The 72089-nt window shown below is 37.0% G+C and overlaps 1 protein-coding gene and 1 long non-coding RNA gene across 2 annotated transcripts; one reads left to right on the forward strand and one right to left on the reverse strand.

The window, feature by feature from the left end:
* Window positions 1-11867: 11867 nt before the first annotated feature.
* On the reverse strand, window positions 11868-40680 carry LOC125778942 (uncharacterized). The gene is made up of 4 exons (XR_007423043.1): window positions 40241-40680; window positions 37889-38588; window positions 12647-12767; window positions 11868-12528 (listed from the first exon to the last, which is right to left on the reverse strand). It is a non-coding gene; the product is annotated as an uncharacterized LOC125778942 (long non-coding RNA).
* A 29579-nt stretch (window positions 40681-70259) lies between these two features.
* LOC125778931 (uncharacterized) lies at window positions 70260-72005 on the forward strand. The gene is made up of 2 exons (XM_049458727.1): window positions 70260-70451; window positions 70517-72005. Exon 2 carries the CDS (start codon window positions 70518-70520, stop codon window positions 71619-71621), a length of 1104 nt encoding a protein of 367 aa, XP_049314684.1. The 5' UTR covers window positions 70260-70451; window position 70517; the 3' UTR covers window positions 71622-72005.
* The last annotated feature ends 84 nt before the right edge of the window (window positions 72006-72089 follow it).

Below are 72089 nucleotides of genomic sequence, written 5' to 3' on the forward strand. Positions count from 1 at the left end.
GACTATTTCATTAAGGGGGACGTTTTGTACAAGTTGATCGACGACGTTGAATTGTTGGTGGTACCTCAAGAAATGCAGAGAGCCATCATCAAGCAAGCGCACGAAAGAGGGCACTTCGGAGTCAAGAAAACAAAAGAACTTATAACCAAAGAATATTTTATACCGGAAGTAGAAGTGAAGATCCGAAATACTATTACGAATTGTGTGCAGTGTGTTGTAGGCAACCGTAAGCAAGGTAAACGAGAAGAAGAACTGCATCCTTTAACCAAAGGAGACCAACCGTTACATACGTATCACGTCGATTTTCTAGGACCATTAGAATCCACAAGCAAGCAATATAAACATATATTCGCGGCCTTGGCCGGAGAATGATATAGTCAGTGGCACATTTGAGTCGAATGCCTAGCAGGATGGCCGAGATGTGGGATGGCAACTCTATCCTGAGCGAGCTGTTGCATCATCTCACTGAATGGAGGACGACGAGTAGTAGACGAAACGGCGAGCGCGACTGATCGAGCATTAAAAAGAAGCCTCGTTACTTTCTAATTTTTCGTTCACTTTTAATTAAAATACATTTTCTTGTTCAAATAAACTAAAAGCCTCATTTTGGTATTCTGGCAGATACAGTAAAGTAGTATACTGTATAGTAGTTTCTTGTTTTCGTGTTTACAATGCCTTACTTACCGTGAGCAAAGATATAAACAAAATTAGTGAATTACGCGACGGCAGCCTATTACTGCTAGTGAAAAATAAGCAAGTAGCAGAAAAGTTTATAAAAACGAAATGTCTTCTCAACATTGGCGCTGTTAGCGCTAGCTATCATCAACATCTTAATTGTAACAAAGGCACCATTTATGCACCGTTTTTAAACGATGTGCCTGAAAGCGAAATAATAGAAGGACTGAGTTCTTACGAAGTTTCCGCGGCTTATAAGTTCACTCGCAAAGTTGAAGGTGTTATAAAGCCTACTGGTGTTATGCTAATATCATTCAACAGTTATTCCCTTCCAAACAAAATAAACATCGCATGGAGGATGACCTCTGTGCGACCGTACGTGCCTAATCCAATGCGCTGCAGGTCATGCCAGAAATTGGGTCATACGCAAAAACATTGTAAAGGTTCCCCAACATGCGAAATTTGCAATTTTCTTTCTCCACACGATAACGACTGCATTCGAGTTATGTGTGCAAATTGTTCTGGCGAGCATCGCTCTTCTGACTATACGTGTCCAAAGTATATGCAAACCAAAGAAATTTTAAAAATAAAGACACTAGAAAAGTGCAGTATGCACGAAGCCCTCAAAAAGTATAGAGAAAATACTTCCCTCCCTTCCCTCACTGCTAGCTTTGCACAAGTGCTTCAACCTACAAAAGAGGTATCATCTGTAACCACCACACCAACAAAAATTTCAGCCATCAACAATTCCACAAAATCTAAAAATACTCATAGAACTGCCGACAATGACTTGCCTAGTACATCAAAACAAAACGCAGAGGTCACCTCTGCACCCAACTCATCAATAAAATCTTTAACTAGCAAAAATCACTCACCAACAATAAGCATATTTCCATCAACAAGCCTCCATCGATCATCTCTTTCCAACAACAAGCATTTCCAACGATAATCAATACTCTACTGAACATACTGAACAAATAGAAATTGACTCTGAATAAATACGCTTAGCTCTTACTCTCTTTTGAACTAGTACTCAATTGGTGACTCTCAGATTCAACTCACTGCTCATACGAGTTGAAATTCTAGCTCTCTTCTGTTTCCCTTTTCCTTTTTTTTCCTACATAGATCTTATGATTCCAATATTGCAATGGAATTTAAACGGCTACACTAATAATTACAATGAGCTTCAATTATTAATACAAGATCATACCCCAGCTATTATACTCTTAAATGAAACTCACATCTTTTTCAACATAGCAACGACAGCGACGACGGCAGCGGCAGTGAGGACGGCTTAGGCTTAGACTTAAGAGTAAGAATGTTTTAGAGTTTAGTTCTGATCGAGCCTGAATAAAGCGCACTAGTGCCTAAAAATAATTTAGATAAGAAAGGTTTAGACGAAAGGGGCAACAAGCGATCACGACTCGCTTTAGAAAGCTAAACACTAAGACAATAAACGATAAATGCCCAATTCCGGACACCTCTGTAATCTTGGCAAACATGGGAAGAGCTGGATTTTTCTCGACAATAGATCTTAAATCAGGATTTCACCAAATCAAACTTGCGGAAAAGGATAGGCAGAAAACGGCTTTCTCAGTTAATAATGGAAAGTACGAGTTTTGTCGGCTCCCCTTTGGCCTGAAAAATGCCCCTAGCATTTTCCAGAGGGCGATTGACGATGTCCTTAGAGAAGAAATTGGGAAAACGTGCCATGTTTACATAGACGACGTTATAATTTTCTCCCAAACTGCCGAACCACACAGTAAGGACATTGAGCAAATCCTGACAAAACTTTTCGATGCCAATATGCGCGTTTCCCCTGAGAAATCGAAGTTCTTTCAGGCAAGTGTTGAATTTCTAGACTTTACCGTATCAAAGGAGGGAATCAAAACATGCCCCGACAAAGTCAAAGACATTTTAGAATTTTCTATACCGAAATCGTCAAGAGCTTTGCGTTCATTCCTAGGATTAGCAGGATATTATCGACGGTTTATAAAGGACTATGCCTCGATTGCAAGACCTCTAAAGAAGTACCTAAGGGGGGAAAACGGAAATATAGGCGCTAATCAGTCGAAGAAAATTAAAATTACTCTTGATGAAGAAGCACTTAATGCATTTAATAAGATTAAGAAAATCCTTGCATCAGAAGACGTATTGCTTCTTTATCCTGAGTACAAGCAAACATTTGATCTGACTACAGATGCCTCTTCTTATGCTATAGGCGCCGTTCTGTCACAGAATGGAAGACCTATCACGATGATTTCCAGGACCCTCTCTTCAACCGAAGAGAACTACGCTACCAATGAGAGAGAACTGCTGGCAATAGTATGGGCTCTACAAAAGCTGCGTAACTATTTGTATGGCGTAAAGAATTTGAATATTTACACCGACCACCAACCCCTCACATTCGCTTTATCCGATAAAAATCTGAACGCGAAAATGAAAAGATGCCGTGCCTTCGTTGAAGAGTTTTCACCGTAACTTCATTACAAGACGGGTAAGGAAAACTTCGTCGCAGACGCCCTCTCCCCACATCATATAAATGCATTAGACCACGACATGGACTCAGCAAGCATGGCTGCGAATAGCGAAGAGTCGCTGTCTCAAACAATCCCCACTGTAAAGAACCCCATAAATTGTTTTCGGAATCAAATAGTCCTTGAAGAAGGAAATTCCACAACGCTTAACTCGAAAATTATATTTAAATCCCGAATGAGGCACCGAATATCGTTCAATAACGTAGGGGAACTGATGAAAACTATAAAACAATGCGTCAATGTTGTGAAGGGCTTGCAGTGTGAATTGCCCATCTTGGCAAAGATTCAAGATGAGCTGGTCACGGCATATCCGGCCGCCAAATTCCGTCATACCACCAAACAGGTAATAGATGTTTTCAACAAAGATGACCAGCGCGAGATACTTCAAATTGAACAAAACCGAGCTCATCGGTCACTCCGCGAAAACCAGGAACAAGTCCTTGAAAGTTATTATTTCCCCGAAATACGGCGAATTTTGAGGGAAATAATTTCTAATTGCATGATATGCCACGAGGCCAAATACCAACGGCAACCCCCAAACCCAGAAATAGGATCGACTCCTTTACCTGAATATCCGGGAGAAATCCTTCATGTTGACATTTATCCCACCGATAAGACACATTTCCTAACATCAATAGACAAGTTCTCAAAGTTTGCAATAGTATTTCCAATCAAATCTAGAGCCATAGTTGATGTTAAAGAAGCCATATACGAACTTCTCAACTTTTACAGAAATACTAAGGTGTTGGTCTGTGACAATCAGAGATCTTTGAATTCAGAAACCATTAAATCTATACTCAAAAATCACTTTGGCGTCGAAATCTACAACACCCCACCCGCCCATAGTACGACGAACGGTCAGGTAGAAAGATTCCACAGTACCCTCGCCCGCTGTCAGAAGCTTGAGACTGGTATCGCTAATGCAACTGAGCTAATTCTGCTAGCCACAGCTAAGTACAACCGCTCAATTCATTCAGTAACGAACAAAAAACCAATAAACGTAATACATTCAACACCGGACGAATTAATAAGGGGGAAAAAAACTAGACTTACACGTATTCAGCAGAAAGATTTACAAAAACATAATGAAAATAGACAAACACCACAGTATAATCCAGGGGATAAAGTTTATGTGAAGACTAATAAAAGAATAGGAAACAAATTTTTAAAACTTTATACCGAAAAGTAATCCAAAAGGATCTTGGGACATTTGTTATAATTGATGAACGAAAAGTGCACAAAAATAATTTGAGACACTGACCGCTCTCCCTTCTGTCGCCCTTGGGATCATGCTGCTTTCGTTAAGCTTTCGAGCTATCGCGGGAATACTCGACTATACCAACTCTTATTACGTTCCAAATACATCCGGAGCTGTAGCTGTTTATGAGCATCTACTTCATAGAACTAATTTATCAACATTCAAAGCAATAGCTGAGGAGACAGACGAACTACTGATCCAATTCCCACAATCATATATTAAACGACTATTAGAGAATGACGCTAATGAAATATTGCTGCCTTGAAATACATAACAGGGACTCCAGACTCCGACGACTTTGAAATGCTCGAGACCAGAACCAATGCCCTATTAGAAACAAACGAACAACAAATAGCGATAAATTCAGCTACACAAAAGAAAATAAACGAATTGACAGTGACAATAAACAAATTACTACAAAATTCAAAAAGCACACAAATAGATATCTCTTTTCTCTAGCCTCCGCCAGAAATAGAGCAGTTATAATGGAATTGGAAACCATTTTAACGTCAATCACTCTGGGCAGGTTAAATATCGTCAACCCTATCCTGCTAAATGGTATGGAAATCAATGGGTGGTTAGCTGCTGAACACTCTGCAAATATTAGCATAAGTGATTTATTGTCCATTTCTCAAATTAAGATATTTCAAGATATAAATTGTATTTACTTTGTTATTAAATTCCCAAAAATAGACAGATTTTGTAATAATGTAAAGTTGCTGCCAGTGATCCATGACGGAAAAATTATCTCTCTAGAAACAGACGTTATTGCTGAATGTAATGGTAGATACATTCCACTCTACAACTGCAAGGAAGCTGTAGCGGCAAACTTTTGTCAGCCTCTGAAGGAAAGCCCCTGTACGCTACAACTACTTAACCAACACTCCGCAAAATGTAAGTCAAAATCCACCGATAACATTCCCGCTATTGAGGAAGTTGATATTGGCATCCTGGTAATCAACGATCAACCAGCGTCTATACAATCCCAGAACTTGACGAAACTAACGAAGGGAACTTTCCTTGTAACATTTGATTCAGAGATTATGGTAAACAACCTACGACCTACGTCAACAACACTGGTAAACACGTATCCGGTCAACACTCCACTCCCACCGATATTGCTGACGGTGCGTCGGCAGGTTTGAGTGTGGAAATAGCATAACAACAACTCTCCCACCGATACTGATGACGAAGCGTCGACCAGGTAGCGCGAGTTACATTCCGTACCCAAATAAATGTATTGTAAACACACTATTAATAGAATAATAAACATACATATTAAACATATCCCAATTTCCATATCCACACTTTCCTATTCATTCCTATACATACATGTGGGTGATAAAGGGTTAAACGACAGCCGTCGCACACAGTAAATAAGAAGAAGCATCGACATCCACCATCCACCGACGCCTTGAAAGAAGAATAATTCTACGAGCTTACAACATGAGGAGTTTGAATAAAACGACGGACGCGAAACGACGTGGCATAAAAGACGACGCGCATCAACTCTCCTCATCACGCATAATAAAATCCCACATAGATGATAAGATAAATTAAACTAAATAATATTTAAATCCTTTTTATGGATCAAACATAATAAAATCCCACATACATATTAAACATATCCTACAATCCACACAGCGCTTTTTGAACTTGCCCACTTTTGCGATGACACTCACTTTTTCGTAAACCAGCCTCTAGAAGACATCTAGTAAAAAGTTATAACAAGAAGGAAAGTTCGATTTATTCTATTTCATTTTTATTCAGTACAGTTGAGTACTAAAATTGTAAATCAGTTTTAAGAACATAATTAATAAAAGTTTTAACAACAAAAGAAAATTCGATTTATTACGTTTAATATTACTCAGTACAATTGAGTACTGAAACATTAGTCGTGTGACAACAACAACATCGCTACATCGGAAAAGCCAATAGCAAGAGGTAAATTGCCGAATTGCATTTTGCAAGTCACACGGCAAAACATGTGCAGCAACTGTCAGGTAAAACAAAGAGTCAGGTATTTAGGCATAGTCGTCGCAATATTTTAGTTAGCAAATCAGTTGTAATAACTCGACCGACACAAACGGCTGCTCTTGTGCAAACAAGAGAAATAAAACAACATTAAAACCTCACTAAGTGTTTTAATAATTTACATACATAACGTATTAGAAACAATAACATTGAATTTCGACATCTAATGTGAAATTGACATACGTGTGCAAAACAATAGAAAGAAACTTGAATCCTATTTAATTGGACACTAGTTCAATTGCAGTTCAGTTCAATTCAGTGCAGCTAAGTTCAGTTTGTTTAGATAAGTGTGTTCGCAAATAGTAAATGTGTGTTATATCCACGGACTACATGACAGGAAGGAATACAGGACTACAGAAACATCTAAGAAACTCAAGCTTACAGGACATCGTTCAAACCAAGGACGATAAGTATCCTCTAAAATAAAACGACTTTATTCTAAGTTTCCTTGCAGGTCTTTAATAAACCACGATTTGTTAACATAAAAGAATACAAAGTCTTTTATTCAAATTGGAAGCTAGACTTACACGCTAAGTCTATAGTTATATAGACAAATTATGATTATAACCATGGAAATTGACAATATTCAATACAGTTTGCAAGACACCCTAATTCGCAGCATAGCCAAGAACATTTATGCTCGAGTAGGCAAGGCCAGTCAGGATCCTCACGAACTGATATTACCAAAAAAGAAATTAATAATACCATTTTTTATATAAACCAGCCTCGGAATCCTTACCTAAAATAAAAATTAAAATAAATAAAACGAGTTAAATTGCATTAATTGATAGAGGAGCTAGCAATATTAACGATTTCCCAAAAACTAAATTGAAAAATCCACTAACGGATAGAATAAAATATGAGGTGCATTCACTAGATGGAACAAGATGGAAGGCGTAGAATTAAGTTATGATATATTAGTTAACGCAACACTTGTTACATGAATAAGTATCGACTTACAACTTTCGGCACGTGTGACCGAAATGCGCTAGAATAGGCATGGATTCGTGGAAACGAATCACGCCACGGTTAATTATTTAGTTTAGAATTAAGTATAAATATTGTAATTTGGTTGGTTAACGCGTGGGATAACGCTGCACCCAATGCAGCTCGGCTAAAAAAATTATATTTATTTAGTTTTTTAATAACCGAAAGCTTAACCGGCGCTCGAGTTATAACTAAATAATAGAGAAAGAAAGGCCCCCTAGTAGCATAAAGCAAACGGGAAGCACTAGTTGCTAGCCAGCTCTATTCGTGACTGGAATGAACAGAAACAATAAACATAGAACAAAGGAACAACTTAGGCGAATTGGATAGGATACCTGACATCCTAAAATGTCCAAAGGAATTCTCTTGCAATCCAGGAGAATTGAACAGTGTCAGATTTCTATCAACAGGTGTATAGCCACCTTTCATTGATACTAAAAAAATTGAGTTTTCCTGATATGGGCAACAAATCTCCTCGCATACTGATACAAGCATATAGAGACAAAGCATTAGATATTTTTATAAAAGGGCTTAAGGGGGATTTACCTAGACTATTCGGAATACGAGAGCCGGCAGACCTGCCGCAGGCTCTTCATCTCTGTTTAAAACTACGGAACTAAAACTTTCGTATGAACCATGCGTACAATGCAAAACTAGTACAGCCTCCATCCTTACCTCCAAGAAGGAATTTTCCACAGCCACAAAGGCACCAATTTTACCCCCAGCTACCCCAACCACAGCGGACAACTTGGCAATCAAGACAACAACAATATAACAATTCCCACAACAAAAACCCATCAAATTGACGTTCAGGACTTGACAAATAACTGCGGATATCTCGATTACTAATTAAGACAGGAGAAGTAAGGACATTCAACCATTATGATAAAGTCCTACATTTTATCAACTTAACTAAATATGAGAAACACTTTCACTTATTTCGGACAAAATTAATACACTAAAGACAACTACTTTCCAGGACAGACAATTGCTTGACACAAAAATTTAATTTTATTAGAAGCGAAGCTAGAAGGTTTACATTCAAACAAATCACATTAATCTAATTTTTATTCGCTGACTTGATACGAATTTAAAACAAGGTGCGGAGAAACAGTCGATTTTCTGATTAATACCGGATCTAATATGAATTATATTCAATCAACTAGGATTTCGGAACGAAAAGCCCTCTACAGTAAAATCAGTTGTCGAGACGATTGAAATTACCCACCCCACTTTTGTACACATTTTTGGACCAACAGTAGGATAAATAAAATTCTTTATACTATTAACTCTAAGGTCGTTGCACTTCATAGTAGGCGACGACACACTCAAACTATTGAAAGCAATCATCCATATTGATACAAATTTACGACAATTTGCCAAGATATAAATATAACGCAAAAACAGCGAATATCACACGAAGTTAATAATGTGGCAATCGATATTCCAAATCTATTACTACAAAAACAAAATAAAATTAATAATATTATTAATAAGTGCTCAAACCATTTTGCCGATTCTGACGAAAAGCTCACCTACTCCACTCTCGTAATAGGTGAAATCCAGACAACAACCGAAAGCACTGTCTACTGCGAACCATACCCGTGTTCTATGGTACTAAAATACGAAATCGCACGCCAAGTCGAAAAACTTCTTGCCAACGGAATAATAAGGAGATCGAAATTTTCGTATAACTCCCCAATATGGATCGTTAACAAAATATTAGATGCTCTTGGTGAAAAAAGTATCGAATGGTCGTAGACTTTCGCAAGATCAATTCAATTACGACCCCGACAAATATCCTATACCAGAAATAAAGGAAGTCCTCTCAAATCTGGGAAATAATAAATTATCTGGTGTCATCGATTTAAAGAGTGGGTTTCATCAGATTCCACTTCGTGAATCAGATATAGAAAAAACCGAGTTGGTATTTTAAACTTTAGAAAATTCATGTCAGCATTTGGTACACCTGCATAACCAAGATAAACAGACAAGCGTTTCGTGGAATAGTTGCAACAGGGACGCGAGAAGTTCCCCCAAGGGAACCTAAATTTTTTCTTCCATAGATCTTGAATCAGGCTTCCACCAGATACCAATGAAAGAGAAATACATAGAGAAGACTGCCTTTTCAAATAACAACGGCAAGTATGAATATGTCCGAATGTATTTCGGATTGAAAAACGCATCTTCAATTTTTCAGAGAGCCATTGACAACATACTTCGCCAATTCTAGGGAAATTTTGTCATGTTTACATTGACGATATCATAGAGTATTCTAACAATGCTGACGAACACTATGATCGCTTAGAGAAAATAATAAATACTTTGCATGAAGCACCTATGCAAATTTCACTGGAAAAATCCGAGTTTTTTAAAACAAGTGTTGAATTTTTGAGATTCGAGGTTGCCCATAATATAATAATGACAAATGAAAAGAAAGTAGAAACCATTAGAGAATATTCAAAACCAAAAACTTAACGACAGTTAATAAGCAATAGGAGTCGTCTTGTTAGAAGACCAAAAGCCAATACCCTTTACATCCAAAACATTAAACTCAACTGAAAAAAATTACGCTACAAGTGATAAAGAGTTATATGGCATTGAAAATGTTAAGAAATTGCTTATAAGGAGGTGCTGATTTGGAAATTATGCCGATTTGGAATGTATCCGAAGAATATCCCAAGAAAGTTTTCCATACAGATATAATAGCTATTGATATAATTAACGAAGAGGATCAAGAAAAAATAATTAGACAAACACAAATGTACAAGAGAGCACAGGTGTTATATAGTATTATGTTTCTATAACATTAGCCAAACCTAATTTAATTAGCCTTGTACTACTAGACAAAACTAATTTAAATACACTTATCGACGAGCGCTCTAACAACGTAACTATAATAGAAATATTAGAAATGTCTAAAATTAAGGTGACAGTGACAATTTGTATTTTGTTATAAAATATCCCACACCCAAGATAGTTTGTAAGAAAATTAGCTTATTCGCCGTGCCGCAGCAGGGCGTACGCCGTGAAATGCGAAAAATCTACGTTTGCTACATTTTGCAAAACACTAAAAACTACTACTTGCGGTCAACAGCTCACTATGGGAACAGTGGCAAACTGCTCCACTTCCGCCAATCATAGCAAGGGTATTAACGAAATTGACGATGATATTGTTATTATGAATAATGTCATGGCTGAAATAGAGGATCACCTTGGAAATATCAGAACCTTGAGTTCGAGAAAACAGCTTTTGTTACTCTGGCAGGACTATATGATTATATTTCGGGTTGAAAATTTTCAAAACATTTATAAACGACATATTGAGAGAGAATACATAACTAAATCATCACCTGACACTTAAGGCTTTACGTTGACACCTAAACTCTGCGCTTCCTAGAATGTAAGCTGATTATTTTTTTAGACCTAAGCAAAACATTGTATAGGGTGATTTTTTAAGAGCTTGATAACTTTTTAAAAAAAAAAAACGCATAAAATTTGCAAAATCTCATCGGTTCTTTATTTGAAACGTTAGATTGGTTCATGACATTTACTTTTTGAAGATAATTTCATTTAAATGTTGACCGCGGCTGCGTCTTAGGTGGTCCATTCGGAAAGTCCAATTTTGGGCAACTTTTTCGAGCATTTCGGCCGGAATAGCCCGAATTTCTTCGGAAATGTTGTCTTCCAAAGCTGGAATAGTTGCTGGCTTATTTCTGTAGACTTTAGACTTGACGTAGCCCCACAAAAAATAGTCTAAAGGCGTTAAATCGCATGATCTTGGTGGCCAACTTACGGGTCCATTTCTTGAGATGAATTGTTGTCCGAAGTTTTCCCTCAAAATGGCCATAGAATCGCGAGCTGTGTGGCATGTAGCGCCATCTTGTTGAAACCACATGTCAACCAAGTTCAGTTCTTCCATTTTTGGCAACAAAAAGTTTGTTAGCATCGAACGATAGCGATCGCCATTCACCGTAACGTTGCGTCCAACAGCATCTTTGAAAAAATACGGTCCAATGATTCCACCAGCGTACAAACCACACCAAACAGTGCATTTTTCGGGATGCATGGGCAGTTCTTGAACGGCTTCTGGTTGCTCTTCACCCCAAATGCGGCAATTTTGCTTATTTACGTAGCCATTCAACCAGAAATGAGCCTCATCGCTGAACAAAATTTGTCGATAAACACATTTCGAACCGAACACTGATTTTGGTAATAAAATTCAATGATTTGCAAGCGTTGCTCGTTAGTAAGTCTATTCATGATGAAATGTCAAAGCATACTGAGCATCTTTCTCTTTGACACCATGTCTGAAATCCCACGTGATCTGTCAAATACTAATGCATGAAAATCCTAACCTCAAAAAAATCACCCGTTATAAAGGAATAAGAAATAAAAAAAAACTCTGTTTAGTAACTCACTAGAATTGAGCATCATCCTTAAGTTCTTAAAAAATAACCTTCTGCAAACCACGGAAAGTATACTCGCATTCACAAAAATTCTTCCAATGATATTCTTACCAATTTGTATGATTGAATATAAACGTACAAAAATATAAGCCAAAGGACTAAGGCACGGTTGTAATATCAAAGTAAGTTTCTGTGCATCATGCTCATTCATCAATGCTCATTTCTGTTCACGCCGCTATGTTAAATTTTTTTCCTTCATAGCTGGCTATGGTGAAATATGCTCAAAATGTGTATATGCTGGTCCGCAATAGAACCTTCTCTAAATTAAATGTTCTCTGTTACATGAAATTTACTACTGTTACATCTTCTCTAATTTATACGTTCTCTTTTACATCTACAACTGACCAGTTTAGCTGAGAACCTCACTGCTCTTTGCAATTAATTTATGAAGAATTTATCTCCTTTGATCCTCTGTCCAACGACTGTATATCGTTGAATGTATCCTTCAAGCAATTCATGTAATCCGTAATCTTCCTTGCTAATGTGCAGAGATTCACAAGAAATTTTTGAATGGCATCTTCCGGAATGGCCACAGTTGATGCTGTTGCCGTGTCCATTTTTAAAATGCCTGTAAAGAGGCAACAAGAGAAGGTGGTTTATTATAGTGAAATTAAAAAAAGAGAGGGTGTGGGCGAATGAGAAAGGGAACTAGATATAATTTGAATTTAAATACTAGTCTGACTTACATCATGTTTTCTGAATTGGTGGATCAATTCGCACGATTGTGATACCACGCCTTCGTAAACTTGTGATTTTAGATAGCCAGGGTATTATTCTCTGATTATTCCTTTAGGACTAGGAAATGCTCTGGAAAGAAGACAAACAAAAAGTAAATTAAATATAGATTTTTACTATAATAAAACTTTTACAAAACCTTAAGTATTGACTACGTTTAATATAATATTTGTTTTGTATAAAATTACGACAATGTTCTGCACTATATTTCTGAATTTTTTGAGAAAAAACGTCAATTATCTTTAACAGAGAAATGTTAAAACAATGTTTAGACAAAATTTTAATATTGATTCGGAACATAGATCGAGACCTAGAAGGCAAACTTTTTTGTGATATTGTAAGAGCCAGCGTAAACGAGAGCCAAGCGACTGAACATGTGAATACTGTTCATGATCCTGACATTTCAACAGTCAATCAGACAAACTTTGGTTTAGTTGATACTGTTTCGGTAGTTTTGATGTGAAAGATGCACTACGCTTTGGAAGCCCAGTTGTCTAAAGGATGGATAAAACAATTGAAATCGTAGAGTTCGACCTTCACATAAGCACTGTTTCGATTGTACAAGAGCTTAACATGGCGCTAAAAACCCGTTTGATACCATTTCAATAAAACTGGATATGAAAAGCTGACAACCTCAAGGTCCGAATTTTGTACCTCAACAAAATCGATCCACTTCTGAAGCAGATGATTACTGGTGATGAAAGATGGTTCACCTATGACCACATGAAGCGAAAACTGTTTTGGTCGAATTGCATTGAGTTGACGTAAACGATGGTCAAGTCAGGGTTGAAGGTTAGCAAAGTGTTCATATGTGTTTTGTGGGAGTCATCTACAATAAACTGCTCTTCAACGGCCAAACTCTGAAATCAGCAAAAAGTTAATATTTGGATAGTCTCAAAAAAGCTATCGCCACAAGTTGCCAGCTTGGACCAATAGAAGAGAAATTGTGTTCCATTAAAAGAGCGGTAGGCTGGGAAGGGTTGTCTCAGTTTCTTGCCAATACGGTGAGGGTTTCCCCGAAATTTCCCTTAAAATTGGCAACAATTTGCAGATTTTATATAAATCCGATGATTATAACTTTGCTTAATTTAAAATTGGTTGGTAATGTAAAACGATATTTTAATATATTGTTGGGACGACAAAGAAAATGTGTCGTATGAGTATATGTACATATGTACATATTTTTTTGCACGAAAAGCTATACTGAAAACGAAACAGCTATTTTTGGCATAAATTGACAGCGAAAAGTAACTGCTGCTCAAAGTAAATACAACTCTTTAGATATAAGTCTGAAAAATGTATATTTCTGTGAAAGTATCTGTTTAAAATACGGAAACAAATTTTTTAAAGGCGCTCTGTGCTGTCAAGCAGCAAATGTCTCAGTGTGTAAGAGATCATCGGGCAAAATGCCTGACAAAGACTTCCCAATCCATTGGTAATTGTTAATTGGCTATCAAAGTCGAGCGTTGGCATCTTACTTACAATATTAAGATACATCCACAGTAAAAAAATGTCACAAAATGTACGAAATTCGAATTTTGGCGTTTCAGGTTAATTTTCAACGCCGGAAAAATCCATAAACCTGTTGCGAAACTTTTCAGGTATTCAAAGCAGCAAAGCGCTAACAACTTAGCAGCAAATCGTCGTTCGTTATAGCATTCGCCAGCAATTTTCGGTATGCACCGGTATGTCTAGCATGTTAATTGGGTGATGGAGGTAAATTAGGTACGGCCACATGAATGTTGATTCCGCCTAATTCGGTATAAAGATTTTATGCTGCGATGAATGAATGCGTCGGGATTATGTATGTATGCTTCTGTGTAGTACTCGTAGTGTAGGTGTGATTTAGTGTGGGGCTGTAATGCGTGTTAGCGTGTGATTTATGCGGGATCACGTTGGGATTTTGTAAAGGATTTTTTAATATTGTAAGTGAATGAAATGTGTAGTGCTAAAAAAGCTTGCTCTTTGGCAAAAATTAGTCATATGTGTGTACATCCATATGTACTTGTATATGTAGAGCTCACGTACTTACGTTTTCAGAAACTATTGTGGCTAAAAATTTATGCGAATTCTATGAAAAGATTGCTTATTTTCTTATTTTATCTGGCGCACACAAACTTTTCTAATATATCACCATCTACGCGTATGTTTTAGATATACATAGTAGAAGTAGATATATTTGTGCGATTATGCATATTCATAAAAATATATACATAATACAATGTAAATATGTAAGGTCTTTTAATAAGCACCGAAAGCTTTTAGCCATCAAGTGCGCTAAGCTGCTTCCCCCAACAAAGCACTGTGGAGCATTTTAGAGCCAAATTCAGCCAGCACATTTGTTTGTAATTCCTTGATGGTTCAAAAGTTGAAATTTGTATTAAAATGTAGATTTTGTTACAATAAACAGAGGAAGTGAACGAGAAAAAGCAATATGCGTCTGTATTGGTGTGCCTGTAAGGGTGATTGTGTTAGCGCAATTTTCTATGGAAATCGTATCGCCTTGGACTGCAAATTAAATGTAAATTCATATTGCCAATGATTATGAGGCCAACGAGTGTATTGGACGCACTTGGTTCTTGGCGTTCTACTCACTCTAGCAGCGACACACAGTATGTATGTGTATGTGTGTTCATGCAACCGATATTAGTAGTTGGCAGCGTTGCTTGCATCTGCGCTTCGTCCGACAGCATGCCGAATGCATCTGTCTTGGAGCATGCCAAGAAGAAACCATCAAACAAGTCGACGGATTATGATTTCTTATAAAAAATAGTTCCGCTTTTAAGATTCGCTTGAAAAGGTTGTGCAATAGAGTTAAAAGGATTTAAATTTTAAATAAAAAAAAATATTACCAAAAATTAAATCTTCAGTTTTTTTCCTTCTTCCAAGTTCTAAGTTAAGGTTTTAATTAAAACACTTAAATTTCAATTAAGACAGTCCTGTAAGGAGTAATCCTGCCAACGCGGGCGCCGTTTTTAAATTAAAATATTTTTTTTTTCCAAAAATTTCAGATTTTCTTCGTTAACAGTGTTTGTTTGTAACAATAAAAAATTCTAATAAAATATTTAAATTTTTATATGAGAAGAAAAATGTTGAAACAATTTTTACCACAGGAAACACCACGTAACCCCTTAAATATTTTCAGTTCAAGGCTTTTAACCCCATCGTAACTGTCATCCCACATTGGCACTTTTTCAAATAAGAAGTCGTTGTAATATTATTATGCATAGTTTAGAATACTAACTCTTAAGCGAAAAAAAAAACAGAATTAGAGCAAGCGATCTTCTAACATCATGAAAATCGCTTGCTTTTTTGCTTGTAAATAGTTCTCATTCTTGGCGACATCTTTCCAGTTCAGGAAAAGTCGCGGCAGGCATATTAAGAAAATACTACAATGGAACTAATATAAAGCTCCATTCTATCACTTTTTTTATTTATGACCTGGACATTATTATCTTTGATGTCTTTAGCATGTGAGCTTTATTTTCTCATGCACCTTAATAAATTTTCCGATTTTTTAATATTTCCAAAGATAAAGGTCCCTTTTAGACACTCGTTGTATTCATCGCGTTTGACTTGTACGATCGCAGAGTCAAATAACACTTATCAAACTTCTGATATCAGTATTTAGTTTTTCTTAAAACATAGCGTTTTATTAGTACATAAAACTACACTTTTATCAATTTTTTTCGTAACGATCACTCAAAGCCCTGTATCTTACGATCCAATTACCCAAGAGCTGTGAAATTTAAACACTTGTCTTTTGAAGGTCAGCTCTAACTACTACACAAATGCATTCTTTTCCCTACAGGGCCTTACACACTTGTTAGTATAGATATATTATTAATATTGCATAATCCCTTTTTTTACTTTGATTTGCTATATTCTCACTTTGTTACTTCCTTTTTAAAATTCACTTCCATTCATGCAATGACTGACTCTTTTTGCCATTGTTGGCATGTGACTTGTTCGCTTGCTGCCTCGTATAGTCCAGGCATTAGCATCACCAATGAAATGGCCAATTCGATGGTTATGACGTTTCTATGGCGACTTTGTACGGATGATATTTAATTAACTTGCGAACGAGTGGAGACCGTTTCGTGTAAACTAATTAATTAATTAACGTGTACTCGTACCATGGCAAAAGGGAAAAAAGAAAAATTCAGATAAAAATACATCGAGTGGATAAAATTAATTTTCTGTGAGCGAGCGCGTGAGTCTAAATATATGCACATAATTATATTTGCCAATAAAGATTAAAGAATATTGGATTAAGATAAAATTTAACGAATTTGAACGTGTTGATTTATGGCACTTTTAAGTTGCTAGCCAAGAGATGAATATGTACATACATACATGTGTATGAATACGGGTACACATTAAGGTAAAACTACACTAAGAATCTGAAGATTAATACTGTCTAATTTTTAGGAATAATATGACACATTCGGACAGTACTTATTCGAAAATGGAAGATGGTGGGTTCCCGTCCGAGCCAAAAACTTAAAATTGCTAAAAAAATGCTTATAAAAAAAGGGTTTCAGTAACCATCTCCCTAGTGTATTTCTCAGGTGAAATTTTTAGCATAAGTTTATTAACAGACATACATATACATATTTGGTGAAGGATTTTAGCAGAGAAGGTACAGCTTCTTCATTGAAGATTTTAAAACCCACAGATAAAAACTTTAAAAATCTTAACTTAAAAACGTTAAATTGAGAAAGCGGGAAAACGCTATGAAAGACTACTTAAATCTAGGCTGGAAGCGGCTATCAATGATGCTGGCATATTCTCCGCCAGACAGCACGGTTTAAGGCCTGAAAGATCAAGCCTAGGCGCTGCCCGAAAAACGTTGAAAGTATAGAAGTCGCACAGCGTAAATGCCCAGGCAACTTGTTCTGTAGGCGATTTTAGACGTTCGAAACGCCTTCAATAGCGTGAAATGGGCGGACCTGATCGACGTTTTGGAAAAAATTTTAGAATCCCCTATTACCTCAATGCTGTGGTCCGGATCTATCTTAGTAACAGAAAACTGCTGCAACAGACTAGAGAGAGACCACGACAAATAGAATTTACGTTCGATCTGTGAAACATTAGTTATGACGGAATACTAAAATTTGTAAGGCCAGACGAATCATATATAAATGGCTAAGCGAATGACATAGAAGCAGTAATCACAGCCCGTGACACAGAGAAAGCCCAAAGAAAGCTGAATCAGGTCATGATTCAAACTTTAAAATGAATTGATTCTCATAACCTCTAGCTCGCTACAGAAAAAACAGAGCTGCTACCGCTGACGGACAAGCACATTTCTCTCGAAATAACCAAGTAAACGACTAATCCAGGAACACAAAAAATAGGAATTACCTAGGTGTAACACTGGATTCAAGATTAAGCTTTTGTGTATAAATCCAGCAGGTCACTGGAAAGACCAATGACCAATATAGGAGGGCCCACACAAGAAAAGAGATAGCTCTTAACGTCAACAACCACCAGCGTCTTACTATACGGAGCAGAGATTTGGGCAGATGTGTTAAAAAAGGAAACCCGGCAGAGCATCGCAGTCATCAGCGTTGCAGCGGCTTACCAAACTGTGTCAGGTGTTAGTCTTAAGTGGTAATGCTACCATTGACCTTCTAGCGCGCGGAAGAAAAAAAGCTTTGGGAGCTAAAGAAAGCAGATGGAATGAGAGTCGCGGCAGATGGACGGCCAGATTTATAAGTTATTTAAATTTATGGAAAATTCGCAAATTTGGAGAAATTGACTTCTACACAACACAGTTAATATCAGGGCACGGTTATTTCGGAAAGTAACTTAATAGAATGGGTAAAGTTGAAGAGCCTTCGTACCCATATAACGATGCGACAGAAGACGACGCAGAACACACATTTTTTAAATGTGTGCGATGTCCACGGGAACACATCGCTGTAACAGATTTGGTTGGTCCAATAAATGTGGACAGTTTAATTGGTGTCATGCTGGAGAACGATAAAAGCTGGGGATTTATCCTTCAATACGCAGCAATTTTGCTGTATCTATCAAATTTACTCTTTCGAGCTCATTGATACAATTTATGCTGGAGAGTGATTTAAAACTTCTGAAAATAACCGCAAACCGATGAACCAACCAATTAAGCACAAGAGCATACATATGTATGTATGTTAACTGAAATGCTTGCAGCAAAACTTTTCACCAATAAGCTTTAAGCATAAATGAGGCACCTTTGCACTCATCGGCTTTGTTGTGTGGCTTTTATTTAACAGATTTAAATTTTCTCTCAACCGAAAGCAGTCATTTTTCAATTTTCCACAATAACGCAAAACTTTGGCAGCCACTTAAATTAATAGCAAATAAACAAGGCACAGAAGTGAAGACAGTAAAATTTAAACAACTTTGAAGGCGATTTGGGTGTTTCGCCGGTGTAGCTGAGTGGCACAGTGCGCCAGTGATGCTCAATTAATAAAAAAAAAATTAAGGAGCACTTGTGAAATATTATATAAATTATGTATTATTTACAGTACAGATACTTGAGCTCTCAGGATGCCACACAGAGTTTGGTTGCTGCAACATAATCGAATAAAGCTACGATTTGTGACCCTCTACACCTCACCTAGTATAACAAAGGTGGAATTCCATATAGTGTAAAATTTAATGGCTTGGAATTTCCATGCAACTACAAGCAATTGCGCACAAGGAACAAGTACTTGACTCCACGTTGTAAGCACGCTCATCAGCTCTCCGTATTCGTTGTGGCATGCTGTTGGCCGCCCTAACAAAGTGAGTGAAGTAAGGCTTATTGCTTAAGCTGCGTTGCAATGTATTCCAACAAATGCAAAACCTTTCTGCCACACACAGCTGCAAAGTGCTATGCTTTGTTGTTGCAGCTGCCACCAACAAATGTGGCAACAACACACGTTGCTCGGCAGCATTGAGTATAAAATCTAATTGAATTGCTGAGAAATTTCACTACAACGGAGCAATTTCAATGGCAAGCAGGAGAGCAAGACGGCAAAGTGCCTGCCACAAACTGCTGCAAGCCAGCAAAACTACCAAATACCAAGTCGGTACTAAGTGCAAGTGCCCGCTATGGAATGCCTGGGCAGCCTATAAATGTAAATACTGAAACCAGTTTTGCAACACACATATACATATACACATATCTTTGTAAACAAGAATACTTTCAGTTGCAATAAGAATGTGGCAGCAAGCAGCATAATCCAAAATGCCACAGCGTCTAAGATGCGTAGCACATAGAGGTATGTAGGACCATGCCACTAAAGCTGCCAAGCCACATCTTACCAAAAATAAGCGCACACAAATAAAAAGGTAATAAAAGCAGAAAAGGAACAGAAGAAGAACAAAGCGCGTCGTCTGTCGCGTGGAACTGTGAGTCTGGCGCTGCGCATCATGCATCTTGGCAGTCAACTTTTCTACCAAGCATACATGTGGCATACAACAAAAGCGCTGTGGCGGTTTGCAAAGTTCCTACGCCGGCTGCAACGAATTAGAATTCGTGCGAATCTCAACTCAACTTCCTTATTCGCATTTCAATTTCATTTGGCCGTCATTATTGCCGCTTGGCTTTCGATTTCTTGTTCTACCATTTGCGTATGCTTAACTTTATATCTTCACTTTTCGATGCAATTGTGTGCTTGATGGAATTTTTTGCGATCTACTTTAAGTTGAACAGTTGAGGTAGCACTTTGTGTGGGCTACAGAGCTCTGGAGCTGCAGTGTTCTTTATTTGGTTTTCTTACGAGCATTTTTTTGGTTCTGTCTTAATTTTGTTCTGCTCTTGCTTTCCTCTGCTTTTTTTGTTTTTATTTGCTCTCTTTTATTTTCATTTGGTTCTGGTAATGCAACTTTAGTCACTCAACCGAAAACTTATAAACTTAAGCGCAGCTCTGGTCGCTGTTACAAACTTAGCTCATTTTGCTGGCTTCCTTTATTGATGAACGCGCCTCTTTGACTGCCAGTCGTATATATACGAAAATGTTTTTAGATTCCGCTATAATGGCCGATTGACGGCTGACTATCTGGCTGCTCAGTTCATACATAACAAAGTACAGGGTTTGACCGGAAAGTAATAGGACTGATTTTCTTCCGCCGCCATCAGAGGGGATCCAGCGTGCACCTTGGCTCTTAAGGCTATTCCGGAGAATGCCTTCCGTGACGGCTTCAATGCTTGGAAATCGCGCTGGAAGCACTGCATCGACGTTAATTAGTTTTTAAAGAATTGCAACGATTGGTTCAATATTTTTTTTTAAATCGACTCAGTCCTATTACTTTTCGGACAAATCCTGTACTCTTATAAATAAGTATAGATCTGAAAAACGTGTCTAACAGCGCTTCCTCTTCTACCACGAATAAATAGTCTACATTTCATCGGCATGTATTATATTTTCCACTTCTTTACTGTTAGTAACTTTCAGAAATTTTCTTTTGTTTTCATTTACATCTAATTCTCATTTTTTTCATGTACATCTTCTAATTCTCATTCATTCCATTCGTTTCAAAATTCGCACATTAATTTCTCTCTATTTGTTTCATATAACGAGTACTCTTTAGCATGGTCTTTACGATTCTCATCAGCAGTGCCCATGAATTTCTTGGACAGGTCATTTTATAGTCAACCTCTAAACTCTTGGCATCCGCTTTACCCATCAGTACCATCCAGTACTACTAGTGTGTAGGTATGAGTTCAACTCTGTCGTCCGGTCGTCTATTTGGTACTTTTTTTACTTTCATGCTTATTTTTTTATTGTTTTCTTTGCCACCTCTCTTCTCCTGTCACGCTTTTTTTTTGCGATTTTATCTAAGTCAATTCCTTATTTGAAAATCTCAAAATAGACTTGTAGCACCGTCTCACGTACACAGATACATATTGTAGTATTGCCATCCTTCCTCTTCTTATTCTTTAACATTTGAAGAGCGCATAATAACCAGCGGCGATGCAAAACTCCCGTCTTACGTCTGCCACAGGTCCAGTTGTCACAAGTTGTGATTGTCGTTAGCCAAGTTATGTATTCGGCGCTGACTCTTTGAATGCACAAAAGCGTGGAGATGCCATTCAGGCAGACAGAAGACTTTGTGGCATTGTCCGCAGCTGCAGGCGCTGTACGCCACTTGCAAAACCCCGAGCTCACGACATGCACCGCTGCAACACAAAGTTGCTCCGTGCTGCCGATGGTTCCCGGTTCTTATTCTCTATGTTCTAAGTGAGTCTGCACGAATTTTATGGATGCAAATCAAGTTGAGAGAACATTTAAAATAGTGAAATTAATAGAATGTTCGCCAGTCATCGAACCGGTGTGTGTTTTTGTTGCCGCTGCTGGAGTTTGGTTTGTGTGTGTGCTAGACCTTGAGGCATATTCGCAGTTATGTGGCTTTATTTGTGGCAGAGAATTTTCAAGTATAAAGACTTGCATTCCTTTCGTTGGTAATTACGTTGCAGTTAGTCGGAGTAAAGAAGAAAAGTCTTCTATTCACTCAGTGTTCAATTGAGAATATGAAAATTTAATTATTTTATTAATTTATATGATTTTTTTATACTTGAAGTTAACCAAATTTTACTAGAAAACGTACGGAGACTCTTTTCAATATTCAATCCTTTCCATTGCTAAGTGTCAACTACTTAACATTACTAAGTGTTTAAATGAGTTAAGCATCCGCCCACTCTACCCGAAAAAACTGGCGCACCTTAATAAAACAGCTCAGTTCACCACAGCAGATGACACTAAAACAGAACTCACCACATCTGTAAACCAACCCACTCCGCAAAAGGATGGACAAAAAAAAAGCGGACACACTTCGTTACAGACAGATCACACATCAACATACGCTTTTCGTCACCGATCTCGCGCTACAATTTACAATTCGTTCGATACATACTTTTCAACCATCAACGTTCGCATAGACACTCTGCCGTGTCGACACCTCACGATACCTCCAATTAAAAAATCCAACCACGATCCGTGTCCTCTCGATCGCCAGCAGCAAATTGTTCCCGGATTTGGAGTACCGCCGCCTCGCCCGTCGATATAATATTTAATAATAATATTTAATAATTAAAATTTAAATAAAATTGTTGAAAACCCAAATGTATAATAAAAAACCGGATGTTTTTATTTAATTTATGTATCGAGTATACATTTAAGACATGGTCCTTCGAGCCATAGTGACAGGCACTATGGAGTTTTAGACGAAACAATATAAAAGAAAATCCAGTGCAGTGCGGAGAATAACAGTGGCGAAGCATCAAACAAAAAAACTGTGTGCAGTGAAAAAACTAGTGCAGCAACTCAACCAGAACAAAAATCAAAAAACAATAACATATACATATACTTATGTATATACATATAACTAATAAACAAAAAAATCAACAGAAGCTGCAGTGCAGTGAACAAACAAAACAAAAAACAAAGTGCATTGCAAAGAAAAAGCTACCAAGCAATTTAAGAAAACAAAAAACACGGTGAAGTGACAAAAGTAATAACTTTACATACGTTTGTAACATAGTATGTATACAACAAATAGACAAACAAACAAAAAAAAGCGCGAAGATTAAAAAACAAAAGTGCAGTGCCCCAAACAGGAAAAAAACAACATACGTATACAAACAAAAAACAAAGAGTCAAAAGTGCAAAAATCAACAAAGTTCAGTGACACAAAACGAAAAAAATATACTTGTATATACATAAATACGTATATAACAACCAAATCAAAAGACCGGAGCACAACAAGGAGGAAATTAATTTCGTTCCAACAAACAAAAACAAACGTGGCACGAAACTCCCAAACTAAAAATAAAAGACATAAATTAAAAGCAAGCACTATTCGGGCGCGAAACCTAAAAGAAAAAAAAAACAAAACCAAAACTAATAACCGGGCGCGGGCAAATCTACCAATCTACTCTTACCTAATTGCAACAACACGCACAAGGAGCCAAGCAGGTGGATACAAGAGGAAAGGAAATGGAACAAAACGATCAGGCATACTATCCATAACAATATACCCTATAAAACTAAAGTGAGCGTATTCAGTTCATTTATTTTAAATTGTCATGCATATATGTATGTAAAAATTAGGTGCTTTATATAGACAATATTATAACGTTAGTAACTATTCCGTTGACTAGTTTAATACGGTTAACTAACATTTCGGATTTAACGCAAATAATCTGGCCTTATATATATTCACTTATACATACGAGTATATATATATATATATGTACTTATATAGCAAAATACAAAATAAGCAAAAGAAAATTTAAAACACAACCAGCAATATCAACAAGCAAAACAAAATGCAAACATACATACATATATGCTTATTAAGACACAATATATAAAGTATATACATACATACATAATAAATGCACTTGCTAACATTTCTTACACAAACTTACGGCATTCAATCTGCATTACAAAAACAGATCATTACAAAACAGAAACAAAATAAAAATATTACCAAAGTACATACAAACACAAGTGCAGGAACATACCTGAAAAATTAATCATTTCGTTTTTGCGCTCTTTTCGCAGTGCTAACATATGAACATTTATATATGAGCACAACAATATAGAATCCGCCTATCTCTTACCCTACACTAGGAAAGGGCAAATTATTAAAAAAAAAAAAGTAATTTTAAAATTCACTTACTATTCGGCGGTAAAGTCAAATAAAATTTCATTATTTTTAACTAAAAACTATAATCAAATCGCGGTTAAATAAAAACTGTGGGCGCACATATTAATATATTCAAAGTCCACATTGGCAATATCCCGCAATACCTCTTGCATAAAAACAAAAAAAAGTTTAACTCGCATATCATAGCACGAACATTTCGTGCATACTTATGCACATAGCGAATTGATCTCCTCAGCGAGCTCTCAATTGCACAAAACATAAGTACCTTCATAAGCACATACATATTTACATACACACAAGTCCAAGTATTAGGGTGTACCTAAATACTAACATAAGGACGTAAAAGGTGGTAATAAAGTAAAAGTGCGGATATTTTCAAACTCAAAACTAAAATAAAATAAATAAATAATAGTATTTTACAAAAATGGTTAACAACAACAATAATCAAAATACACCTGCAGGAGCTACACGCCCAAAACAGGTTGCTAAATTTATTTCAGAAAGTGACAGTTTAACAAGATACTGCACTAGATTTGCCTCTTCACCGATTCAAGAAAACTCTGAATCGTTATTAGAAATAAAAAGCCAAAATCTTAAAAATTTCTGGTCTCGTCTCCAAGCGGCTCATGACGCCATAGTAGAATCTGACGATTCAAACGTACCACAAAATTTGAAACAATCGGCTTACGCAATATATGAAAACTGCTTAGACCAGTATGAAGAAACAAAAGCGATGATCTTCGATCAATTAAAACTCATTAAAGCAATTGCACCTACTCCCCACAGTGGAGTAGAGCTGCCACAAATAGAAAGTCAAAAGGCAAGTTCCGGCATCCACCTCGAGTTGCCGCCATGTGACACAGAAACATTCTATGGAGGTTATGAAGAATGTCCCTTCCGGGACATGTTTACAGCCGTTTACATCAACCAGCCAGAACTATCAAAAGCACAAAAATTGTATCACCTACGATACAAGACAAAAGGTCAAGCAGGCGTCATAGTAAAACAGTTCGCTCTTAATGACGATAATTTCAATTTGGCTTGGGAAGCTCTAAAAGCTAGATACGAAAATGAAAGAATACTGGTCGATAAACAAGTAACGACACTACTAAACTTGCCTAAAATCAAGAAAGGAACAAGTGAAGAATTTGTAACACTACAATCCACTGTTTCTAATTGTTTGTCGACTCTGTCGACACTAAATATTCCCACAGATAGCTGGGATCCAATTCTGGTAAACATTTGCACCGCCGCATTACCAGAAAAGTCGTTACTTCTATGGGAGCAATCGCTCTCATCTCGAAAAAAGTGCCCAACGTGGCAACAAATGAAAGATTTTCTCACCACCCAATATGAAATTGCGGAGAGGTTAGAAGAAAACATAATAAAAAATAAGAACATTAAACACGACTTAAATGCAAGCTTCAATAGACCCCAAGCTAGAAGCAAAAACAAATCAAACATAATTTTTAACAAAACACAATCGTTCACCTCCGAACAGAAAAAACATACGTCATGCGAACTATGTAAAAGAGGGCATAAACTTAAAACTTGCGAGAAGTTTAAAAAATTAAAAGTTAATGAACGAAATAATTTTGTCAGGTCAAAACGACTTTGCACAAATTGCCTGTCACATGCGCACACATATAAAAATTGCAAAAGCAAATTCAATTGCATCTATTGTCACAAAAGACATCATTCAATGCTTCATTACAGCATATATCCCATCTCACCCCAAAGAAGCGCTTATACAAAAAGAACCACGGGTTCAACTTCAAAAGCAAATACAGAAAACCAAAATACTAAATACAGCCAAGAGACACCATGTTGCTCAAAGGCGCAAAAAGTTCAAACGCTATACAGCGAAATACAAAACGGACTAGTTACAGAACTGGTCACCACCATACCAACTCAAGTTGAGTATAATAAAAACAAATGCCTTAATTCACAATTAAGTAAATCGCAAAGGTTAAAGAAACTTCCGTTAACAAACAAAACTATAAAAGATCGGTATTGTGAGCACTTCTCTAAAGCCACAACTACTCGATCAAATAATGGCCGGTACGTCGTACGACTACCACTAGAGCCACAATATTCCAACAGTCCACAAATTGGTATAAAAAATAAAGTTAGAGTTACCTCTGACAGTCCATATATTAAAAGGACATACAAATTTTCGGCCCCGCAGGATGGCTTTCGCCAATAATGGAAAAACAAAAAAAAATAATCTGAACAAATCCTAGAGCGGTGGCGCACTACTACTTACTTGTCAAATTAGTGCATACGCACTTAAATATTACATATACAAAATTTTTCAAAAAGTCGAAAAATCTACACATTAAATACAATGATGCCCCATTGCGGCACAAATTTTCAAATATAAGAAAAAAAAAAATCAAAAAGGAAATTAAGGGATCACAATACTCCCAATGCGATACATTAACGCACCTCCGCTTACAAGGCTATGGTCGCTTTTATCGCATCTATCTAAGCGCTCCTCATATAAGTGAGTTATGGAAATCAGCTATACAAAGCTTCAAATTAAGTATACAAAATTATCTTCTCCACGAATCGAAGCCGTTCGCAATCACCGGCCACTCTCTCGCAAGATCCCTCTATTGGCACAGCCCTCACTCCAGGGCTAGGGAGTACCCATTCTGGCCATATCTGAGCCAGGCGTGGAGTCACTATCCTTCATAAGCCAAGAATAAATTAAATGCAAACAATTGCCGATAATACAGAAAAGGCAAATACTAAGCAACCGGTATACCATACCGATGAAATAATAAATTTAAAAAAAACCGCAAAATATAAGACCTAGCCATATGCACCTAAAATTAAATAAATAACAAATATTATGTTTAAAACCAAAGGCATTTTCTGGATTTACAGCATGTATTCTGCGCCCTCGGCAACTCTACGAGCCGAAATACATGCAGTAGCATATATGTCCATACGCAATACTAAGTAAAATATTTGCCTAGGGGGCCCAGGATGTTTAAATGAGTTAAGCATCCGCCCACTCTACCCGGAAAAACTGGCGCACCTTAATAAAACAGCTCAGTTCACCACAGCAGATGACACTAAAACAGAACTCACCACATCTGTAAACCAACCCACTCCGCAAAAGGATGGACAAAGAAAAAGCGGACACACTTCGTTACAGACAGATCACACATCAACATACGCTTTTCGTCACCGATCTCGCGCTACAATTTACAATTCGTTCGATACATACTTTCAACCATCAACGTTCGCATAGACACTCTGCCGTGTCGACACCTCACGATACCTCCAATTAAAAAATCCAACCACGATCCGTGTCCGCTCGATCGCCAGCAGCAAATTGTTCCCGGATTTGGAGTACCGCCGCCTCGCCCGTCGATATAATATTTAATAATAATATTTAATAATTAAAATTTAAATAAAATGGTTGAAAACCCAAATGTATAATAAAAAACCGGATGTTTTTATTTAATTTATGTATCGAGTATACATTTCAGACACTAAGTTTCTATAAAACGTCATAGGAAATTACTGGAAATATTCAAAAATAGACGACATTTTCTCGACCTTCGAAAAGAGGTATTTTTGATCCAGCGTCCATGATGAAACATCTCCAAATGGGTTTATGCCGGGGCTCGAAATATGAGTGTTTGCGGATCGAAAAGCCACAAACCAGATCGATCATGTTGTGATAGACTGAAGATACGTCTCCAGTGTTTTAGATGTGCGTGCGCTCCGAGGTCCGAACATCGACTCGGATCACTATCTTGTTGCAGCCAAGATTCGCACCCACCTTTGTGAAGCAAAAAATTAAGAATTTTAAAATTATGAACAAAGTCTTACTGTTTATTTCTCATAAAAGCATTAGGTACTGGAAAACAAACCTAAGCTATAATTGTCATTTATGAGCCTATGAAACGTTTTTGTGCCATTTTCTGTAAATGTCTTATGGGGGTATTTTGGTCTAGACGCATGAGCATTATATAAAGAAGACTGTGCCCAAAAAATAAGGTGACATTATATTTATTTTGAAAATTCTTTATTTATTCTTCCAAATCAATTTCATCCCCTTCAAAGTAATCTCCTCCCGATGCAATGCACTTATGCCAACGCATTTTCCAATCTTCGAAACACTGGTCATTTTCCGGGATGGCCTTGAGTTCCGTCTTCGCTGCGGCTTGAATCTCCTCTATCGTATAAAACGGTGTCCCCGGAGCGGTCTTTTGAGCTTGATGAACAGCCAGAAGTCGCACGGCGCCAGATCAGGTGAATACGGTGGTTGCGGAACGATATGGGTTGAGTTTTTGATCACGAATTACGAGGGCAGTATGGGATGGTGCATTATCGTGGTGTAAAAACCAAGAATTGTCTTTCCACAATTCCGACCTTTTCGAAGAAAACAGTCAACATGACCTTTGGTTTTTGAGCGACTTTGGCGCGATTTTTTTGGTCTCGGCTCTCTTTTGGCACGATATTCGCTCGATTGATCGGTTGTTTCGGGGTCGTAAGCATAGATTCAAGTCTAATCACCAGTTATAATGCATTTCATGACACCCTGGTAGTCGGAAAGCATCGTTTCGCACGCTTCAACGCGACGCCTCTTTTCCAAAAAATTCAATGTTTTCGGTACCAGTCGAGATTTGACGCGCTTGAGGCCCAAAACATTCTTCAAAATAGTATTGGCTGAGCCTTTCGATTTGCCAACTTCATCAGCAAGGTCTCTAATAGTTAATCGACGGTTTTTCAACACCAAATCTTTGATTTGTTGAACGTGAGCTTCGTCGGTTGAAGTTGATGGTCGCCCTGGACGCTCTTCGTCTTCGATACGTTCACGGCCAGCTTGGAACTCACTATACAACTTGTAAACATTTTTTTTAGACATAGCCTCATCACCAAAGGCATTCTGCACCATCCTCAACGTATCCGCAGCAGAAAATTGATTCTGTAAACAAAATTTAATGCAAATTCTTTGCTCAACAAATTTCCATATCGCAAAAAACGAAAAACTCACTTTTAGCAGCTTACAAAACGACACGTATCTCAAACACTAATCAATATTTTGACATGAAATTTGACATAAATGTGACTGACAGTACTACCAACTTTAAAAAATAATAATTCTCCAAATCCTTCGACGCGCGCAGTTTAAATTCAAATATCACCATATTTTTTGGGCACAGTACCAAGTTTCAAAGGAATCGGTTCAGTAGAACTTGAGATATCATATCAATCACCTCAAAAAAAGTAATTTCGAGAAAAACGCGCTTAAAGTTTAGGAGACAAAATCGGCTGTATCTCCGAAAATAAGTCGAATTTTGAAAAATCCTTTCAAGGTCATATTTTTGAAAGTCTAAGCTTTCAAAATATGCAAAAAATCGATTTTTTTCAAAATCCCCCTTAAGGGGGTATAAGGCTGACTAGCAAAAAAAGAGGACCTTGGCTATCAGAAGACTTCTTTAATATATTCGGAGGTTTGACATTGCCTGCTTGAGATCCAAACAGAATGAGGACCAGAAACACTTTATATCGAATTAAGTTTTTAATTGAGGCTTAATCTACTTGTCTTGGCCAAGCTTGTACAATAGAAAATTTATACTATATATTAAATTTTAGTTAGAGATTTTAGATTAAGAGATTTTTATTTTAAATAAGAAAAATTCATAAAACTGCTACTTATTCTAACTTCTTATTTTATAAGTAAAATGTAAGAAAGTTACACTAATACTTTCCACACAACTGAGGCACCTTAGGGAATTCAAATGCTAATAGAAATCAATGAAAGGCCAGTGGACGTCATGGCGTATACGTAATATCCGCAAAGAATTAATTTAAACGCAACAACTACGCACGAAAACAAGAACAATAAGAACAAAAGCAACAATAATAATGAAACTAGACTAAGCACAACACTAACAACAACCACAGCTACAATAACACAAAAACAGCGACTATAACGAAAACAACTGAGCACTACCAAAACACTAACAAAAGTAAAAACTACAACAACAATACTAAAAGCAATCATAACGCATGCAAATGAAAATGTGTATTAAACTCAAGCAGGAAATTGCATATTTCATACATTTAATGCTAAAATATTTGCATATTTCCCGTTGCAGTGGAAAGCGAGTGCGCGAGGATTTTCAATAGGCTCACATGGCGATGCCAATGCAAAAAACTTAAATTATGCATAACGGTAAGCGAAGTTGCTTTTTATTATTCGGCGCGCTTGTTACTCGACTTTTTCACGGATTAAAAACTGCCGTTGCACACACATGTTCTTATACAAGAACTGTAAGCTGTAAGAAGTGCGGCGCTTTGGCACAAAGTGTTTCCGGTTCTGCTTTGTTTTCATTTGTGTTTTACATCATTTTTGTACGCACGCTTTGTAAACTTCGAAATACAAACACACGCACACATGTGTATATTATGTCTTGTGGCTCGCTCAAAGCGCTGGTTTTAGTTTTGAAGCACGTTTCAGCGCTTAAGCCAGTGGTTCCCAAACTTATTTTGTCTACCGCCCACTTTGAGAATAAATATTTTTTTAGCGCAACCATTTTTTCGCCTATTTAAAAACCACTATAACTTCAAATTAATTATTGTGACCTATATATGTATATTAACGGAGAATTCTAAACGAAACTTTTACTATAAACAGCAACTTGAAACCTGAGCGCAGTAGGTAACATACAACGGTGCTTAGGTCTCAAGTTAACTCTTACGGGCTCCACCTGCCAACAGGAATGATTGTTGAAACACAACTTTATAGTATTAAAACAGAGAATCTTTTATTAAAAATAAAACTAAAATAATCGATCCATATATAAAAACTAATGTGAAGGATGAATCTGAAGTTGTTTAATAAGTTTGTTAATATCAGGTTCCAATTTACTCAAGAACAGTCGCAAGTCGCCACGTTCGGTAACAAGCAAACGATTTCTATTTTTAGTAAGCAGTGTTGTCACAGCACTAAATCCACGTTCACACAAATATGACGATGGGAATGCTATCAAGAATCGTTGAACGATTGACCACAATCCAGGGTACAATTGTGAGATCGATTTTTGTAGCCAAAATTCTTGGTAACCATTTTTGAACTTGATTTTTATTTCCTCGTTTGTTGACAATTCTATAAATTCTTCTTCCAGCTGAGGTAACATTGCTGGGTTGACATTTGAAAACGGATCCAACACCCAGTCGGTATTTCCAAGTTCAAAATGTCCTGGTATCGTTCGGTGAAGTCAATGTGGAGGTTTTCCAAATATTAGCAGTAGGCAAACAATTCGTCGTTACTGCATGATACTGATAAATTCGGAAAATTGTGAAACTCGCGTCTGCCCAGATTCTTTTTATGTAGAAGCAGTTTGGCTGCGAAAGCAGCAACGACGTTTTTTGTTTTAATTAAATTTAGTTTATCGCCTTGCAGTTGGAGATTCATGTCGTTGAACAATTTATACAGGTCTGTCATGTAAGCTATATCATTCTTTGATGTTATGAGCTTGTCTTGAAATTCTGTATCTTTAGTTTCCAAGGACTCTATAACAGAGTCATACTGGTTGTAGAATCGAGTCAGACAATTGCCTCTTGATGGCCAACGAACTTCAGTATGAAACAACAAACGATTGAAATCCTCGTCATTAGTTACACAAAGCTGATGAAATAATCTATCATTCAAAGAGCTGTTGCGGATTTTATTGACTGCTTTGATGACATATTGCAGTGATTGAAATAGTTTTTCACTTAAGTTTCTCGCAAATAAATGTTGTCTATGTATAACGCAATGTACACCAATGACATCTGGAATTTTATTTTTTAACGGTTTCACCTTTTGTATCGGATTCTAAATTTCTAGCAAATAATAGTTCTTCTCATATTTTCTCATCTTTAATAAACCTCACGTAAGACAACAACAATGATTCAGTAGTTGGTAATACGTTTAACTTCGCGAGTAGTGTAAAGGAGGCGTAAGTAATGCTCATCTATTGCGTGCGATTATTATATAGTAGTCCAAAAATATGAATTCTTTTTTTTCCTAGAAATACATTTGTAAAAAAGGATCTTTCTCCTTTTCGCATTATCTTATTTTTCCCTGAAATACATTTGTAAGAAAGGATAAAGATCCTTTTTTATTTTCCACATAAAAGATTTAAGGAGTTCAAAAGCTCAAAACGTGCGCTACATCAGCTCGGACCTTCCTACCCTACACCTTTGCGCAAATGATTATATTATGATAGCAAATGCCCACATACAGATTTGACAATGACAATTACAATACGTTTGACAGCTAGTATTCTATAAATTCTATCCTGTCGAGATGCCCCGTTATGAAATGGAGCGACCGATTGACATTATTTTCATTTTTTCTATATTCAATAAAATAGGAGAGATATATGAACTACGTGGAGAGAAATATAGAACCGAGTTTGAGCAATCTTTTAAATCATATTAGTTGATGTTCACAAGTTGTTGTTGAGAGTCGAGAGCACATGTAATCGTTGTCTAAGAAGCCTCCTAGCTAAATAAAATTACAAATAACCCCTCAGGCCTCAACACAACACCGCCATTCTCTTTCTGGGTCTCTTACCGCCCCCCTTGACACTTGCAGGGCCCACAAGGGGCGTTATCGCCCACTTTGGGAAACACTGCTATAAATGAAGTAAGGAGGTGCTGTATACGCGTGCTTTTGAAGTAAAGCTGTGATTCCCTCGACAGTTTGTTACAAGTAACTAGAAGGTCTCCGGATTTCTATTTCGCGAAAGACTGTCAAAATTAATTGGGAAATGTTTTCTGCCTTTACATTAAGTTTAAAGACTAAAATAGATGGAAAAAATGATGTTCTCATGACAGTTTGGGCTTTTTCTGAAGGTTCCGGTTTGCAAAAAAAATTCTGGTCACTTTCATATGATATTTTCATAGAATACATCTAGAAACAACCCTTTTTCGTTTTATAGAAAGTTAAAAACTAAGCTGTGATTAGTCAACATAAAGTACATTTTTCTTCAAATACTGGAACTTTCACAATCTGGGTGTCAAATATAGACCGTAAAAACCCGTCAACTAACGCATTTTTATTCAAATATCTTAAATTTTACTAGAGCTTTTTCAGCAAGGGTTACATATTATTGATATATCATTGAAAAGGCGTTTTACTTTGTCCTTTGCTGGTGCTCATACTTTGAAAGTTTATTTGAAAGCGATAATCTCAACATATCAGAGATAATTGTCTAAATTTGGCTCAAAAACTATTTTTAAACATTAATTATTATATATTTATATTTATTTTGTTATAAGGTGGACAACAAAATTCACATAAGTTTTTGATCAGTTTTCTCTAAATCCCCAATTTGTTAATTAGCGCTGCGTTATCTTGAATAATTTTTAATTGTTCAACACCTTTCTCAGCGAGCCAGCATTAATTATTGTTTTTTTTTTTTTTTTTACGAGGAGAAAGGTCAGTGTGCGAACTAAACCTCCTACCGTCCTGTACGGATATGAATGACTTAAGTGTAAGCACAAAATTGTTCATTAATCTCAAATATTTGACAGCTTCAGCCAGATAAATGAAATATAACACTGACACGACAGCCAAATCACGACTGAATATATTTAAATATGCGTGTATGGTCACTGTGGCCCCGTAGGAAAAATTTGCTTAAAAGCTTGGAGGGAATTTTTTGATTTTCCCAATACTTATTCTGGTAAATGGAGGTAAATTCATAGAATTCTACAATGTTAGAGGAAACTGAAGACTACAAACTTTTATATTAGCGAATAAATGATAATGTGAAAAAAAGAAATTATTTTTCAGTTCTTTTGTCACTTTCACGTCGCCACTTCACTGCGTACTCGGATGCCACATAATTAAACACTCATGCCACAATTAATGACTTTCGTAAACTCACAGCAATAAAATTTATTAACTTTCAAGTAATTTTTTCACGCGTGTATTAAGTTATTATCAATGCTTTTCAACTCGATTAGGCATGGGACTTTTGCTGACTTCCGCTGTCACATGAGGACGTGTAGAGACAAAAAGTCCGACAAACTTCTTTTGACACAGCTGACAATTGCTAAATAAATTATGGATGATAAAATTATTAGTTACTTTTATTTGTAATAGAACTTTTATTTAATAAAAATTTATTTGCAATATTCGTTTTTTTGAATATTAACTATAAAACGCTTAGTAGCTCTGTGGGATTTTTTAAAAACTTATTTGATTAATCAATTCTATCGCATCTTCAGTTACTTGCTAGTAATTTTGTGCCATAAATCATTAGCTAACTGCTTTTAATCATTTTAGTCATGACAACGCCATACATAATTTATGCATAATCTATAAGGGCTGTCACAAAGTTACCGTGTCTGTCTGCTCTTAGTTTTTTTCTTTCATGTATTTTGCCGTGTAAATTCTTTTTTCTTCTTGTTGTTTTATCAATACTTTACTTTTAGTTTTATTTTGTGTTTTGTTTCGTTGAACTATTGTTTTGCTTGCTATTTAACAATGCTGTCCGTCCACACGTCTGTCTGTGTGACCTGCCATATAGCTTTTCGCACACATTTTCCTCCAGCATGCGGGGCCAACGTCACGGTGTCATTAGCAATGGCGTCAATTGACTCATTTTCGAGTCATGGAGCGCCACCCTCTTCGCGAATAATTCAACAGTTCATGGAAAAATAGTTGTAAATAATATTTTGCAGGTGAAACACGTGCTCGTCATGGGGAATTTATTGACTGCTTTGCGGTTGCAGATTACATTAGTTTGAATATGGTGGGTGTTACTTTAATTAAATACTATTGAAAAGTTTATTCGAGATCGAGAAATTTAACTGGCCTCAGAAGTTATAATTCCACATATTAAATCTGGAAAGTAGATTTTGTAGCCACTACTCGCATAAGAAATGCTCTAACTGTTGGTGACAAGACAGCTGAGACCGAGGATTATGTTTAAATAACTGAAATGACGCTGTCCATTATAACACAACTTTTTTTTATTTGGATTGAAAATCTTGTGAAAGCTCTATAGGAGGGAGACAACAAGTTTTCGGTACCACCTTGGTTATTCCAGACATTTAAGCGAGTCAAAATAATAAAAATGGCCTCACTACTGATTATGATTAAAATAAATCGTCATATCTACATATAATCTGCATATTGCTTGTGGCACAAAAATAAATGTCGTCGTATTGAATACTCCTTTACACTGCCTCACTATTAACTCTACGTAAATATTTATTGATTCATTGCAAATAATAATTGAGTTTTTCGTTGTTGGTGCTTTTTTCGAAAAATTTTCCAACCACATTTATCAATTAGTTTTTCTCTTGCAACAATCTAATATATACGTAAATATTGATTTTACTACACTACGACACGTACTGACCACAATTCCGCCGCTATTTAAGCCTTAAATGCAAGGAGCACTTAATTTGTTCTACAACTCACAAATGGCTGTTAATTTTTCACATTTTACAAACGCAAACTTTATCCAATTTAAATAAAAAATGCAATAAAATAAAATCACTTGACGCACGCAGAACTTTATGAAAGCCACAATATCCAACAGCCGTCAGGCATTTGGGGTGCCTTGTTCGCTTTCACTGAGCTTTCGCCTAGCAAGGCACAACTTTTCAAGCCAATTTCAGTAGTTTGTAGTACCCTCCCCTCACTGGGTTGGGTCTATGAAACATTCACTGTCGAGTTCAAGGAAGTTTTTATTTCATATCGTTGTTGTTGTTTTCAGTTTATCGAAGTTCTTGTTAGTGATTTACGCTTCTACGATTGACTCGACCTGACCTTCGCAATGAAAGTGTCGTTTGTTTGGGAATGTGTGTGGGTGTTTGTTTGAATGGCGCAACAAAAACAAAAATTTTATCGAAGTTTAACAACTTTTACTCATTGTTACGAATTATCGACCCTTTTTATTTTTTTTCTCTTTCTCTAGTCGTTCTTATACACTTATTATTTGTCTCTACCCACACTCTTGAAACGCACGTTGGCATTTCGCTACTAATTCGATGAGGACATTTTCGTATCCTTGATGGAAGTTTTGAGTACGGAATGATCATTCCGGAATGATTATATTAGCACTAGCGTAGAAAGTTTTCGAAAAACGATTTGCCTTTAAATATTGCCCTTAGAGCTTTCGAAATATTTTTAGTTTTCTGAGCTTTTTTGTGAAATTTCTTGAGCTTTCAGTTGCATTAGAATGAAAGAACTGGTATATACAGCTTTTGATAATTTTGGAATGACTATATAGGCACTAACTTATAAATCTTTCGATTTGCTTCTAAATATTGTCCTTAGAACTTTCGTAATAAGTTTAGTTTTCTGAGCTTTTCAACCCCCTAAAACATTACATTGAGTGCAAATATTAAATCTATTTTGTAAATATTCTTGAGCTTTTAGTTGAAGAATAATTAGAGAAACTTTCAAGTTCAAAAGTCAAGAAATCAGAAACTTCATCTTACTTGCCATACTACCGTTTTTAAGCTTTAGGACAACTCATTTAGGACAATTATTTACTTACATAAAACTTCAGAAAAAGCATTTCTATCCAACTGAAAACCTCTCCTGTCTTCATTGCCGCACTCTGTATCCACCCTAAGCTTTCTTAGTACATATAACTAAAATAGGTTGACTATATTTACCGTTAACTCAAAGGAAAAGTTCTCAAATCGTCTAAAAGCAACTCAAAGCAAGCGGAGTTTTTCTTTATTTGCTCAACTTTTGTCGACGCTTTGTTGTTGCTATATTTGCTTCCCCCTAACTGTCGCCAGTGCGTTACACCAAAGGTGGGTCACCAACACGCAGACATTATTGCCCGCGCACTTACTTTTTGCGTGAAATTGGTTAAATACACAAAGCTGCCTTTGCGACTGCCACAGAACCAGCGAATTTGCTTTGCTTTCGCACCAGGCTTTGAAGTGCATCCAACCAGTTTTGTTTTTAAAATAATTCTCTATTCTTCCTCCTTTTTTCCCTTATTTCTTTACTTCTTGCCATTTATTGCCGGTAACTTGCTTCTTTGTGTGTTGTTGTTGTTTGTATTTGTAACTTTGAAATTAATTTAAGGATTTTTATTCAATGATTTTTGCTTGCTTTACTTTGTTTGATATTTTTTATGTTTTATTTGAGTTACTTTGTATAATTAATTATTTTAGGAAACTTGCTCGCCTTTGTGGCAACTGCGGCTAACCTTGAGTTGCATGCTACATTTTCTTCCTTGTCACTTAAGCGCCACAAAGCAAAAGTCAACTTAACTTTCAAAGTGAAAACTTTTCATTGACATTTCATTAAATGCGTTTTAACGGTACTCCCACATCAATTTCACAAGCTCAAACTAAGATGGGCACACTTGCCGCGTCTTATTTCAAGTCATTAACAAAAGTTTTTTGATGCAGCGCTAATAAGCGCTACTTGCCACACTCACTAGCTGTCCGTCTCACTTACTTACTAAGTTGCGAAGTTCACTTTACTTACAAAAGCAACAACTTACAAAACAACAATTAAAAGTTTTTTTTCATTTCTCACTCACCTTTTTCCTCAAAGTTGCCACTCAGCTTAATGTCGATCGTCTCGAAGTAATCCCGCACGCTGTTGCACTGTTCGCATGTGTTTAAAATTTTGCTGGTTGAATCGCGTTGCAAGCGGCGCCTGTGATGTGCATGCTGCTGTTGTTGTTGCTCATGGTGAGCATGAAAGTGATGACCATCGAGATGTTTTGCGTTGGCCGCCGATGGCAATGCCAAACAACTTCTGGCCACTAAAACGGCAATGCAAACTTGCAACAGCAGAAATAGTCGACGTAGTTGAGGTTTTTTGTGCGCTGCTGCTGTTATTGGCTTTGTGGCATTCCGTTTGCCGGCACTTTCGACGGCGTGGGCCATACTTGCGCCTGGGAGTGTGTAGGTGTGCGTATGTGTAGTAATAAAAACAAATTTTGTACGCACTCTTTTTGCTTGTTTGCTGCTGCTGTCGTTGTTTGGCTTTGGAGCGCTTAATATGGCTTAATGCGTGTTATAAACGCCTGACAGGCGATATTTAACTGCTTTTAATGCGCTTTAATTATGCTGATTGTTGTTGTAATTTATTATTATTTTTGTTTTTGTAATTTATTGTATATATTGTTGTTATAACGTCGTCGGCAACTTCTTTTTGATGTAACACTATGCAAATAATTAACACAACACGTCGCCTTTATGTTAGGCCGCTAATCGAAAACACCTAATACAAAACTGCAAAAAACAATAACAATAAAAAAAAATAACCGGTTTTAGAAATTTTCTGCGTAAGAAGACTTTTTGACCAATTAATGGATTGAATTAGAATTTAATTTCACAATTTTCACGAAGGCCGATGAAATGCCTATATATCTGCTAAATATATAGTAAATATACTATATATAACGCACACACTTGTCAATAGTTAAGTTAAATTTAGCTGAAACGATCACGGTGCGGCAGTGCGCTCTACATATATGTATGTGAGAGACAAGCGCTGAGATAATTTCTGCTTGAGAAAAATCACAATTTTCACCACCTTGAAAGATTAAGAGGTATTTTTTCACGCAAAAAATCGTAATCGAAGCTCGCGCCTTTATTTGCTTGCTCTTATATTCGCGGTCTTAGTGCACGTCCAATTGACCAAGCGCTCAAGCGTTTAGGAACGCGCCTGCCGCGCTGCGACTCTAACACTTTCTGTCTTTCTACCGTGTTATCTTACCGCACGCTCACATGCGTTTATTTATTTACGTGTGCGTCTAATTGAATTTGAGAAACGCATTCGACGACCTCCAAAAAAAAAAACAAAACTAATAACCGGCGATTTCTCAATGCGACCGATAAACCGGCAGAAGATACAAAAGCGAAGAGCGTGCGTAAAGAAGAAGGTGAATAAATATGTTTATTTTCTTGACTACGGCGCGTCTGCAGACGGCATAAGCAGCGCTCAAGCGTACGAACGGCAAACAAACAGCGCGGTCACCTTTCTTTCTATTTATTTTCACTTGATCGTAGCGCTGTTGTCTGATTGCTTTTTCGCGAACTTTATGCTTTTATTTTTGCAGTTTGCTTTGTTTGGCACGTTTCTTTGGCTAACCGCGCGACGCGTTTATTTTGAACTGTATACGAACGCGCGTCAGTGCTCGCGTGCTGTCGCGTTTAATTATTCGAACGCCTACAAAATCTTAATAGAATGCTTAATTTTACCGGTCTTCCTGGCCAGCGCTATAAATAGCGCGCGACGATATACCTGATGTCTTTATTGATCAACAGCTGATTTTTGTTGTGATTCACTTGTTCCCACTTCGCGCAAAATCACAAAATTTACACGAATACTTGCAGCTATTAGCGCTTGCTAGCAACAACGCTTGTGTTTTCATTGATTTTGTTATTGTTTTCACTTTTCTTACAACGCGCAATCATTAATCGCTTGCTATATCTTTAGTATTTTATTTGTATTCTCTTGCCTGCTTTGATTATTATTAGGCGCTCGCTCGTAAGAACACTGCAAACGCTAAAGAAAAAAGTGACATAATCGTACACTAGACCGCAACAACACAACGCGCTAACAAAAACACAAAAGGTTTAAGGCCAAAGAAGCTGGTCAAACCGCTGCCAACACTGAGCACTGAGCACGAACTACAGCAACAAAAAATGCAACAAAACACCGTTTGTACCATCAAATTATTAATTCACACAAAATTTCATTTGCGCTGAATTCTGCACCTCTAATACTTAGCAACACCCTTCCAATCAACAATACATATTAGACACATAAATAATTTTTTTCTCTTCTCAATTTTTATTTTTTACTCGCCTCCAAACACAAAACACAATCTTCACTAGCAAACGCACGTCGCCGCGCTTCTTTGACTTTATTTACTCACTTCGTGTTTCCTCGCTTATATTCCATGCATTGATTCTGTTGTTGCTTAATTCATTTATTTTTCTTTTCTTAACACTAATATTTTTCTTTGCTTCCACTTGCGTTTAATTATAAACTTTGCGCGTCTCACAGCGCTTTCGGCTCTTCATTTGCTGGCTATGACTATTGCACGGTATTTCTTTTTTTATTTTATTAGCTCTATTTCTTTTTTCTCCACTGTATTTATTCGGTTAACTCGCGTTAAACAACCCCTTCTATACTATGCACGTCCGAACAGGCCAACCACCCGGGTACGTATAGCGTTTGAATGGCGAGAATTTTGAGGAATTTTCGTTGCAGTTGGCTTCGAACATATAGTTCGATGTTCGCTTAGCACAAGTTTGATTTAAGATGTTCGGTTGCAATGTTCGCTCGAAATGTTCGTGTCCAATGTTTGAGTTGGAACAGAATGCCGGCAAAAATGAGTTTTGTTGGCTGGTACAGTGGTGGCGATCAGAAAATAGTAAAGTTTAGGTATAATAAAAGAAAGATAAAGAAAAACTATTAAATGACTAAACTAAATATTTCAAGAAAAACTAAAAATTAAAATAGTTAATTATTTTTATTAAAATTAATTAAATATTTTCAAATTGGCTATCCATTGAATATATTTCACACAATTCTTATAATTTCTATACGAATAGATATGGGATTATCAATATTACAATGTTCCTTAAATATTCTCCCAACATAACAATATTTTTACCTGTATATATAAAATATTAAGTTTGCCAGGAAGCTTGCAACACCGGGAAGGAAACGTCGGAGACGCAGAGTTTTATTGCTTCAATGCAACCGAATTTAATATTTTTTCATGTTTTCAAATCCATTCAATCCGCTCAATTTATATCACATAGTACTGCAACCACCTTAATTATTGGTTTACGAATTTATATACCGTACAATTATACCTTTAAAAATGGTATTTTTAATTAATAATAGATATCTGAAATAGTTTTTGAGTTACAGAATTCTAAAGTATATCCACCCGGGTCAATCAGTTCCATGAGTTTTTCTCTAAGCGTGTTTCTTAAAACAACATTTTTCAAGTTTGCTTGAGTGACCAATTGTCTCATATAAAAATTTTTCTACGTGTTCTCTATATAGTTTTTAAAAAATTGTAGTACTTTTTAGAACCGTTTTTAACGTCCTTTATTATAATAAATAATTATAAACTTAAACAAATTTCTTTTTTTATAATTATATTCAAGATAGTAAGATTTTTGATACCATTTTCATTGCACGATTTGTTCTCTATTTCAATCTCTCTCTCGTTATTCAACGAGGATGTCTTCCCAGAGTATTTCGGCGTGCCCGAATTTGAATATGTGATTTTGAATATTTTTTCAGCACAATTTTTTATAGCAGAAAAAATTATAACCAAACTTTCATAATTTAGAATATTAATAATTGCACGCCGTCATAACAATTTCCTAGAAAACGAAATACTTTAATACCCTAGCACAAATATCTTAATTTGTAACAAGGAAATTCATATTAATCCTCTTAAGTTCCATCTGAAGTATGGCATTGTAAGATTACAGCTTTATTGCAATATAGGTCTCCTATAGGTCTCCAGGCTTAAAATGCGGTTCAACCTATTCACACTTCCCTTTAATGCCTGTCTCAGTTTCCCGCATTCATTCTGGTCTTCTTCGAGGCGCTGTCCGATAAATAACCGACCTAACCATGATGCACGCGACTTTTTCAAATTTTTTTTTTTTATTTTTCTACATAGTCTCCTTGTAACTCCCCGCACTTCTCCCAGCGATGCTCCCATCTCTGCAACCCTTCCAAATAGTACTTGGCGTCTTTGTCTGCAAAAAACGAGTTCACGAAAGAGATTGCCTCCTCATTTGACGAAAATCTCTGGCCGCCGAGCGCAGTTTTAAGTTGAGGAAACAAAAAAAAGTCGCTTGGTGCTAGATCCGGTGAATAAGGTGGATAGTCAAGCAGTTCGAACCGCAATTCGTGGATTTTCGCCATGGCGACTGTTGAGGTGTGAGATGGTGCGTTGTCTTGGTGGAACAAGACTTTCTTTTTTTGCAAATGTGGCCGATTTTTCGAAATTTCTTCCTTTAGCTTGTCCAATAATGATGCGTAGTATGCTTCTGTTATAGTTTTTCCTTTTTCAAGATAGTCGATAAAAATAATTCCATGGCTGTCCCAAAAAACACAGCCACACTTTCCCAGCCGAATACACAGCTTTAGGTTTTTTGGGGCTGGTTCCCCCTTTTCAATTCACTGTTTAGATTGGATTTTTGTTTCGGACGTATAATGATGAATCCAAGTTTCGTCTACAGTTATCAATCGGCGCCAAAACTCGGTCTTATTGCCTCTAAACTGAGCCAACAGAGCGCTGGAAATGTTCATGCGCGCACGTTTGTGGTCTAGCGTAAGCAAACGCGGCACCCAACGCGCGGACAGCTTTCTTATGCCCAAATCTTGGTTTAATATGTGACAATCTTCATAATCTCAGCTTTTGACATCTTCATAATCTCAGCTATTTCCCTAACTTTAATCCGGCGGTCGTCTTGTACCAATTGATGAACTTTAGCGATGTTATCGTTAGTGGTTACAGTTTTTGGACGCCCAGGACGTTCATCATCTTCCAAGCTCCTGCGACCACGTTTAAATTCAGCTGCCCAAAATTTTACGGTGGTAAACGATGGTGCAGAGTCACCATACACAGAGTCCAACTCATCTTTCATTTGTGAAGGCGTATTGCCTTTCAAAAATAAAAATTTAATTACAGCTCGATATTCAATTTTTTCCATTTTGGGGAAATCACCGAAATAGACTCACAAAAACGACTGTCAACAGATAATTGCGCAAGATAAATTTCTGAAATTTTGGCGAGTAGCTATTATAATATGCACAATTTGAAGTAGAAACTTTTTTTCAGATGTGCCGCTAGCTTCACGTTGAGGTCGGTTATTTATCGGACAGCCCTCGTACATATGTAGATTAATGAGTAATCGCAGAGCCATACATAGTTCCAGGTGCGCGTTTCTTTGCTTTGGATATTGAGTCGAGATCGTAAGTTGCCGAAGGGCAGGTAATAAAAAAAGAGAGGAGCAAAGCACCGAATGTGGTGTACAAAGCTGAGATTGAAATGAGTATATGGTTGACAGGAGGAAACTTCAAAACGTTGATTTGAAATTAAAAAGCTGCCACATCGTTAAGATTAAACTATAATTTATAATATGAAAGCTTTTTAACACGTCATTGTTGTTCGTTGGTGTTGTTGTTGTTGTTGCGGATACACTAAACTGTTTCGCACAGAAAAAGAAAACATTAAGGAGGAAGATATACAGATTCCTAAATGAAATTTTGCCAAAGGCTTTACAAAGACTTTCTGATGCGACAATTAAGTTCAACTTTGAAAGAACAAAAAGATGTTGTAGATCTGGATCATATTATATGGTGCATATATTTATATTAATAATTAAGTGAGAAACAGAAAATTTTTTCAGAAAGTTCGTGGTCCAAGAAAAGGAGCAACGTTCGCACAATTTATTAGACAAATTTCATACCAACTAAGTTCTAATTTAAAGAATTTCCCATTTCTTGGACTATTTCTATTTGAGTTTTCCAAGATGGTTTTATTGGTTCCTCTATGAGTATATAGTTTCTAAAATAAAATAATATATTTACAAAGTAGCGATTTATTTCTGCTCCTAATTCTAAACTAATCTGTCTTTATTTGCAATTTTATGTCAAACTGACCCAATAACTGGGCCCAGGAGAATCTTTTGACCATTTTGTCCTTCTCTAGGTAGTCGATGTAGAAAGCCTTTTCAACCTATACGGTCTTCACTATTTTCGGGCGAGAACGGATGAAGTCGATTGTTTTAAGTATTTCGAGTGTTTTTGGTATGTACCAGGTGAACGTGATTCATGTTTCCGACTTGGTGGTCTGTCGGTATTAGATATCCCTTGAACCACATTGAACATGTTAAACTTACTTTACAGCAGTAATGTTTAGTACTTAACGGCCCGCCCATGCAGACACAACTGCCGATCCTCGGCTGAAAAAAAAATGTTTCAAATTTCAATCACGATTTGCTCTGACAAATTTTAACCAAAATTGTCGTGAATGATCTAACACCAAAACGTAACGAAGTATAAAATTTTGGAATACCATTTTTCGGTTTTCTGTATCTTATCCCGTTCGGCAATACAGAGCTTATAGAAATGGTTAGGAATCATAGATAGCATTCATTAAATGTTTAAGTATATTTTGTGATTATGGCGGAGACCATATCTGGTAGACGTATTTATTATTTTATTTTTTATCACCTTTAGGGGTTGACTTCTAGAACTAAGGGACGAGTTGTTTCGACTCGGTTGGATCTAAGCATACTAATAAGCAAAGACCTTACCCCATTATCTCACGAGACCACTTCCTCGAATGAGAGTCGGTATAAGGTTGACTCACTTTCTGGTTTAATTGTTTGAAGTTCATATTCAAGACTTTAAGCAGGAAACCGATTTGAAGTTCATATATCTTCAGTCGTCTTTATGACCAAGCGGATATTCCCTCTAAATGAAATATTTTATGTATGCGCAGACATTATCCTTGGTTGCTTAAAGATAGGGATGGTTTTTACATTACTAAGGTCACTGAAGTGCCGAGCTCCTTAAAATCGTCTCGCTAGTCTTTCCTTCGGCCAACCAGAAGATATAGCCAAAAAAGCGCTTCTTCGATTTGTAATGTTCTTATGATCCAGTATAAAGAGTTTTTTAGGTACCACAAGGGTTAGCGTTTTTTGCAGTCCACGTGTTTTATTGTCAGGATCGACCTCTTAAGCTAACCTAGCCTAACCTACGGTATTTCTAAGCTATTTAAATAACTGCATATATAATCGGTCCCCTATCATTATTTATTTGTATCTTACAAACTAAATATGATCCATACCTATGAATTCTCATAAAATATTTAAATATATTTCTCAGTTCGAAACAAGGTAGTGAAAGCCAAGAAGAGTTCCAGTACAGCCGGGGAATGCTAAAAAAGTTGTGAGATTTGTGTTTCATCTTTCTATTGTTCTTGCGTCGTACTTCTTTTTCGAATTCATTTCGTCATTTTTTACGCCATGAGTGCGATTCACATTACCAGTATGCGCCTCGTTGCCATGTGCATGGACTCTTACATGAAACCAACAATACCTCCATACAACAAACATCATGTGTACCGAGATCTGACCCCGGCATACTAAGCAGCGCTCCTTCTGTTTACCTGTGAGTAATATCACCAATTCGTGTGTGTGTGCTTCACGGTTTGTGTTTGCCTTCGTGGCTGTATGTTTGAGATGAGCAATGTTTTCTGGTCTAACAGGTTTCAGTTTGGCTGCCACACATTGGGCTGCAGATTCTCACCGCGCAGACATTCCTGACTCAGCTCGGCTGAAGAAGCACTGAAGAACAAAAAGGTGAGGTAAAGGAAGCGTCACATTCGCTTCCAGTGTAGTCAGTTTCATTTTATTTGCATTGCATTTTTGTATATATGTATATCGACATTTATTTCTTTCTTCGCTGCGCTTAAGTTCCTTACTTTTCGTCTTTATGGCCGTTTCGCTTTGCAGTTGACTAACTATTGGCTGCCAGAGTGGCTGCTCGCTGTCTTCGTTATTGAAATTGGAGAAGTTCCTGCCAGGTTAGGTGTGCGCCGGTTAGTCTGTAAGAGGAATGGGGGCAGGTGACGGTAAGGAGGTTTCGCATATTTTTCGCTTGCAATAAACCGTGTTGCACTCATACTGCATGTGCTTGCTGTTTCTAGTTTGGCTTTGTTAGCAGTCATTTTGCGATATACACATATGAATGTACATATGTGTATGCTGGTGTTTACGCTGTTGGAATTTGTAAAATTAACGCTTCATTTGCAAGTTCAACCAAAGCATGCAGCAAATGTGAATTTGAAGCTTCCAGTTACGATATTATTTTTTGTGTTATCATCGGGAAATTTCGTATTATATATAGGGTGATTTTTTAAGAGCTTGATAACTTTTTTTAAAAAAAAAAACGCATAAAATTTGCAAAATCTCATCGGTTCTTTATTTGAAACGTTAGATTGGTTCATGACATTTACTTTTTGAAGATAATTTCATTTAAATGTTGACCGCGGCTGCGTCTTAGGTGGTCCATTCGGAAAGTCCAATTTTGGGCAATTTTTTCGAGCATTTCGGCCGGAATAGCCCGAATTTCTTCGGAAATGTTGTCTTCCAAAGCTGGAATAGTTGCTGGCTTATTTCTGTAGACTTTAGACTTGACGTAGCCCCACAAAAAATAGTCTAAAGGCGTTAAATCGCATGATCTTGGTGGCCAACTTACGGGTCCATTTCTTGAGATGAATTGTTGTCCGAAGTTTTCCCTCAAAATGGCCATAGAATCGCGAGCTGTGTGGCATGTAGCGCCATCTTGTTGAAACCACATGTCAACCAAGTTCAGTTCTTCCATTTTTGGCAACAAAAAGTTTGTTAGCATCGAACGATAGCGATCGCCATTCACCGTAACGTTGCGTCCAACAGCATCTTTGAAAAAATACGGTCCAATGATTCCACCAGCGTACAAACCACACCAAACAGTGCATTTTTCGGGATGCATGGGCAGTTCTTGAACGGCTTCTGGTTGCTCTTCACCCCAAATGCGGCAATTTTGCTTATTTACGTAGCCATTCAACCAGAAATGAGCCTCATCGCTGAACAAAATTTGTCGCGAAACACATTTCGAACCGAACACTGATTTTGGTAATAAAATTCAATGATTTGCAAGCGTTGCTCGTTAGTAAGTCTATTCATGATGAAATGTCAGAGCATACTGAGCATCTTTCTCTTTGACACCATGTCTGAAATCCCACGTGATCTGTCAAATACTAATGCATGAAAATCCTAACCTCAAAAAAATCACCCGTTAAAACTGAGTTATATAGTTTTTCTTGGATAACTTAAGTATTGGGAATTGAATCTTTAAAACTTAAGATATCTAATCTAAAATGAGATTCGTTTTTAATGAGGCTGGATAATTCTTCTTGCAGATATGTATATGAAGAAATCAAGAAAGAGTAGGGATTAGACGATCAAAGTATGAAAATGTAGCCATTGAATGGGGCTGACTGCTTTTTAGGTAAGTAAAAACATTGAATTTTATTAACATGTTGGAACGAAAAAGGATAATCTGCTGGAATTGATGATCTCTGATGAGTTCTCGATAAATTGCATTCATCATAATTCACAAGAATTCAATGAATAAACCAAGGATGGAAATCCCGATTTTCCGTCAAAGTTTACTAGCCTTAGAAAAATTACTTTGAAATTTAATAAAAATGCAAGGATACAAAATATAAACAAAATATTACATTATAAAAAATTGTACGTATAGTTTGTGGATATACCTCAGCATTATTGGTTTATTACAATAAGCAAGTTGTTAGTTCAAAACTGTTGATAAAATTTTAAGAAAAAAAGCATCCTCAGTTTTATATGGGTCGACAAACCAAAGGTCATCCAAATTTTATTCTATACCACAAACCTCTATCACCCCTCAGTAACAATAAACTTTTAAGTAAAACGTTTAGGACCTCCTTTTACATGAACTGACTCTTTCAGGATCAAATATGGTTCGATTCGAATATTATACAATAATACTAAATTCTGTTAGTATCAGCCTTATTTTGCGAAGCCTCCATTGGAAGGAGAGGTTCTGTAGCAAGTACTTCTACCTGAACCCAACGCATTACATGTTGCGAAAGAGCTGATTAAACACTATGACTCATCACTCACTGCTAATTTACCCAAACGAGCACTTAGTAGTTGGCAAAAGCAAAAACCCTTCAAACTGAAAGTGCTCCGTGCTCCTGCCGCTAATGGCAAATCAAAGAAGCGCAACAGGAGCACGAGTTGCGCCACATGCGGCACGCACATTTTGAACCCACATACCTGCATATTTGCAATGCATCATGTAAGAAGAAGATAAGGAAGAGGAAAAATCAGAGGAATGACTCTGTATAAAGCAATACTGGTGCGACAAGAGACAAGCTTACATCTAGTTATAAACTATATAAGTCATATGGTGCTGTGTGATGCTAGCTGATCAAATGATAGTTCTTTCGTTCAGCAATACTATTTTGTATAAGAACACCAAAGGGATATATGGGATATTTATAAATCTGATTGAATTTTGGTTTCCCGAATAGTTTTTGAAGAGAACCGTTATAATATACTAAATATATGGAAAAATAAATGGTAAAGTGTTTCTAAGGAGATTAAATAGGAATAAGTAGTAAACATTTCTAGATATGGATCGATATGGACGAAACCACACTGCAATAAGCTTACTACTTAGTTTCTGTTCAAGTACATATTTATTCACTTGACTATGTCAGAAAATTTTCATATACTACTGTGATCAAGGTGAATTCGCTTATATAACGCAAATTCTATATTTATTATTCTGAATCAATTTCAATCACTATAAATTAATTCCCGGCCGAAATTAACGCCAACACCTTTTACAGTCTTCAACACAGTCGGAAAAGTCTTTTTCCAATAAAGTTTGTTGAGTAATAAGAAGTAGTTCAGCAAATATGGGGTTTGCGGAACTATGGTATACATATGTATGTATATGCCGAGTTTTTAGCAGCAAAGTCGCAAAGAATCAAGGTAGTGTGACAATACTTAGTTGTTCGCCCATAATTCTGACCGTTTCGGCGTCGCATAATTGAAAGAATATTTTCTGTTGACAGTTTGGTCCGGTGGAAGAAAATCATGGTGCACCATACCACAATAATCACCTCATTTCTTTTTCAATTAGCATTTACTCCAGATCGGCTTCCTCGTTGATGTGGCTTGGAATGTGATAATGCAACAATCCTATGACTCATTCATACAATTTATGGCAAATTTAGTTATATGACGTATTTTAAAGAACGTATTCGGGTTTAAAATAGTGGTTCAAGCGATAAGAGATATGTGTATATCTTTATTAAATATGTAGATATCTACTAATATATATGAATATATGTATGTATATATATAGCCAGCAGTTATATCAACTAGTTATAAATTGCTCTTCCTGTAGTAGGAACTACGAATCCAACCAGTCAGGCAACTGATAATTTTTATGAATTGACATCCAATGATGAGTTCGTTTTTAAACGTCGGTGGGAAATATTCCAGCCTCATATCAGTATTATGTTTTTAATAAAAAAAAAAATCAGCAAAACTTACCAAAGTATCCGGCACAGATTATAAACAATATTTTCTTATTTTTTTTTTGTTTTATTTAATGTATTTTTACTTTAATTTTACACATTAATTGATAATTTTTAAATGTCTTACAAATGTAAATAGTATGTATATATAAAGAAATAAAATATTAATAAATAATTTAAAAGTTTAATTTAATTTAAATGCTATTGTTGCTATTATAATCTATATAGAGAAGGTTCATGGTGTGCCGATTGAAAAAATAGCACACTTTTCGTAGGATTATTCGTTACGATGAGCGTGTTTCACGTTAAACTGTAAACAGCAATGTCAATGTTAACCGAAAGGCATAATGTTAATTAAAGTGTTAAGTAATGTATGCTCACAGATTCGCTTAATTATAATAAAAGAAAACAAAACCAAGAAAGTTGCTATTCCACAAACAAGTGTCCAAGAGCAGACAACAACAAATGTATAATTATCATTTGCCATTAAAACATTTTTATGTTAATTTAATGGCAAACTATTCTAAGTAGCATTGTTTAATCCAAACAAATACTCCTCTGCATTACTTCCACAAATTACATAAAATAATAGCGGCGTCAAAAACAACACAGGAGAAAGGAATTATAATCCGCAGCAGGTTACAATTAATTAACCTAGAGTTACATATATGTAGGAAGGGAACACAGAAGCGGACAGAAGTACTAATAAGTACATCCCTGACGGATTAACCGAACTTGACGAAACCAATAAACACACACACACGGACAAGAACAGAACGACAACGACACAGTAAAGATTGAACAGCGCCACGAGCAAGACCTAACGTTTAAAAACTAAGAATGTTAAATAGTAAAATATACAAAAGTGTTTAAAAGTTAAGATTATAAAAAACTAAAACATACGAAAACTGAAATTTTAAAATAAATACATATTTGTAACGTGAATAAAAGAAAAAATAAACAAAGAATATTTTCTACAAATTGGTGTCAGATGTGGAATGCGAACTTTAATCGCAATTTCAGTGTCAAGTAGGGTTGCCACATGGCCTGGAATGAGCTTGACTGTCAAGATTTTTTAGGTCCTGTCAAGTGTCAAGATAAAATTTAATTTGTCCAGTTAATTTTTAAAATTAAAAAAATTCAGCATTAAAAAATATGTATCATCATTTGCTAAACACCAAAACTAATTCTTATTTTTTGCCCAATATCAATAATTCATTGCAATCGATAACCAAAAAGTATCAATACTTGTAGTTTCCTCCCTAACTCACCATTGACTTATTGCTTGTTTTTGCCCATCACTAAAAAAATACAACATTAAACAGCTGAATGAAATTAAGCGTAAATTTTTCTGATGCGTATAGTAAACTTAAATTGTTGAATGTTATATTCGTTTAAGAATTTAAATTAATATTGTTACAATATATTGAGCCTTCAATATATTGAGCCGTTCATTTACCATGGAAAATAACGAAGATGCCGGAACTTCAAAAAAAGGAAGATCTACAACATTCTGCGATAGATGGATTGAAGAAGCAGAATATAGCAAATGGATTAAAAAAAAAGATGATTATACAGCATTTTGCAAATTATGCCAAATAAATATTTGTATAAAATATGATGGAAATCGAGCATTACACAAACGTGCCCAAGCAAAACGGCATATGAAATTAGCATTGTCTCAAAAATTGTCACACAGCATGATAAACTTCACTGTTCCGGCAGACTCAAAGGAGGATTCACACATATCCAGGGCTGAACTAATGTGCGTTTTTCACAATGTTGTTCACGGGCTTAGTTACAACAGCTTAGACTGTCAATTAAAACTAAGTTCTTCAATATTTTGCGACAGTAAAATTGCTAATAAAATAAGTTGTGGCCGTACCAAAGCATCAGCTATAACACGCAACGTTTTGGCACCATACGCACGAGAAAAAATAACTGATGCATTAAAAGAAAGTTTTTACTTTTCGGTAAGCAGCGACGCATCAAATATTGGAAACGTGAATTTGGATTTTTATGAAGACCCAAAAGAGGCTGCCAAAAACATTTTTGGCAATATCGTAAGAATAACAACTGAAAATAACCTTATCATTCAGCAAATTGCTGCATACAGAGCGGATAATGCGGCAGTTAATTACGGTGTTCATAATTCCGTATATAAAAAACTTAAAGAGGTAAACCATAAAATTGTAAAGGCAAATTGCAACTGCCATGTAATAAATAACTGCACAAAAGTGCCTTAAATGCTATATCTGTCGACGTAGAAATGAGATTGTGATTAAAAGCTTCGACGAATTTAGCTCATCAGCTTTGTCAAAAGAAAAGTTAAAGGAATGTTTTGAGTTTGCATGTATCGATTACAAGCATCCACTTCGGCATGTTCCCACTCGATGGCTTTCCCTTTTGCCTACAGTTGACCGATTATTACATTGCAGCAACTAAAGTTAGGGCAAAGTAGTGTAGGTATTTAGACGCTAACGTCGCTCTTATGTAGCCAGTTATTTCAACTCTTCCGCTGAGACCGACTGCCCTTGGGATTACCAAGGGAAATAAAATTTTCTAAAAACAAATTCTAAAGGAATTGTATTACTGGCGCCCAACGTGGGGCCAAACAAAAAAATCCTTATAAAAGGACACGCGAGTTTAGTCGTGGGTTCGGACCCACTTCCTTACTAGTTTAAATAAAACCATCGGTGCCACCATAGAAGTGCCACCAAATATTATGAACAATAAATTTTTAAATAAAACTATCAGCGCCGCCATAGAAGTGCCACCAAATATTATTTTAAAACCATCAATGCCATCATAGAAGTGCCACCAAATATTATGAGCTAAAAATTTTAAACCATCAGTGCCACCATAGAAGTGCCACCAAATATTATTTTAAAACCATCAGTGCCATCATAGAAGTGCCACCAAATATTATGAGCTAAAAATTTTAAATAAAACCATCAGTGCCACCAAAGAAGTGCCACAATAAATAAACCGCCAAGCATTACGATAAAATTGCTTAAGTGAAATCAGTGATGATTAAAGGTACTACAGTAAAACACTACCAAAAAAATTTTGTTTTGGGAAACCTGTAGATAAGAACGTTAAGCCCCACAATAAAATCATCAATAAATCATCAAGCCACGCAGAGGCGTTACTTTCGAGGGTCAATAATCAAGCATCAATTATCCACTGAAGACCGAAAGCAACTTAACATGGGAATATTTATGTAAGTAGAAAATTCTGCAGCTACTATTCTGAGAATTCCATTCGAGAGTAATATAGTATTTGATAGATAAGTTGACAAACAGGCTAGCCAGAATTGAAACTCCAATCCAGGTCGTCCAATATGAACCAGTCACAATTCAACCAAACGTAGTCTGTGACGAATCTTTGGATCTGGTAAAAACCATGCCAGAATTCAAGGGCGACCCTACCCGCTATGTATCTTGGAGGCAAGCCGCGCACACCGCCTATACGGTTTTTGAAAATTTCCAGGGTAGCTCTAGGCACTACCAAGCCGTGGGCATCATCAGGAATAAGGTGGTAGGCGCAGCAGATGGTGTTCTGTCGTCCTTCAACACCATTTTAAATTTTCATGCAATTGTTTCACGGCTAGACTTCGCCTACGCCGATAAGAGGCCTATCCATTTGATAGAGCAGGAACTCTCCACTTTGAGGCAGGGTAAACTTTCAGTGATAGGATTCTACGATGAGGTTGAAAGGAAGCTGACCCTAATAATTAACAAAACCATTATGACCCATGGTGGAAATGCCACCCTAATAGAATCACTCAATAATAAGTATCGCGAAGACGCTCTTCGTGTTTTTATCTCAGGACTCAATCGTCCTTTGTGCGACATATTGTTTTCCTCCAGGCCTAGCGATCTCCCCTCTGCATTAGCTTTAGCACAGGAGCTTGAATCAAATCAAGCTAGGTCAATGTTTGCCCAGTCTTTTAACAGGAAAACAATTCAGGCTCCCAACCAATTTTCATATTTACCACAATACCGAACGATTCGGCCTGACCAACAGCGACAAACTCAGGCACAAAGGGTCGTATTAATGGATGTAGATCCGTCGCTCTCAAGATTCAGACAAAATGTACCCCCACCAATAAACAGGAATGACGAGAGGGTCCATCAAGGAGCCTATCAAAAGGCTCCTCGTCCGGGTATTGGCAACCCCTGTGGCTTATCCAACCGAAACACCACTCAAACCTTCGGAAAACAGGTACCAGATTTTTTGAGTAGGGAAAGGCCAGAGAAAAGACCACATGGGAGTGGCCAGCAGGCACTACCAAAGGTACAAAGGATAAACAACCTTACCCATGAGCAGGATGAGCCTGAAGGAGAATGCTGGAATAATACAATAATGATAATTACCACCTGAGCGAGGTTTATGAAGAATTTAAACCAGTTGAATACCAAAACGAAGCAAATGACGAGGTGAATTTTTTAGAGCAAAATCCCTCTTACCCTACATCAAGCGGACAATCGGGGGAAGAGGTATAAAATTCCTTATCGACACTGGTGCCGCGAAGAGTTACATAAGATATCTCAACGATCTAAAGAGAATCAAACCCGCAAACCGCACCTTTACAGTCAACTCCATCCACGGCACCACTGAAATTGACAAATATCAATATTTTTAACAAAAATAATAGATTTTTTATCTTACCCAACCTGAACACTTTCGACGGTATCATAGGTTTTGACCTATTAACCGAAGTTAACGGTAAAATAGATTGTAAAAACGGTCTTCTTAGTTATAATGGTGGACAGGAAAGGCTCTTTTATCACTATTGCCCGGACATGAATAAATTAATAGAAATAAACGTGAGCGATTTGGATATTCTTAAGTTATTGCAACAACATGCTAAAGTTTTCGCGGACCCCAATGAAGCTTTACCCTATAACACCAATATCATAGGAATAATAAGGACCACCGATGACCTTCCGGTTTACTCAAGAAGCTACCTATACCCCATAGCTTCAGCCGAGTTTGTCAATAGGGAGATTTCGAACCTCTTGCGTGATGGTATAATAAGATCATCCCGCTCTCCTTATAATAATCCGATTTGGGTTGTAAAGGTAAAAAGGGCGTCGATGAAGATGGCAATAGGAAGTCCAGACTCGTGATAGATTTTAGAAAACTGAACAACAAAACGGTTAGTGACAAGTATCTAATCCCGGATACTTCTGTAATTCTGGCTAACATTGGAAATGCCAGGTTTTTTCAACAATAGATCTCAAGTCCGGCTTCCACTAAATTATGTTAGCAGAAAAGGATCGGGAAAAACTAGCATTCTCAGTCAATAATGGCAAGTACGAGTTCTGTAGGCTCCCTTTTGGCTTAAAAAATGCGCCCAGCATCTTCCAGAGAGCTATCGATGACGTATTAAGAGAAGAAATCGGTAAAATATGCCATGTTTACGTGGACGATGTGATAATTTTTTCAGAAAGTGCTGAGCAACATTCAAAGGACATAGACCAGGTACTACACAAACTTCATGCCGCTAACATGCGAGTGTCCGCTGACAAATCCAAATTTTTTCAGGAAAGCGTCGAATTTCTTGGCTTTACAGTGTCTAAAGAAGGTATAAAGACATGCCCCGATAAAGTCAGGGACATTTTGGACTTTGCTATTCCCAAATCCTTGAGGGCCTTACGCTCATTCTTGGGATTGGCCGGCTATTACAAACGATTCGTAAAGGACTACGCTGCGATTACAAAGCCCCTAACAAAATACTTGCGTGGGGAAAATGGAAATATCGGTGCTAACCAATCCCGGAAAATCGAAATAACATTAAATGAAGAAGCACTTAACGCCTTTGGTAGAATTAAAAAGATTCTTGTATAAGAGGACGTACTGCTCCTTTACCCAGACTACAAACAGCCCTTTGATCTGACAACGGACGCCTCTTCACATGCCATAGGCGCTGTTTTGTCGCAAAACGGCAGACCCGTCACCATGATCTCGAGAATTCTGTCTCAGACAGAGGAAATCTATGCGACCAATGAACGAGAGCTCTTGGCGATCGTATGGGCCCTACAAAAATTGCGTAACTATTTGTACGGCGTAAAGTACCTAAACATCTATACAGATCATCAACCACTCACCTTCGCTCTGTCCGATAAAAACCAAAATGCAAAGATGAAAAGGTGCGCGCTTTTGTTGAGGAGTTTTCACCCAAGTTTCACTACAAACCCGGTAAAGAAAACTTTATCGCCGATGCACTTTCCCGGCAATACATAAATGCCTTGGATCATGAGGTAGATACAGAAAGTATGGCCACCAACAGCGAGTAGTCACTCACTCAAGCAATATCTACAGTAAAGAACCCCATTAATTGTTTCCAAACTCAGATTATTCTGGAAGAGGGAGCCAAATTACCGGTTAGCACGTCAATCCTCTCTAAGACACGAGTGAGGCATCGAATATCGTTCAGTAAACTACAGGATTTACGGAAATCCATTAAACAATTTGTTAACCCGAACGTCGTTAACGGGTTGCTATGCGAACTCCCCACTCTGGCACTGATCCAAAGCGAACTTACCACATATTCCCGGGAATAAAGTTCCGTCAACCTACAAAACAGGTTATCGACGTTTTCAATAAGGAAGACCAAAGAGAAATCCTCCAAACCGAACACAGTCACGCACATAGATCCTGTCGCGATTATGAACAACAAGTCCTAGAGAATTACTACTTTCCTGACTTAAGGAAAATGTTAAAAAAAATAGTTTCAAATTGCAAAATTTTTCACGAAGCCAAATACCGACGACATCCCCCAAACCCTGAAATAGGGTCAACCCCCATACCTTCCTACCCAGGAGAAATCCTTCACGTTGACATTTATTCAACAGACAAAACGCAATTTTTTCTCACAACAATAGATAAATTCTCTAAATTTGCAATAGTTTTTCCAATAAAATCTAGAGCCATACTAGATATTAAGGAACCAATCTATGAACTCCTCAACCTTTACGAAAACACTAAAGTTCTGGTTTGCGATAACGAGAGGTTATTGAATTCTGAGACTATTAGAGCAATCCTAAAAAACCACTTCGGAGTCACGATCTACACCACACCACCGGCTCATAGTACGACTAACGGCCAAGTGGAAAGGTTCCACAGTACATTAACGGAAATCGCACGCTGCCAAAAGCTCGAGACCTGCATTTCTGACACGGCCGCATTAATCCTGCTAGCCACGGCAAAATACAAACGCACCATATACTCCGTAACAGGCAAGAAACCCATAGATATCATACATGCAGCGCCTGACGAACTTCTTAACGAAATAAAAAACAAACTTATATGCACCCAACAAAATGACTTAAGAACATACAATATAAAAAGACAAACAAGACAATATAAGTCAGGAGAAAAAGTTTTTGTAAAGACCAACAGGAGAATAGGAAACAAATTTACTAGACTTTACACCGAAAAAACAGTCCAAAACGATTTAGGTACCTATGTTTTAATAGACGGACGTAAAGTTCACAAATCCAACTTAAAAAACTAAAACTTCTCCCTCCTCCTTAGGATAACCCCACTCTTGGCAATGAACCATTGGACTACCGCGAGGATATTCAACTATACTACCTCTCACTACATTCCATTAACAACAGAAAAAGTAATCCTCCATGAACAATACGAGTTTTTACTACACACGACAAACTTATCAAAATTCGAGACGATAGCGGAAGAGACGGACACAATATTAAAGCAATTTCCGCATTCCCACGCCAGGCAACTACTTCGAAACGACGCTAACGAAATATTAAAACTACTAGACGCGGTCAGAGTACTTCACCGACATGCGCGAAGCATCAATATCCTAGGGACTGCATTAAAGTACATAACCGGCACCCCGGACTTTGATGACTTTCAAACAATTGAGACCAGAGCCGGAGCCCTAATACAAGCAAACGAACAGCAGGCAACAATTAATTTAGTTACACAGAAACAAATAAACGAATTGACGGTGACAGTTAATAAACTTTTAGCACAGGCAAAACGGACACAGATCGACACTGGAAATCTCTTTTCTATAGTCAGTGCTAGAAATAAAGCGGTGATAATGGAATAAGAAACCATTAAAACGTCTGTAGCTCTAGGAAAAGTAAATGTTATTAACCCCATTCTGCTTAATGACATGGATATAAATAATATATTAGCTGCTGAGCTCTCTACAATTACCAGTATAGCTGACATACTTTCTGTTTCTAAACTTAAGATATTTCAAAATACGCAATTTATTTATTTCATTATTAAATACCCAAAAATAGCTAGAGTTTGTAATAAAGTAAAGTTGCTGCCCGTAATCCAGGAAGGAAAGATTATTTCCTTAGAAACAAATCTTATTGCCGAATGCAACAGATAATATATCCCACTTTATAATTGCAAGGAAGCCATAATAGCAAACTTCTGCCAACCCTTGAAAGAAAGTCCCTGTGTACGACAACTATTGAACCAGCACTTCGCAGATTGCAAATCCAAATCCGCCGATCACGTTCCCGCTCTTGAGGAGATCGATAAGGGCGTAATTCTAATTAATGATCAACCCGCTGTAATAAAAAATGAAAATTTGACAAGATTAACTAGAGGAACCTTTTTGATAACATTCAAAGGCGAAATTACGATAAACTCCACCGTTTATAGCAATTGGAATGAGGTAATACTTTCGCATCACTTCCACACCTACAAAGAGTTAATATAAAAAATCAGAATCTTATTGAAACCCGCTCCATACAATCGGGAACCGCGTTGCTCCTAATCCCAATTGCCACAGCTATGAGCATAGCAATATTTCTGCGAAAACGACAAAGAAATATGGTAGTACTGAAGAACATCATAAAGGAAACCGGGGACGCTTTTACTTCAAGAGGGGGAGTAGTTAGCACAGGTAGCCAAACATCCGCTCATGAGAATTCATATGGCTTATTGTAGAAGAGTGATATTGTCGAGCTCTGTGGTTTTGTGTGCCAAGTGAACATGTCGAAAAGACGTAAATTGCTTTTGGGTTTTTAAGTTTCAATAAATATCTAAACGAAATAAAAGAGGAGGAAAATAGGAAAAAACAAGAATTTGGAGTCGCGAAATTTATTTAGATCGTGACCGAGAAAATGTGTACGAAAATTTAATAAAGAAATTGGAAGCAGAAGGTGATGAATTTTACAAAAAATTTGTAAGAATCACTTTTGTTGAATTTGAAGAAATTCATCAAAAGATTGGACCTTTGATACGAAAAAAGTGCACAAATATGAGGAAAGCAATTAGTAGTCGTAATCGTCTAGCTGTCACTCTATTCTATTTGCCATCAGGTAATTATTTCTAAGAAATTAATCAACAATTTTACCTGAGTTGAATGTGCTTTTTTTTAAATAGGCGATAGTTTCAACAACTTGTTGGTAAAATAATCACTGACGTGTGTGAAGCTATTTACAACATACTAAAAGAAGATTATTTGAAGGTAAATATAAAAACATAAATTTATTTAATACATTTGCCTTTGGGTGAACACTTTGGTATTCTTAAAACTAAAATTAAATTGAAAGAATGGAAAAACTAATAGTCATTCTCTTTCTTGGGAGGCAAGTCTTGTAGACAAACATTTCAAACTTTCAATACCTTCAGCGTGCCACTTCAATCCCAATTCTTCAGCAAAAGCTTCGTCTTGTTTACCAATTCGATTCAATATAGATGCCAACCCTTCACCATATTCATCATATTTATCTTTTTTATTTAGCTCCTCCAAAAAAACCTTGATATATTTGTTCTCTTTGAAGTGTTGCTGCTTCGCTCTTTATTCACCAACATCGTATGCTGATGCAGAAGAAAACGGTGCATTAATTCCTGGTAACTGGCGTTTGGACTCACCAGAAGAACTAATTTCTCTAGCTCCAGTTCAAACACAAAACGCAACAAATGAAGCAAAAGAGATTCAAAAGGAAATAACAGAATTTTTTGTTACTCAAGCAGGTGAAGTTCCATTTCAATACCGAATGTGTGGATATAATAATTAATTGAATCAAATAATTTTGTTTAGACTTTAGAGAATATAATAAAAATAAAGTGATAAATTCTTACCAAATTATCTATAGGTCCGGCTTTTGTCATTTCATTATACAAAAAGGAAAAGTTTTTTGTAAATCTCCATTCTTTTTAAGTGCCACCTGCACAACCATTTTTTGGAAGTTTTTTATAATTTTTCTGGTATGTTTGCTTCATGCTTCGGAACCTCAACTTTGCTTCTTCACCAGTGCAGTCTAATTGTTTACCCAATTCTTCATATAAACGTGATTTTGCATTTATATCCATATACTGAGCATCACTTTTTCTCCACAGCATAGGATTTTCTTCATGAAATTCGAACAATTCGATGTATTTTTCATCACTCCATTTCTATAAACAAAATATATAAGTTATCACGCGACGCAAGAATGTAATTGAAGGAGCCCCAAAATATTGCGCGTGGCCTGAGTCAGCAACAAGTAGCGCACTCAGAATCATGAACGGAAATAACAAGTTTTAACTTGCATCCAAAAGTTGTGCGTGGACTGAGTCAGCAATTATACGTTCTCACGTCTGCCAATACCATCAGCACATATTCGTTCTCACGCCTGCAAATACCAGCTCGCAACACCACAACTGCTACGCAGCGGCGGCAGCAACAGCAACAGGTAGCTTGAGGGTAGTTTATAATTAGAATAACTTTCAGTATAATGTTTGGTGCTCTTCGAGCTGGACGCGCTCCACTCGAATGCTCGTAATAAAGTCAATAAAAACAAAATAGGCATTTTGAATTAATTGGCGCCAAATGTGGGGCTGTGTTTAAGCAAAGTAGTTTGTCGGTGTCGGTTAAAAACGAGCAACTACAATCAACCAGCTGCCACAAACAATCAGGATTATGCCGCTGAAAGTCGATCGAATCAAGGACCAGCCAGCAACTGCAATCAAAGAGCTTTCGTAAACGAGCAGCAGCTATTCCATTGGCGGATCAGGACAGGAGGAAGATCGAAGCAGCCGGCAATAATGAATTTAATGTAAGTTGAGAAACTCGAATTTCAATTTTAGAATCAATGATCTAAACATTGAAGGTACCTCTTGTTAAAAAATAAAATATATTAAGAAATTTAAACTCTAATAGTTTACGGTGCACCCGGTATTTATTTCGTGGAAATAGTAATAACTTTTTCAATGATTAATTTAGGAATAGTGAGGAGTATTTGGTTACACGGTATATGAATAGGCCAACCGTCAACTTAATTGACTTAGCCTCTAGCTTTGAAAATATTAAATTATCAGAAGAAGAAGAAGTCAAAATGAACGAAACCCAGCTTACACAGATAGTAAACGCGGCGGTCACTGCTGCTTTAATGCAGAAGCGGGAGTTTGAGAATAGGCTTAAGGTCATGCTGGACCAAATTGATAACTTATTCCAAAAACCCACTATAACGACTTACGAAAAAATTAAGATAGTAGCGGGTAGAACCTGCGAAGAATCGCTGGACGTTGTAAAGTCTCTACCCGAATTAGCGGCACATAACGCATATGAGATTTTTAAGGACTACGATGGTAGCTCACGGCACTACCAAGCCGTTACCATTATAAGAAATAAAATTCGAGGCGCTGCCGATGCGCTTTTATCGTCGTTTAGCACTGTCTTAAATTTTAGCGCTATTATAGCCCGCTTAGATTTCACTTACTCCGATAAGCGGCCGATCTACTTAGTCGAGCAGGAATTGTCGACGTTGAGGCATGGCTCTTCCACTGTGCTCGAATTTTATGATGAGGTTGAGAAAAAACTCTCCTTACTTGCTAATAAAACCAAAATGTCTCATGAAGAAAGTATTGCAGGCGCAATTAACGATTAACGAGAAATATAGGGCCAACGCTCTTAGAGTGTTCATTTCTGGGTTAAGGAAGCCCCTTTGCGATATTCTCTTCGCATCGCAACCTAGTGACTTGCCATCCGTCCTGGCACTCGCTCAGGAAGTCGATGCGAATCATGAACGTTACATTTTCGCAGCAAGCTTTGCAAATAGAGCATCTGATGTGACCAAAAAAGCAGAGAGCAGCCAAAGGGGAAAAGATAACAATAATCAAAACATGCTAAATAGAACAAAATCGGATAATCAGACAAACCCTCATTTCGTAAGGCAGCACCGGGGTGATAAGCAAAATATTGGCCAATACCGCCAACAAAATTTTCAGCAGAACCGTCAAACAGGATATCGGAACTCTCAGCCGCGACAGGAACCAATGGATGTGGATCCCTCATATTCTCACCTACGGCAATTAAAAAGTAACGTAAGAGACGACGGTGGTCAAAAGCGTCAGGCAGCGTCTGACCGTCGAACAGGACCAAAACTGCAAAAGGTAAACAATTTGAAGGAAGATCGAAATACCGAGTTAAGCTCAGACTCTTACGAGGAGTTATCTGAGCCAGTTGTTGAGGACCTAGAGGCAGAAGAAGTGAATTTTTTAGGGGTAAGTCCCTCCTGCCCTGGATTTCTAAGTCACTAGGTGGGCGGGAGGTAAAGTTTCTTGTCGACACCGGTGCCTCCAAAAACTACATCACGCCTCTAGAGGGCCTAAAAGGAGTGAAGCCTGTTGATAAGGAATTCACGGTGAAATCCATTCACGGATTCACCAATATTGGAAAAAAATGCAAGGTACACTTGTTTGGAGTGGTATCTGAATTTTTCGTCCTGCCAAATCTAACTCTCTTTGATGGAATAGTAGGTTTGGACTTGCTGAACAAGGTTCAAGCAAATATTAATTTGAAAAACAAGCAACTAAGAAGTCACGCGGCCAATAACGTGCAGCAACTAAAGTTAGGGCAAAGTAGTGTAGGTATTTAGACGCTAACGTCGCTCTTATGTAGCCAGTTATTTCAACTCTTCCGCTGAGACTATCTGCCCTTGGGATTACTAAGGAAATAAAATTTTCTAAAAACAAATTCTAAAGGAATTGTATTACTTATAGATATAAAGTTCAATTGTAGAATAGCGAACACTAAAAATTTTGCAAATAAAACTAAGAAACAAAACATAAGGAGTTTCTTTACTGGCTAATTCTTAAGAATTATTAAATGAATCGCTTATCATTTTATTTAAAAAGTGATATTTCAAGCAAAAGTTTAAAACTATTTCATGACAATAAAAGGCGATAATTTAAATTATAAAAGACCTAATATATATAATTTCTTTACAATAATCTACACCAATTATTTAAAATAATAAAATGTATGGTGAAGTGATATGTGAAAGTGAAAGACAAAAAAAAACAATTTACAAAGAAAAGTGATTTTGAAAAAAAGCTATAATCAAAAGCAGAAAAGTTTAGGAAAATTATAAGAATAACCATTAGCTCGTTCATCAGTAGTACGGAGTATTTACTATCCACAATCAACAACGGCGAGCTCCAAAAATAAAAATAAGGATAATGTTTCCTCGAGCTACACAAGGGGAGGCAAAGGATATAATGAACATACCTCAATTAGACAACTGGCAGCTCATCAAGGATGCACCCTGTGGGTTATTCCTAATTACCTAGTATTCCTTACTTCTATTATTTCGTTTAACTATTGTATTACTATCGCTGTAAGGATTTCTTTTACTATGGATTGCCGTAATAAACAGACGTGTCTTAGTCCTGCGTTCGATTTAATCATTAATATAATTTCTGGTGCCTCCAGTGAGGACTAAGAACTTTTTTAATTTTGAGAATTTTAATTGGCGGTTTCCGTAAATAAATTGGTTTGACGTTATCCTAAAGAATTCAAGCAATATTTTTGGATAAAATCTTCGTTGTAATTGTAAATTGTAAAGCATGCCCGCACTTTACATACGTAGATTGAACATGGCATAAATCAATCTTCGCCAGTTTCATGCATCTGCTGTTTCCCGCACAATGAAACAGGTGCGCAAGGCGTGCATAGGTGGATTAGATGCATCCAAGGTTGAGCAACTGTTGAATTCGGCGAGATCTCATTACGAGCGCATGGTCATAAACAACGAGGCGCTCTGAGTCTTGCGAAAGAAGAGGAGTTGGAAGTGCAATCAGCATGGAATGCACATTGACTTACGTTCCAGCCTGATGCGCTTACGTCCGAGCAAGAGTGACGAGATGTACACTCCTACGGAGTGTAATATGAATTCGTAGGTCGAGTTGACGAGTTGAAGTTGGAGCCGCTACATATTCCATCATTTGATGGCGCGTTACATAATTGGTTGGCATTTAATGACGGTGAACAACCGAGAATTGCCCACCGGGTACAAACTTGGTAAGCTGCGACAAGCTGTTTCCTGCTATGCGGTGCCATTAGTGGGTGGGATTTATTCAGGGGGTTACGAAGAACTGTGGGCAGCTTTGAAGGAACGATATGACAACCCCAAGCAGTTGGCTGAAATTCATGTTGCACGTTTCCTAAACCTTTCGTTGGCATCAGAGGAGTCAGCGCAATCATTGTTGCATATTGTGGATATGGTTAGCGGTTCTCTGCGTTCGTTAGCTGTTTTGAATTTGCCAGTTCAAGAGTGCGATGCATTAACGGTACCTATTGTCGTATCAAAACTCCCTCCTACAACAAAGCGCGAATGGTGCATGCACTGCTTCCCAACGGAATTATCAAGCTTATCGGAGCTATGTACTCAAGTTCTTAAAGAAAATGGCTCAAAGTTTGTCAACGGAGCTTGTTAAAGTCGTAGATGGTACCGATACATCCAGTCGTCAACATCAGCGCGTATCAACGTCGCGTACCGTCAAATGCAACCATTCAATGGAAGAAGCAAAATTCCAATATTATCACAATCTTCATAAGGTCACGCGTTGTCCAACGTTATTGGACTTACCACCGGAAATGCCCGATTCCGATGCCCTCAGGAAAACAGGCCTATGTTTTAATTACTTGAGGTCAGGGCATATGTCTAAACAGTGTCCATCTGGAGGACGCCGTCAATGTGGCCGCAGACATAAGACCATTTTTTGTCGAGAGCCACAAAGGTCTGCTCCTCCTCCCACCACAAGGAGAGTGGGAACTACTACAACTACTAAACCTCAGCCTGGTCTACCCTTAATGCCAGCTCAAGCTACGTTATGATATCACGAGTCTGTTATTGGATGCCATGTTCGGGGTGACCAGGTCATACTTCTTGCAACAGCATGTGCAAGTTAAGACATAATGCCCAATTTCCAGTTGCTTACGAATGTGGTGAGGCCAATACAACATCTTGCCTCATCAGCAGATTGTGTGGGCAACGACCGCCACTAAAGCAACGACATATCATTCGCCGGTCTGCAGATTACGTTAACAATAACAACCACCAAGGCGGACAGCAAGCCACACGCAAGTGAGCGTTCTTACATAAACAGTGTCAATAGCCGATTGCGTAAACAGTTGACCAGCGATAGTTGCTTGCACTATCACCAATTGGATAAACAATTGTATGAAGCAGAGTCAGCACGACGTAGACGTCAAAGCCGGCAGCGCCGACTACTGAATATGCGTTCTTAGGGCTTAATGGTTAAGTTAGGTTTTGGGCTAGAGTAGATTTAAGTTGAGCATAAGCCGGAACACATGGGTCCTGGCCAATAAAGTGTATTTGCAAAACAAACAACTAGTGTAATTATTGCAGCGTCCGATGACCGGCTCATACACATCATATAGTGATTACAGCATACATCATTTACTGGCGCCCAACGTGGGGCACGAAGAGGAAAATTAGCGATCAACAATCAACAACCCAGCCACAGAGCAACGGAATTACCATATTTATTGAAAAATCATGTAAGTGAATGGCACCGCCAATCGTCATCATTTGTGAAATTAATAAAGCATCATTACATAAAGAGTGAAGTGATCTTTTCTTTTAATTTTTTTTGTTTTGGTGGCCGTTAACGATTGTGCCGCGTTTGAGTGAAAAAATACTTGTGTGTGTTAGTTTGTTCAGGGTCTAATGAGCCACCCCCCTCACAATAAAGAGCTTTACGATAACTCAGTGCAGGAATTAATAAACCATACTAGCAGGTTACGTGTGGCAGACGTAGTGGAAACAGAAACGGGTATGGACGCAAGACAGGTACAAGCGGTGTTAGAAGCCGCATTGGCGGCACAGGCCGCTCAATGGGAACAGGTTATTGATGAAAAAATTAGGGAAGTTAGGAACGAGATGAGTGCATTGAGGGTCACGACCCCTGAAGTAGAAAGCTACCAGAAAGTCGCGATAGTGCAGGGAAAATCGTGTAGTCAGACGTTAGACCTCGTCAAGTCATTGCCAGAGTTTGATGGTAAACAAGAGGAATATATTTCGTGGAGGCAGGCAGCGATGGCCGCCTACGTATTATTCGAACCTTATGAAGGCAGCGTAAAGCATTACGAGGCAGTGGGTATCATTCGGAATAAGATTAGGGGTTGAGCGAATAATATACTGGCCTCATTTAACACAGTTTTAAATTTTAAGGTGCGCATTCTTCAACAAGAGTTAGATATCTCGCGTCAGGGCGATTTGAGCTTTTCACAGTACTATGATGAGTTAGAAAGGAAATTGACCCTCATAATAAATAAAACGCTTATGACATATGATGCAGCTGCTGCAGCTGTCCTAAATGAAAAATTTAGATGTGATGCCCTAAACAAGTTCGTATCGGGTTTAAAAAGACCCCTACACCAGGCTGTATTCCCAGCTAGACCAAAGGATCTACCAAGTGCCTTGGCACTAGCCCGCGAGGCTGAGTCGAGTCACGATAGGTACACTTACGCTAAAAATGCCGAAGAGAGAGCTCAAAAGTCAGGGGGTCGAAAATCCCAAACTCGGCGGCAAAATAAATATTCACAGAATAGTGGCGGAGATGGCAATCATGCAAAAAATCCCCATTATTTCAAGAGTCAGGGCAGAAATAATGCAGGAAAGGCTTCATCATTTAGCAACGCGAAAATGATAGGGATATTCTTTGCAGAGGCCCCGAACCTATGGACGTCGATCCTAGTTCGTTTAAATTTAGGCACCCAACGGAATACCAACAGGCACAAGCTGCCGGTATTCACAATGCTCCCGTTTAGGGAAATAAGAGACAGAATAATTCAGAGCGTATGACAGATTTTAGGCGTCAAAGGATCAACAATTTGAATCACTCGTATGTTGATTTCAGGATTTCCTAGCGAATGAGGTTGCTGCCGCAACTGCAGTAGCAGAGGTAGACAATGAAAATGGGGTTGACTACGAAAGTGACTCTATTAATTTTTTAGAGGCCACTCCCGGCTACCGTTCCTTGAGCGGATGGAACGGACGGAAAACACTAAGGTTTTTAATTGACACGGGGGCGGCAAAAAATTATGTCAGGCCCGTAAAGGAGCTTAAAGGCGTAAAGCCGGTAGACTCCCCGTTTAATGTGAACTCTATCCATGGGTCCAATATAATCATACAGAATGCCTGATAAATATTTTCGGGGTAACATCCCCATTCCTTGTGTTGGATAGTCTAACACTGTTCGACGGAATCATAGACCTTGACCTGCTAACGCAGATGGGTACGACTATTGACCTAGACGGAGGCAAAATAAATTATGGTACCATGTCAAAGATCTGCAATATCATAAGTGCAGCAACGTTAACTTTACAAATGTCAACGACATACAGGTACGAGTACCAAGTTCAGTGAAGGCAGAATTTAAAAAAAAAATGATCCTGAAAAGGATTAAGGCATTCGCAGACTCTATCGATCTGTTGCCATTTAACACTTCGGTTGTGGCCACGATCCGAACCAAAGATAACGAGCCTATTTATTCGAAGTTGTACCCTCCCCCAATGGGAGTAGCAGATTTTGTCGAAAAGGAAATAAGAGAATTGCTACGCAATAAAATCATTAGACCGTCAAGGTCCCCTTACAATAACCCAACCTGGGTCGTAGATAAAAAGGGTTACGACGAGTTAGGCAACAAAAACAAACGTCTGGAATAAGAATATCCAAAAATGAACGGAAAGAACCCTGCGCTATTGGTTTCCATGCTTGATGATCTAAATGACAAAAAAGGCAATTCATATATTTTGATAATTTATTTACTTCAGTTTGTGTCCTATGATTCCTAGGTCTTGCCCTTTGCCTGATAAAAAGGCTCTAAAAAGAAACAACGTCGACAGAAATATACATAACCAAATGGACTGACAACTTTGTTTTTTTACTCTTCCTTACTTTATCTCGAAATGTGAATGTTCCTTTGTTATTTAAGTGAAATGTAAAATACAAAATAAAAAAGTATGAGGACCAACGTGACGTATACGTCACAGGCTCCTGGCACGCCCCCTGTGAACATTTAGATCTTTTCTTTTCGGATTTTAATTTAGCACCTCAAAATTAGTATGTCCTACAAGTTTCAATATTTTACGTAAATTTTAAGCGTTCTGCCTTTAATGGGTTAAGAGGAGCACATAGTGCTTAGTAAAATTAAATTGAAAAATATTAAAATTTAAAGTGGAGAAACAAATTGGTTAATACAGATTATTGAATTATAAAACTGGAGAAACAATTTTTATTTCCTCGATAACAGCCGTAAGGACTTGAGGATTAATGTACACAACCAAAAACATAGAAGACTTAACATAACAATACGGGAGCAGCGAACATACAAGCATACTAAACATATCAGAGAGCATACTATATGAAGTATACAAACACATAATATTTATTCAACATGACACGGCAGTTACATATAAGTTAACACAACAAATATTTATTTCAACATAACAACATTCATTGCAACAATGTCGCAATACTAATTGCAACATTGTTAAAGTTCAACAACATACAGACATTTGTTAAAACAAACATCCGCTGCAACTCCCAGAATCGATCGACATTATTGCTGATCAATAAATAGTAATGAAAATAAACAATCATCCAGTTCAATATATTGTAAATTCTGCTGACCATTCAGCCATTATTCAACTATTATACCATTTCCTTTGGTATTACAAAAATCAATGAAAATGATACAAAACAAAATCACTTTGTTCACAATATTTCCTAGAATCTGAATAACGTATTAAGTTTTGAGCTTATTACCTTTGTAATCATTTAAGTAAATCTGATTTATAAGCAAATACTTACTTACTGCATTGCAAACCATATGTAATAAGTATTTAAAATTTGCAAGCAATAATTCATTGCAATGTTAACTCCAATGATTATAATTAGTAAAGTGAAAGTTGAGTCTGATTCTAATATCCAAACCACCTGGTTTAATTCTTTAGTGTTAATTAGGTATTAGCTTTTTAAAAACGTTTGAATGCGACCGTAATATAAAATTGGCGCAGTCGCTAGGATCCTTATAAAGTGGTAAATAAAGGATTCAGTAAAACGAACCGTGTTCAAAAAAAAAAAAAAAATCCCCCCCGGAAATCATTATATCCTATATTTTATATAAATCCCAAAACTAATTCTGCGATTCTGTAGCGAACTCAGGAGTTGACCAGACCCTCCAGAATATAAACAATTAAAAAACACCGCCGAAGGTGCAGTGAACATTTATTGTGAAATTACTCTGGCAAAAGTGTACAGTGAATGCTAATAAAGCCAACACCACGCTATATGTATAAATGTAAGTTAGCACGAACCAAGCATAAAGTGCAACTATGTCAACAACCCCGAAATTACAGCGCAAGCGACAACTGGTAAATTCTGCCGATGCAACCTCAGCACATCCGGCACATGCCAATCGAACATGCAATCGAATTGCTTATACTAATTCTAGGAAATAGATCACGCCACTTAATAATTCCGTGGCTTAGAATAACTATAAATTAACCAAATTGTTAAATTTAAGTTTGAGTCGTTTTTGGTCAATAAAGCGGACACGCTGTCCGATTAAAAAATAATTTTTTTGGTATTCCCAACGCGGGAATACATAATTGGCGCCCGAGCAAATTCAGTCGGTCCGGTAGGAAAACTGGCGCCCGGTTGAAAAAGTATTTTCGATAGCGGTCCCTGAGTAACAAAAGTAAAAAGGAGGCATCGACGTGCCAGCCTTATGGAAAGACATAGCAGCAAGTGAAGTGAAAAAGTTTAGGCCAGCGAAATAATTGTTGTGAAAAACATAAAAGCTTTAGCAGTGATAAAATACAACAAGCAACAATAACAAAGCAATTTAAATAGCGTTTATTGGCGACTACCAAATTGTAATTGTAACTAAAAGCGTAGATATGTATGTACGAAAGTAATTATTATAATTAACAAAACTGTAACAGAACAGTATTCTAAATTTGTGATTTTATATAAAACAGAAAACAAACACAAGCCTCATTATAAAATCCTAGTGTTAAAGATTAATTACGCGCGCGATCACACATGATAGTTAAAATCAAGCGAGTGAATGGCTAAAAATGTTTAGCCGAGCAGCACAAGCAACAACAACTATTGCTCACATAATCAACGACGGCTACTAAAATTTAAAGTTTACCGAGAAATTGAAAACAAAAGCAAAGCAACAAAAACGAGTGTAGTGTTTGATAGTGGGGCTGTACGATTTGCCAACGTTAACAACGAAGTAAACCAGCAGCAGCAGCATCCAGAAACATCAGGATTAGAGAAAAATGAATACGGGGAAATCATGACAATCATGCTGGTATTAGCATTGACGGTAGACACACAACAAATCGACATACAGGATTTAACGAATAATAACGGATATTTACCCATCAAAACTAACGAACTGAAAATAATTAATCACTATGACAAAACACTTCATTTTATCAACTTAACAGCCTACGAGGAAACAGTAGCCTTAATATCAAATAACATTAACATGCTAAAAACCACAACTTTTGAAGATAAACAAATTTTGAACACAGTTAATAGGAACTTTGCATTACTCCAATCAAAAATAAGCGGCTTACACCCTCATTTTAAATCAAAACGAGGACTTGTAAATATTCTAGGGAAAGGATTATAATATATAGCAGGTTCCATGGACAGTGATGACGAGACGAATTATCCACAACGAAAATGAATTATCCACAACAGCTAGTATGACGAATATAGTACGCGTTAATAACTTCATATCCGAGGAAATAAACAATATAACAAAACATATTAACCAACAGCAAATCTCAATAAGTCATTACATTAATACATTTAAGGACACCATACAAAATAAAATAAAGTCATTAGATGACAAGGTTCAATTTTTAGAGCACACATACCAAATAGAAAATGATATATCCTTTTTACGAAACCACATAGACGAAATAGGACAAATTATATTTTCCAGCAAAATAGGTATAATTCCTACGGACATCCTCACCAAATTTGAACTCGAATTAATTACAGATTTCGACAGTTACCAAAATATCAAGACAGCAGTAATATTTCAAAACAACAACATAATCATAATCCTCCTAATACCCCAATATTCACCAAATACCCTTTCACAAATCAGATTTGAACCACTTCCTAATATAGCTAACAAATCAATAGCCTTAGATACTTACGAAGTATTAATAGATTCAGAAAACAATATGTATGAAACATATGTAAAAAAAAATTTGGAGAAAAATTTAATAAAAATTCACAATAAATGTTTAGAAAATATATTGAAATTCGAAGAAGCAAATTGTAATTTAGAAACTATAGATAAAATAAATGTCACTGAAATAGTCCCTGGTATTCTAGTATTTAAGCATTTTGATGTAGAAATAGAACACAATTGCAATAAGCAAAAAATAAAACAGAAAGGCAACTTTCTTATCAAATTTGAAAATTGTTATATTAGTACGCTTAATAAGACGTATTCGAACATTAACATTAAAATATATGAAACATTTATTTTGCCAAATCGAATCACAAAAATTAAAGAGAGAAAGAATGTAACTGAACTTATTCTTAAATTAAAAAATCTTTATGTAAAACAAATAAATCACGAAAATAGTATCGAATTACTAATGAATAAAAATAAAAAGAGGAATTTAATCAGCATAGGCACTGATGTTATAATTATAACTATAATTTTAATAACAATTGTATACATCATTATAAAAAGTAAGCAAAAGCTAAATATTTCAATTGAGCCACCGCAAGCAACTTTAGCAAAAAGGGGACCATTTCTACAAATTTCAACACCACAAATGCATTAATCCCGATTGAGGACAATCGACTTAAGAGGGGAAGAGTTAGCTCGAACCAAGCATAAAGTGCAACTATGTCAACAACCCCGAAATTACAGCGCAAGCGACAACTGGTAAATTCTGCCGATGCAACCTCAGCACATCCGGCACATGCCAATCGAACATGCAATCGAATACATAATTTGTATAAGTTAACCGTAGTTAACGTACTGGAGTTCCCATGCTGCCAAAAATTGCAATGCATGCAGTCTGCATCGTTCACTTCATGCGCGATCAAATTAAATGTTTGGTCAGCTGTAGTAATTCGATGATGCTCGATGCATGAGCATGGCACATGTGCGTGGGAAGTGCTTATGGAAGCAATTAGAGACCGACGCTAACGGCAGCAGCGACGGTAAGAATAGTAGGCTAGCAGTAAGCTTACGAATTATTAAATAAACAGTTTTAGAACGAAACTCAACGTGTTAGTATCATTTT

The sequence above is a fragment of the Bactrocera dorsalis genome, chromosome 5, assembly GCF_023373825.1.
Source record: "Bactrocera dorsalis isolate Fly_Bdor chromosome 5, ASM2337382v1, whole genome shotgun sequence".
Classification (NCBI taxonomy): Eukaryota; Metazoa; Arthropoda; class Insecta; order Diptera; family Tephritidae; genus Bactrocera; species Bactrocera dorsalis.

What these genes read in the sequence shown, in the direction of transcription:
- LOC125778931 (XM_049458727.1), top strand. Translation starts at nt 70,518, where the DNA reads ATGACGAATATAGTACGCGTTAATAACTTCATATCCGAGGAAATAAAC.